At 37.5% G+C, this 72,089-nt stretch overlaps 1 pseudogene; it reads left to right on the top strand.

Annotated features, from left to right (window-relative positions):
- Nucleotides 1-45,945: 45,945 nt before the first annotated feature.
- Nucleotides 45,946-63,904, top strand: LOC143588891 (disease resistance protein RPV1-like; annotated as a pseudogene).
- The last annotated feature ends 8,185 nt before the right edge of the window (nucleotides 63,905-72,089 follow it).

Below are 72,089 nucleotides of genomic sequence, written 5' to 3'. Positions count from 1 at the left end.
GATTGCATACCTTGACCTAATAAATAGTTACTTTGCAGCAACTAGTAGGCCAATTAACTCCACTTTATGTTCACAAAATTCTTCTGCATCATGAATGTGAATATATGTAAATTTCTAATTTGATGAATGTAAATATATGCAATGTATCTTATCAAAAAAAAATTATGCAGCTTGAGTTACTCAAACTTGAAAATTCCAAGCCATCCATCCAAACTAGAAATATCTAACATTGATGCAAGCAAAACAACATAAAATCCAAACTTAAAAACTGATCCACTGAGCTTTTGATGTTTACGGGTGTTGGTTCAATCCCGATTACGCAGACACACCATGAAAAAGAATTTTTTTTTTGTTTATTCCAACTTCAGTATTACAATTATAAAAGGGTACCAATGAAAGGAATAAGATACTCTATATTTATAATATGAACACATAAAACACATGCTAAATTGACATATTATTCCTCTATTTATTTCAACAACAAACTTCAACATTCACTTGGTCTCCAACTCTAATGTCACATCCCATATATAATATTTGTTCAACTTGGACTAATTCTATATTCTATAGATATGACCCATAACTACCTGAGAGCAACTGCCGATCCGAAGCTGACTTGACTCATAGTCTAATTTAGTTAACCTGACAACGGGTTAACAGTTCCAACATTGTTTTGAGGGGTACGACCTGGACAGACTGCGAACGACATCATGTTGTTTTTCCGATAGCCCTCTAACGCCAACGAACAACTAGCGCGTAGACAATCGTAATTCGTATTTCGTGACACACACATTTTTTTTTCTATTTTTCTCCTTCCCGAGGCTTTCTTTCCACCTATTACAACACCCATAATGCATGTATTTAATATATTAGCAGTGTGTATATGTATAATATATTGTTTACCTGCTATCAATACTCTGTTTCATGCTTGATTTTGCCACAGATTGCTCAAACCCTAGGTTATCGTCTGGTTTGAAGATAATCGCAGAGAAGAAGAAGAGTGTAAATAAAGGGGCGAATTGTTGATTTGTTTTTTCTTCTAATTCCAGATTTACCCTTCACCATTCAAAACCCCGCCTCCCTTTTTCCCCCTTTTACTGTTTTAAGCCTTTGATGTGTTAGATCTAAGGGTGTTAATAGGAGTTCTCAAGTTCTCTCTAGATCACATCCATATATATATATATATATATATATATATATATATATATATCTTACATAACAATAAAATAATAATAATCCTCAAACCCTCGTTGGCGACAAAATCCCGTCACAACACCCCCCCCCCCGTTCGCCCTTCTTATCGCCGGGGGCGGCGTTCCTTTTCTTTTTCGCCCCTTCTCGCCTGGAATTGCTGCCCAATACGTATAGCCTAACGTAAGAGTAACATGTATTGGATAGTTTTGGTTCAGTACTTGTTTGGTTATGATTAGATTATCGAGATTAGTCAGCATACCCGATAAGGCACGATGAATGTGTTTCAAAGCCAATTAGTAACCAGAGATTTGCTCCTTTGTTATCACTGAACATGGTAACTCTCTATTTCTCTTTATAATAAATCATAAGATTATGTATTTTTGGGGGTTTAATTAACTGAAGTTGAAAGAGTTTGGTTAACAATAAAAATGCAATTGGGTTAATAGTATCAAAATTCCAAGTCAGTTGGAAACTAATGATATTAAATAATATATTATTTAAATATTTAATATAAATTTAAAAATTAATTATTTATTAGTTAATTATGGATAGTTATTTAAGTTTCCAAATAACTATTTTCTACTTTTTTTAAATAATTAACTAAACTTTATTTTTTTCACGTAAGGCTCTTACTTAAGTCTTCAAATATCATCAAGTTTAAAGTTATGTTTGTTAAAATACCTTTTTTTATAAATGAAAGATATTTAATATTGTTGACGGTCAATTAGTAAAGGTAAAGTCCTTAAAACACGAAAAAGGTGGTCCGGTAAAGCTGAAGTCCTTAAATCGCATAAGTGATATTTATCTAATCTAAAACATATATTCAGTCGCCACAATCATAAGATTAGTTAGATGTTTAATTAATTAGTGGTTATGATTATATGCGATTTGGGTTACCTAAGATCAAAGTAACACGCTAGCAATTGGTTTATAAAGGTGAAATATTTGATACACTCAAACTGTTCCATAAAATGCCCAGCTAGTGTAACCTTTGTGTTTAACCTGATAAAATGCTCACTTGAACAGGGCATCTTAGTCGGGTGATTTAGTTGTATGTTGTCACACCCTCAATTTTCGGCTAACGGGGTTTAACCGTGAGGCACGTAACATACCATGATCTAGCCATGTGTCATAACGAACAACCAATTTATAATGGAAAAGATTTAAATTCTATTGCTCACCATAAATGAGGTAAGTACATTTACAATAAAGCTTTTACATTCGCGGAAGCGTATAATTCATGAAAACACTTAAAAACCCAGAGTGCGTGTCAAGACGCCCATACATAACATTTCATTAAAGACTCCCAACATAATTCGTTGCTTAGTGGGATCCATGCATCCTAGACTCATTTCAACTTCGCACGTGCACCTTAAACACCTGAGAAAGACATGCTAAACGGGTCAACACAACGGTTGGTGAGTTCACAGGTTTGAGTTTAAAACAAGTTAATCAAACAAACCATTTAGTAAGTAAACAACATAAATAATAAAGCATGGATAATGTATGCATTAGTAATACCAAAAGCTTGTATGTTGCATGCTTTCTCCCCCAAAAGGAGTAAGTAATACCAAAAGTTTGTATGTTACCGAGCCAATGTACAATTGTTAACGATCCGATGTGCGTGGGGACTTCAATTTAAGTTCACTATCTACACATGAGGTATTAAAAATTCTACAATTATCCAAAAGTTTGATGTTGCATGCTTTCTCCCCCGAAAGGAGTAAGTAAAAAGAGGGGCAGTGAAACTCACCTCGAATGTGGTTTAAATTGAAAGTCAACTGCTTAAGTCAAAGTTGTTTTAGTGCCTAAATCATACAAGCACTATAAGTATTTGCTAAGCGATTCCTAGAACCCTTAGTATCCAAACAATTCCCTTGTTTATTTGAAGTTTGACCAAAGTTTGACTTTATGTTGACTTTGACCAAAGTTTGACTTTTTGTTTGACTTTTGACCAAAAGGTCCAAGTTGTTGATCGTTGACTAAAAAGTTCAAGTCTCGATGACCGAAGACTAAAATTTGAGTTTTGTTGACCGTTGACCAATATGTTGACCTTTGACCAAAATGTTGACCGACGACCCGTTGGTGACTTTTGACCAATATTCTAGACTTAGAATGATTACATGATGTTCCTAATCACAAATAATCAAGTAACGTACACTTAGCCACTTCTCATACAACCTTATGACTAAGTCCAACTTCTACCACTTCCAAACACTTCACAAGTAAGACTAACCATTTAGTCAAATAGTTCTAAGTTGACCCATAAAGTCAAAATTCAATTTACTACAATCATTCTATTACAAACTACAATTATTTTTACTAACCAATATGCTAATCATCCTTAACAAGTTTTCAATCATCAAACTGATTTATCCAACCAACCAAATCTTGTAACTAAATTACCAAATAATTCACACATATTCTTTCAAGTATTAGGTACAACATATATTTGTCTTGTAATTTTTCAATTCTCACAAACATACAGAATATTCATACACTACAACAACCTATTTTCAATCTCTATTTCAACACAACAGTACACAAATATTTGCCAAACATTTCATATTTGTTCAATTGATGCAAGACCAATTGTATTAGATTCCTACTTCAATTTATAACATTCCATAAGTGGAATCACACCAATATCTATTTTCAATCTCAAATTATGCAATTTACAACACATCTCAGAAAATTTCTCTTTCAATCAGGATTGCAACCCGATTTGTAAATTAATAAAAGTTAGTCAAACAAAGTCCAAAAATTATGATTCTTGACTTTTTGAAAACTAGATTCAAAGTACTTAATCCTAGTATCAAAAATCAATCACAAATACCATTGTATCAACAAGTTATACAACTAACAATCTAGATCACAAAATCTGTCAGCAAGCAGATCCAAATCAAAACTTACAACAATCATGATTTTTATATCTCCATGATCCTAAATCACCAAGGGACCATTTTATATGATTAAAAAAAATATTTTCATTGTTCAAACAGATTTTATTACAAATATTTTTAGGGTTTTCATATCAAGAAACAAACAAAACAATCTTAACATGTAGATTGTCAGTTTTATGGTATTTCGTTTTCTTATGATTTCATGTGCTTGGATACTTTCATCCCAAAATCCCAAATCAAAGAAAAGTAAACAAAAACATATAAAACATGCTTACTTTCTTGTTTCATCAATGAAGACTCCTAAACCTTGATTCAGGAATCTACAAAACCAATTGTATATGTATGTATGTATGTCTAGAGAGGAGTTGTAAAGAAAGTGTTGCTTAGAAAGAAAAATGTGATGTGTGTGTGTAGTGTGGATTTCGGCCAAGGAAGAGAAAATGTTTTCAAATCAAAGGTTGGGTAACCAAAATCTTATTAAAAACATATTAACTCTCATTAACAACAATTTAACTACTATAAATCAATAATAAACGTTAGGTTAAGACTTTTATTTAATAATATGTATCATGTAACATTTTTAATTCAAGTTTACTAGGTATAACATAATCTAAAGTTCATGGTACATTTTAATAATTAACATGTACATGTAATATAAGAAGCATATAACAATCATTCTTGACCATTTTCTTACACATAACATACATATAGACATGTAACATATGACATGTAGCATGTAACATATATTACCATAGTTCATAATATAACATGTGACAAGTTGTGTGTAATATATATCACATTAGTTTATGGTGCAACATGTGACAAGTGGTATGTAATATATATCACACTAGTTTATATAACACGTCACATGTAGCACCTAACATATTGCCTACCATATGCATCATAACATTTGTAACAAGTTATCATATTTCATATAATATGTATCATAACATTTGTAACAAGTTTATTATTTTAATCAATAGCCCTTGTTATTGTTTTTAGGACGCCAACGACTCAGACAAACTTGTGTGTGTGATTATGCGACATGTGACATGCAACACGCATGCTAGTTTTCTGACTGAGTTAACAAAATTATCTTATTTTAGTTAACGGGGTTAACCTACAAATGTCGGGTGTCACATATGTACCTTTTAATCGATCATTCATCTCATAGTATCACATTATCAATGCTAATTACAGTAGTGAAAAAAAAATCAACTAATGGAATTTGAACCTGTTTGTGTAGAAACAATTTTTCATTAGAGACTGTAACTGTATTTTTGCATCTCCATTCATTGTAAACATAGAGACTTTTGTACTACTTTTCATATGTTTGTCGATTTTCATTAGAGACTGTAACTGTAGTGTTAACATTTAAATGTGTGTATTCACGTATCATAGATGTCGACCGAAATATAACGTTTTTATGAGGACTTGTAAGCTTTATGAAGATGGTACTGAAATTATATTATTATCTGTATATAAATGGTTATATCTCTCTTAATTGACAGCTAAGTAATCTGTGTTGTTCTATATTTTAAAACCACAAAAAGACTGGTTAATTGAAATATTGAATGTAAAATGGATATCATTTTCAGTAAACTAAATCATCAGCCGGATGTATGGTTTCCAGAGGAATACACAAGCCAAACTCTAAAGCAAGTGTAGGCCGGTTAAGACAACATAGTCTGTCCAGAGTGGGACAACAAGGTCCTCCAAGTTGGAGAGTGCAATTACCTAACACATAAGAAAGTCATCGTTCTAAAAAAATAATATTAATTTAATAAGCTATTTGAATATAAAAGTCCCCTTTTTTGGACTCAAACCCATAGCCTCCAGGTAGTGGTAAGGAACACCTACATGACCACAAACATATTAGTATTTATAATGCTAATTGAATATAAAGTTTTTTGATTTTAAGAAATTTTTACACAAATACCTTGGTACCCATTCAGTCAAGAAATGTAGGGTCCCGTTATTCTATTTTAGTCTTTTGTATTTACTTGATCTATTCACGATGTATACTAGTTAGCTTGTCGGTTCTTTATTGTATGTTTTGGCCCTAGGCCTTGTAATATTGAGCCCATTGGGTCGTGCATTATAAAATGGGGCATGGTGTGCTTCCCCTATAAATAGGGAAGCATACCTACGCAAATACCAGCCTTTTGCAAAATATCAAACTCTTATCTTCTCACCTACTCACCCCTCTCCTCTCAGCCTTTTTTACATTGGGTAATAAACCCAACACTACAAGATCCTATATCTTGGTTAACCACTAGTGACTTCCGATAGCCAGTTGTCCAAATTGATCCAAGAAAACTAGTTTGTTTGTTGTTTGATCCGTCAAAGGGACCTAGAATTGATATAAGAGCTTTCGGCTGTACTAGTTGTGGATCTTGGGTCACAACCTTGTATTTTGGTCTTGTTTGTGTGTTAAAGACTTGTGTTAAAGTGTTTAACTGGGTATACGAGCTCACTTGTTGATATAAGAGTGTTTGCAAGCTTGAAAGAAGGGTGTTCCAAGCATTCGGGTTTTTGAAGTTTGTTTGAGTGTTCTTGTGTATAAGAGTGTTAAAGTTCAAGATTTGTGTGGTTTTAGGCCTTAAAATTGGTGGCTTTAAGATCTACAAGTGTTCAAGTATTTCAATCGAGTTTCTAAAAATAGATAAAATGTGTAAAGACATTTAAAAGTACAAGCTGTACTTTCCTTAAATCAGATCTAATTGAATTCAATCCATTCGAATCGAGTTTGAAAAACATTCGAATCGAATACAAAGACCATTTGAATCACATGTAGAAACCATACGAATCGAAATTCAAAACCAATCAATTGCTTTTCTAATTCAAGTTGATTCAAATTCTAATTCGATTCGATTGAAACCCTATTCGATTCGTTTATCAATTCGATTCTAATCCTTTCCAATTCTATTAGTTTGTACTTAATGCTTTCAACATAATCTGTTTAAGTGAACTATTTGATCAAAATTGATTTGCATGATGACTACTGAAACCGAGGAGATAAAGAACTTCATATCTTTGAGAATGAGGTTGGAACTACCAACAAACAACCTAATCTACTCAAGTGGGATAATACTTTGAAGAATTCAAGTGGTGTTTCAAGAATTACATAAGAATAAACGATTATGCTCTTTTTAGAGCAATTGAGATTGGTCTTCACATTCCTACCACTGATACTGCTAATGGACCGGTTCCCAAACCTGTGTCAGTCTATAATGATGATGATGATTGAAAGATGTTAAGTGATGATCAAAAGGCCTATGGTGTTCTAAGTGTGTGCATTTCACTTAAAATTGCTCAAATTTTGAGAGAACACACCACTGCTGTCACACCCCAACCTACGTCGGAAATGATGGGGCGTGAACCGATTGTCACAGCTCTCAAGATACTATCATGCAACATTATAAATTTCAATATCTATTTAATAATTTCCATTAAAACAATTATTCATTACAATATCTCAAAAACAAATAAAGCTTCAAACAAATATAAAATCATAAATAATATTGTCTCATTTAAATTTCTTTTAGCATAAATCCCTAAGAGATCTTCAAACTTCAATTACTTCACATCATACGATAACCTGCATATGCATTGAAAATAAAATAGTTTTGTCAACACAAGGTTGAGTGAGCAACACACCAGTTTAAATGTACATATAGTATGTATAAAAATAAGTAGTCCAACAAGTCATATGAGAATAACAAATTAGCCAAATGAGCAAGTATAACTAAGATGTCGAGAAGCACAAAGCTATAACGACTGGCGTATGATCATACTATTCTGAGATTATGTTGGACCTCTTCGAACGCAGTTCACGTAAAGCAAATAAGAACATAAACAAGTAAGGTATAAGTTGTTAATACATAAGACAATAGTTGCAGTTTTGTGTATAAGTATAAATGAGAAATACAATTTACGCATATGCCCCCAAAACGTGAGAAAACAAGTAAAACTAGGGGAATGTGGTACTCACCTAATCGGATGAACGAGATATAAGTGATGTTTTGAGAAAGATGAACCCTTCGGGATACACCGACTAGGATTCCTAGTCAGATAATATAACATGAATTAATTATAAAAGGTACAACACGATTTAATGAATTAAGATTTCGATGCAATTTGACTTATGAATGGGATTAAAATATTATAGATTTGAATGACTGATTGATTTCTATTATTAATATTATTTCAAACCATTATTATTGTTATCATTTTAAAGAATTATTACTTTTATTATTTTATAGTATCACCATCACGTATACTTGATAATAATCATATATTTAAGCCTATAAATACATAATTTAAATAAATAATATTAATATAAATATACTTATAATTATTTGAGGAAATAAAATACTAATTTATAAACAAATAGATAATCATAATAATAATGGGAAATTATTAAAATACAATACGTAATAAGATATAAGTATTTTGCTTAAATCTTTTAAGGAAAATCTATTTACTACGTTTATTAGCTAGATAATATATATATATACTTATATACAAATATATATAATAAATATAAGTAAGTTTATAAAGACGATCAACGAAAAGAATCCTCAACGATGATGGCGGGTTTAAATAAGTTAAAGTTTATTATTAATATATATCTACAATAGTTACAACTATAAAAATAAATAGATACACATACATACGTACATACATACATATATATATTCAAATACTTTGTATGAGAATGTTTGACAAGAAAACTTTAATCTAAAATATCGAGTTATTAAAATAATGTTTATCTTATATTTAATATTAAATAAACTTATTTTATAAATCATTTAACAATTTAAAACAAATAAAAAAAAATAGAAAAATATTGACCAAAATCGGCCACTGCCGGATTCGAACCCGGGCAGGTGGCCGGCATAGCCGCTGAACGAACAAACAATACCAAGTGGTCTGAACCTTCTGCTAGTAAGTATACGCAAACAAACTTTCAAATATAGTAACCCGTTTAAACCCCAAATATTGATGAACCCTAGATATCACGATTGGTTAATCTGTAATGTGTTTGATTGATTAATGTTAGGGTTAACGTTACAGAGATAAAAACAAACATGATGCTTGAATCAATTGCCTCATACGTTGTTGTATTGATGGTTTATTCGATAACCAACCCGTCGGCCTAAACAAACTCGCGAATGACATTAAACGATGATTGTAACAAAACTGATTATCGGGGTTTGATAAACGATGTATCAAGGGTGGAGCAGACGGAAATAATTGAATTATAACGATCGATTTGGTGTCTAATTAATAACGGGTTAGGTCGGCTAAACAATCTTAGTTAATGCGTATAATAGTTGATATTGTTTCTTAATTACAATTGTCGGTGGGTCGTATATGGTAATAAGATCAAGATGCATAAATCAATTTCATAAATTGGGCGATAATTAAGGTACAAGCAACTTAAACGGGTTACGGATCACATGAAAACGGGTATGGGTAAAGGGTTGAAGGGTTTGGATAAAATATTATAATTTAATATACGTTTTTATACAGATTTGCAAAAATGGTCCCTCAACCTTATAGATGGAAACATAAAGAGGTAAAACTATAGTTTAGGGTGAATTGTGTATATAAATAAAAGTTATAAATATGTTATAATAATATTATAACAATTAATCTAACTTGATAAATACGGCGCTTTATTTGATAAAATAACCCGAGCGTAAAAGTGGGTCGGGTATCGAATATAAAACATTAGTTCAAAACCCGAGTTGTTACAACTGCTAAAGGTCTATGGGATGCCCTGTTTAACAAGTTTGAAGGGAATGTTGGGATGAGGAACAACAAGAAAGCCATGTTGAAGGGTGAATTCAATATGTTCAACCATTAACAAGGAGAAACTGTCGGAAATCTTATTCATTGATTTGAAACGTTAATCACCAAGATGAAGAATGCCGACATTTATTATGATCAGATTGAAAACAACGAACTTACATTTCTGATTTGTCATTAGTCATTTGAAGTGGATGACAAACTCAGATTGCGTAACCACGTCAGTTCTCTAAATCATGCTAGAATCTCTACTGGGTTTGGAGTCAGCACAATTTTTTCTTAGCCAAGCACATCCCAGCATTCATTCAGTTGACATGTTAAGATGTTTTCAGCACAACCAACACAGAACTCTGCATTCAAGACTGTTGCAAGTCCACAAGCACCGTCCAAACTCCTTCAAGAAGCGGTGTACAAGGCTGTTGAGCAAGCATTAAAAGCTCATGGAATTAAGAAGCCTGCAAGTAGTTCATCCTACTCCTTAAATTGATGAATCGCATGTTGCATTGTTTCTTGCTTTTATTGAAAATCATGAGGAGTTACTGCAATGAAAGCATCTACCTATTTCGTTTCAACAATGAGACATTTCCGAGATCAACGACAAAGATCTCAAGAAAATGGATATAAAGTACCAGATGGCCATGGTTGTTCATCGTGCATAAAACTTCAAGAAGAAGTATGAAAGATACAACTTTAAAGATTTAGACGGAATGGGACCGGAAGGACACACTTTGATGCTACAACTGCAATGAGACCAGGCATTTCGCAAGGGAGTGCACAAACCCATCCAAATCAGCCAACAACATCAAGATTACTGTGGTTTCTGATAGCGAAGGTGGAAGAAGAAGTGACTAAAGGCCTCATCAAATCTCTTTTTCAAAACCAATAGTTCCCCGAAATCAGTCAAGGCAATTGAACAAAAGGGAACTCTGGATCAAAGGCCATGATCACTTTGTCAGCTGACGCAACCAAACCAGATTGGGAAGATGGCCAATTCGTTGAGCTGCCCACTGACCTGTGCTGAGATGGCGTTTGTAAATGAAGACCAACCCTCGTCGAGCTCTACTGCTGAGGCATACCAAACAGTCTCAAACATTCCCGAGGTACACAAACTATGTTCGCAAGCTTACATTAACATAATAGAGAGCTATAGGACTCATAAAGTTGTCTTGATAGATGAAAATCTAAGCATTAAATGTCAGAATGATGATTGTAGTAAGGATGAGAAGATTTTTGCCACTAGAAATAAAAATCATAATAATGATATGGCTAAATTAAATGAAAAACTGTTTCAGTCTAACAAACTAGCTGAGTTTCATGAACGACTTGTAGTTGAATTAAATGCTAAAATTGAGAATCTAGAGTTAGACTTAGCTCAAAGAAAGATAGCCGTAGAAAGATTTGAATTGGCGTCTGATAAACTTAATGGGATTATTGGGGCACATATCGGGGTGAAACAAAAGACATGTATTTTGTGATTTATCTTCTTCAGCAGGTCATATAGAAGAAAGTGGGTTTGTGGAAAAGGACATGAGTTGTGGAAAGAAAAGAGTTTTAAATTCACTTTCTAATTTCAATGTGAATCTAAAACAATCACTTGTCAACTCGGTTTGTAATAATAATACTTTTGGTTCCATGAAAAAACACTTTATTATCATCTGTAAACGATCATGTAATTTGTGATAGTGTTGATGTTGGCACTTCTCAAAATTATTTTAATGAAAATGATGGTTTTGTTTCAGATAGTGATTGTGAGACTATTTATGATGAAACTTTCGTTAAAAGTAATGTGAATACTAAGGTGGTTGATGAAACGAACATAACTAGTTGTTCATTAAAGGAATGTAAAGTTGAGGATGACTTTAATAAAAGAAATATTTTTGAGAATAAAAAAGCAAGTACATCGAGTAAATATATTCCACCTCACAGAAATTCTTTTTCACAAAACACTAATCATTTGAACAATCCTCAACTGTACAATAATTTTAATAACAATTACTAAGGTCCTTATCAACAAAATTATGTTGATTCATATTACAAAAAAATACTTTTGATGATAGAGGTTAAAGATCTGAAAACTTTCATGTTCCTTTCCAAGCATCACCTTTTCCACCACATCATGTATATCATGGCTCTGACGAGTTCTTTAGGATCCCTAGAAGAAAATCTTGTTATGTTTGTGGTAACCCATCTCACCTTGCAAGACATTGCAAGAACTGGCATAAACAACAAAAGGTATGAACAACAAAAGGAAATGAACAATAAGTATAATTAGTCCCATTCTAAAGTTGCACCCAACGTAAAGCAAGGACTGATCATTCTGAGTTCCGCCAGTGAAATGGACGTAAGATCCAAAAACAGTGTGAAAACTTGAAAAATTTTTGGATATCCAAAAGGGAAAGATCAAAAAGGGGTTCTAAGACTGAAAAATTCAAAGAACCCACCAAAAAGGAATGAGAAAAGAAGTCCAAAGATCTAAGGATCGGACGATTTTATGTTGAAAACAAGAAGAAGATGGTTCAAAAAGTATTCTAACAACAGGAAACATGAAAACTGCATGGGTTCCCAAGGACTGTTCTTCTGATTTTGATTCATCTCAAAGCTTCATATTTTCAGAAAATAAAATAAAGTTGGGTGACTTCATGGTTGACCTTCCCGAGACAACTAAGTCTTGGGAACCCGTGTCTAATTAACTGCTAATGTGTGTAGGGCCTAACAACAGTATTTGGTACTTAGAAAGTGGTTGCACCTTACACATGACTAGAGACGAGTCCTTACTATTTGATGTTCAACCATTCGATGGTGGACACGTTTCATTTGCTGGTGACATGGGATGAAATATCACGAAGAGAGGAAACGTATCAAACAGGATTTGATGTTTGATGATGTCAATCCGGTGGAGCAGCTCAACCATAATCTACTTAGTGTTTCACAAATATGTGATCGGCAGTACTCCACACTTTTCACAGAAAATGAATGTTTGATCTTAAAACCAGGTTTCAAAGTCCATGAGGAATGGATTTTGATGCGTACTCTGAGGCATAATGATACTTTTATATTGCACATGAATAGTTCTTACTCACGTAAAACTGCTTCATGATTAATATCTAAGGCCTCGGAGAACGACTCATCACTATGGCATAGACGTCTTGGCCATGTAAACTTTAAAAATTTAAACAAACATGTCAAAGGTGAGCTTGTGTGGGGCTTGCCTATCAAAACTTCCTCTTGCATTAAAAAATTTCTTTCATGCTCTAAATGCAAGAAACACAAGCTTCCTCACATGCTCAAGTCTGTCAATACCATAGATTTCATTCTTCAGCTGTTATATATGGATTTATTTGGTTCTATTCATCCATTGGCAATCGGCCAAAAAGCCCATTGTCTTGTGATTACAGATGATTTCTCTCATTTCAGTAGGGATTTCCTTTTAGGGCACAAGGATGAAACCGCACAGTTTTTTTATCAAATTCATTAATCTTGTGGATAGGAAATCAGACAAGAAGATGAAGTGCATTAGAAGCAACGGGATTGTGGTTGACTTCTTTCATTCAACCAGAATATATCGCCAGTTCAGTGCCCCTTACACTCTCCAACAATATAGGGTTGCTGAACGTCGCAACAGAACGTTGATCAAAGCTACAAGAACCATGTTGTTAGACTCGAAACTTCCATTATTCTTTTAGGGTGAAGCCATCAATGCCACAGGCTTCATACAAAACTGTGTGATCATCTACAAACACTTAAAGAAGACTATTTTGAAGTCTACTATAAGAACAAGCCGCAAGTCAACTACTTCAAGACATTTGGGTGCCCATGCACTTTAGTCCATACAGGTGCTCACCAAGATCCAAAATTTGCTGAAAAAGTCGATGAGTGTTACTTCGACGGATATGCAGCTAACAAAACTGCATATCGTGTCTACAACAAGAAGACAAAGGTGATTGTGGAATCCTTCAATGTAGACTGGCAATATCTTAACTCTATTGATGCTCGCACGGGACTAACTGGTTGTTTGATTATGACTACCTGTTCAATCAATTTCGTGGCATGTCTTACCCACCATCAACAAGCACTCAAGTTCCAACTTCTATACCTGAACCACTGTTCATGCAAACTCTTGTCAGCAGCTTGTCTGATCAATATGTCTGATGGCCCCTCCAACAGATATATATATTGCTAGTAGTCCCTCCTCATGTCAATAATTCTACTCCTCAAACCATTGATACAACTGATCTGGTAGTTGTTGAAGATGCTTCTAATTCCGACTCAAATAATTCATTCATGTCAGCTGACAATGTGGAACCTATTCAGACAGGACCTGCAACAAACGTTCAAATAATAATATACAAGTTGCTGCTATTGAGCAACCTACTGTTGGTGATTATGACAATACTGCATCTACTCTTGTTCCTGCAATTATTGTTCCATTCATTGAGAATCTCTAGGATGGTCCCATTGCTCAAGAATGTGTGGTTGATCAACCTGATGTTGTTCAACCAGCCAATAATGTTCTTACCAATCCTCCACACATATTCCATCCCATCGAGAGTCTAACAGTTGATCTTCAAGTGGAACCAGTCAACTAACCATTCATCGGTCTCACCAAGCTGAAAACATCATTGGTACTCCCTCAGCTGGAATCTAAACAAGGAGCAAATCTAGTACCATTAACATATGTCTTTTTTGCTTGTTTTATTTCACATGTCGAACCGAAAGACTACAAGATAGCTCTCAAGGAATGTTCCTGGGTTGAAGCAATGTAAGATAAGCTGTTACAGTTCAAGAAGCTAAATGTATGGAGGCTAGTTAAGATGCCTGAGAACAAAAGGCTGATTGGTACGAGGTGGGTGTTCAGGATTAAGAAGGATGATAAAGGGGTGATCATAAGAAACAAAGCCCAGCTGGTAGTGCAAGGTTTTTCTCAGCGTGAAGGTCTTGATTATGATGAGGTTTATTATCTTGTTGCTAGGTTAGAGGAAATTCGTCTCTTCTTGGCTATGCTTCATAAATGAACTTCAAAGTGTATCAAATGGATGTGAAGACTTCCTTCTTGTATGGGAAATTTAAAGAAGAAATCTATGTCAAGCAACCACTAGTTTTTAGAGATTCTGAGCATCCAAACTATGTTTACCGATTTGATAAAGCTCTCTATGGCCTTCATCAAGCACCTTGTTCTTGGTATAATACCTTAGCAGAACAACTATTAAAGAATGGCTATAGAAGATATGTTATTGATAAAACACTATTTATCAAGAAGGTAACGGATGATCAGATTCTTGTCCAAGTGTACGTTAATGACATTATCTTCGGGGCAACATGTGATAAGCTGTGTAGAGAGTTCGCCAAGGTCATGCAAAGTCGGTTTCAGATGAGCTCGTTGGGGAAATGACTTTCTTTTTGGGCTTTCAAGTTGAACAGAAGTCAGACGGAATTTTGATAAATCAAGATAAATACGTTCGTGAAGTTGTTCAGAAGTTTGGGTTCAAGGACTCCAATTCCTTCCTTACTGTGATTGCTAGTCGACAACTGTTAGCTCCAGATCCATGGGGAAAGCTAGTTGATCAACACCTTTATCGGTCTATGATTAGCTCCCTGATGTATCTTATTGCCAACAAACCATACATTTGTTCTATGTCTGTCACTATGAAAGATAACAATATGATCTAAAAGAGTCTCACTTAACCGTTGTCAAGTGTATATTTCGGTATCTAAAGGGAAATCCTCGCTTTGGTCTTTGGGACCCTAAAGACTCTCCTTAGTATTGCATGTGTACACTGATAGTGATTATGGGGATGCAATCGTGACAGAAAATCAACATCAAGGGGATGTCAGTTCCTAGGAGATCGGTTAATTTCTTGGAAATGCAAGAAGCAAGTCACTGTATCCACCTCAACTGCTAAAGCTGAATACATTGCTACCTCCGCTTGCTGTTCACAGGTGATATGGATCTAGCATCAGCTACTGGATTACGATTTGAATTTCTTTAATACCCGTATCAAGTGTGATAACGAAGCAACATTTTTTATTGTTAAAAACCCGGTCCAAACACTCTAAGATAAAACATATTGACATCTGAATGCATTTCAATCGTAAATGTTATGATCGGAAACTTGTCTGCACTAAAGGGTCCACACAAATTACAACTTTGCCGACCTTTTCACTAAGCCTTTGATCATGCCTGATTTCTATATCCCGTAGATTTGTTGGGTATGACTTCTTTTGATTAAATTTCGTTTCTTTTTTGTGTGTTTAAAATTGTAAATATTTTAAAATATGTCACAATTTTAGAGGGAGAAAATGAGTTAAGTTTAACACACCAAAAAGATTTTCATTCTATTTTATATTTTACTTCATATATTTTATTTAGTATCTTACTATATTATTTATGAAAATTTAAAAATGTTTTACTGTTTATAAGGAGCTCCTGCTTAGACGGAGTCAGATAATATAAAATTATAAAATTTTGAGAAATCGATCCGACCTTTGAAAATCGATAAGAAATTGTCCTTAATGATCCTAGCACATGAATAGAGTAGATTAAAAGCACACAAGATCATTGCTTGATGTGTAAATAGGCTTGACAAATGAGTAAGTGTCAGAGTGATATAAACTTAAATTCTTGCATTTACTAGTGGTTACAAGTTTATGAAGTGGATACATGAGTAACATGACTCCACATTAAGTAATATCGATGATGGCAAAAATGTTATTAGTCAGTCATACACGAGCCTGTTAATAATTGATCACAGTAAAAATTGTTCTCACTTGATATATATTTAAAATCAAAATGAAAAGCCAGAAAACTGAAAAGTGCTTAAAAGAATTTAAATTCAACACAACATGTTGAAAATTCTCAACACAAAATGTTGATAATTAGCAAACAAAAAGGGGCATATTAGAACCACGTAACGTGGGGCAAACAAGTAAGTCTTAACACTTTATATGAAGGCATGTGAGTCCGAACTTGGAAAGTAAGTCCATGGTTCAACCTTTATTGTTTGAAAAAGTTTGCAAAAAGTTTAAATGAGTGTAAAATGTTTTGATCAATCATTAGGGGGTCGGAGTCAATTTGGGGTGATCTGGTAAACACAAACTATGCCTGAGGTATGAGGAGTCAGTAACTTGTCGGATTAAACGAGGACCACATAAGCATTGTGCTCAATACATACCTTAACATATCATATTGAAACCTAAATACTTTTTAAGTTTAAAGTGGACAAATTATATCTATAATTAACTTTGGTTTCTTCGCATAATAATACTGAAATAGAAGTGTGATCTAGGACATTAACGAATATTGTGATTTTATGTCGTAATCTTTATCACCAAAAATATGTAAACTTCTAATATTTATAATGAGTATATTAGATATAATATAAATTTTATCTTTACTTCACATTGTTTTTGTTTTTTAATGTTTATTTAATTTTTAACTTAAAAATTCCTAAGTATGTATTAATTTATTTTATATTATTATTTATTATTCTTTTTCTTTATTTTCCTTTAAAATTAGTTTTGCTTTTGATTTCATGTAAAGTTTATGGGTGTATGTTAAGGTTCATTGCAAAAGTTGTTAAGTGATTGACCGACAAAAATATATCTCGTATATATTTTAGTGTTTGGATTTGGTGGTTAAATATTTTTTGGGTTTAAATTTGTAAACATTTTCGGAGTTCGGGAGCTGGGAGTGTCAAATCGTTTAAAACTCACGATGTTTTGACCTATCGCGAGATAGGTTGACTCTATAAATAAGGCCGACCAAAATATCTCTCATTTCTTTCACTCACTTTTTCTTAAACTCTCTAAACTTTATCTCTCTACCTTATCCTTATCCTTCTACCGCCCTTGTTCTTAAAAACCTAGAACAACAAATCTTCTTGTTTTCTTGTAATCTACACTTGATATATCATCAAAATGGATCCTTCACTGACGGTAAAGCACCTTCCATGGTGGAATCCATCTTGTTTTTTACCTTGTTCTTTAGCAGTCCCGTTTGACTATTTCATAAGCTCAAAGGATCTTTATATAATGTTGTTTGCATCCACGGATGTTATGAACTTAACATCGATGTTATGTTGAACATCTGTGTTGATTTAATTGAACATCTATGTGTGTTTGTATAGTTTAAGGATTTTAGGTCTTTTTCGGACTGTTTTTGGTCTAATTGACCTATGCTAAGTGTTTGAACATGTATGAGGACTGCCCAGAAGTCATCATCGGGGTTGCATGAACCCAGAAAATGGGAAAATGAAAGATTTGGACATAGTGTGATTTTTGATTCGAAATAAGAACGATTTGAATGGATTCTTCAACCATTCGAATCGAATTCTAGTTCGATTCGAATCAAATGTAACCATCTGGAGATTTCTCATAAGGCAAAAAGAGACGAATCAAGTTGATAAACAAATCATTTGAATCTAATTTTGTCACACCCCAAATTCGTTAATTTAGCAGCAGAAGACTTAATTAGGCTAATTTGGGCTGTGACACAAGCTGTTTAACCAATAATATTCAAACACGAATATTTAGACAAGTTGGACATTTATTTATAATATTAAATCATTGTACATGAGTTTAGTACACATTTATTTAAAAAATATTTTTGTCCAACTTTTTGGATTCTAACACGACACCCAATTTTCCCACATTCCTTCACGAAGCTTCCATCTCAATTACCTGAAAATCAAGTTTAAATTTTGTCAACAAAAAGGTTTGTGAGTTCTCAAATAAACATTTATTTATATAATTTCATGGTATAATGGTTTAGCGACCATTATACACTAATTTTTTACCATAAGCAACGTTAGTATTTATTCCTATCGTTCTTTAACAATGGTAATTAAAAACCTTTATAATTTACAAATTATTTCTTAAACAAATCGTATTAATTGTAAACTAGCTAAGCTTACAATGCGTGTATGACTATCAAACTGATAACTCGAAACATACCAAACTCAAAATACTCTCACTTTTAATCAAACATGAATGGAAGTGGGGGCGTCACCCCAATAGATCTATCAATATTTCTATGCCTTTATTTATTTCCGTTAACAGTTATTTAACCGATTTAACTCATTCCACTATAATACAGTTTGTAAAATAACATGCATTTAAATATAATAAGTCTTTCTCCAAAAACAATATTTAAAATATTTAAAAACAAAGGGCTTTAAGAGAAACTCACATTTAGCGGGTATTACGTTAATAACGTCCAAACACTCCAAAAGTGGCTCTAGATTAACTTTAACACTTAAATTTGGATGGTTTCTAGCATAATATTTTTAGGATGATGAAAAATGAAAAAGATAGGAAGTTGGGTGGTTTCTGGTGTACGTGTCGTGACTGGCCGAGTTTCTTGGTATGTCAAAACTGCCACCCGAACCTTCTATATATAGTAAATTAAGTGGAGTCATCGGGACACATGTCGCATGCAGAAGGGAGGCATGCTCATACGTCGACACTTGTCAAAAATCATGACACTTGTCATGATTATTGCGACACATGGCAATATATGTTACACACATGACACATGTCTAATGAGGTGCCATGCATTCAAGGGTCGTAGGTTCAGGTGTTGACACATGGCACACTGACTCACCACATCTACCGACACATGGCGTTGCATATTCTATATAATATAAATTTTAACTAATGAAATGATTGTCATAAATTCTAATAACTTACTAGTTGAATCCGATATTAAATTCTTTACAACACTAGATAATATTATCAAGTTTTGGTGAACTTTGGATTTGGTGCTATTATGGTGTGCTATACCGGATCCTATGCGTTTACTTTCTAAGTTTCACAAACCAAAGCCTTTATAATAATAATAATAATAATAATAATAATAATAATAATAAGTTATGACCTATTATTAATATTTTTATTAACAATAATAAGTCATTTTTACTTTCTAAGTTTCACAAACCAAAGCCTTTCAATTTTTATCCGTTCGTCACCAACGTTCGTTTCGCGCAGTATCTGCTACGAGGCAAAGTTTAACTATTTTTTTAACATAATAAAACATAACTCATATATTCTTGGAGATTTTAGACTAACATAACATTATTTTTAGTAAAAATAAAGTTTTATTATTCATAATCTTTAATTATATTAGTAATGAATTATGCTTAAAATAGCCAGGTGTCACATTCTCCCTTCCTTTAAGAAATTTCGTCCCGAAATTTAGAAGGTAACACTTTTGTTGATTCTACGGGGAAGAGGTGAGAGTATTTTATTTTCATCTAATCTCGTCATTCACATGTTATCACATAGGCCCTGACTCGAATTCAACATGACTTTGACTAGCTCGATTTTGTTTTGCCTGAATTACTGGATTTCGAATCCATGATTTCAGCATGTTTTACAATATATCGAAGTTTTTTTTGTCTAATAGGACTTCGTCAGATGGAATGATCAGTGATTTGTCGATATGTATTTGTTTATATTAGACACATGGAATGTGTCGCTTATTCTACTAACTCTTGGAGGTAATCCGGGTCTACACACAACTGGACTAGGTCGATTGGCGATTTCGAAGGGTATATTATAATGAAGACTCAAATTTCCTCTAGATTAGCTTAGTAATGTGATGATTGACGAATTTTATTTCCGTATAGGACTCCCAATAGTGGGATTGTAACAATGGAAGATAATTGCTTAAAGAAAATAAGCCAATGGTAGGCGAGTATTTCATAGATTCTTGGAGAGTTAACCCAATCGTTGACATAGAAAGCCATATTAGAGTTCAAATGCACATGTAAATTCACAATTATGTTCTAGAACCATAATTGTAAATTTACCTTACAAGATTACTCTAGTATTCTTTTCGTCGGGAATCAATCATTTCTGCATCTTACCTTTTTCCTAATATGCAGAGAATGAACGAATCGATTTACAATTATCAGATAGTGTCGTCCTTACTTGGGTGTTTGTGGGAATTCGTTTATGAAATATATGGAAATAGACTCTCATTTTTATTGAGGAATTTCTTGTTTTTTTATAAGTTCATATGGCTTCTGATATTCTGTCTTAACCCTTGATCATGCTAAACATTCATTGTTATATACTATAATGTCTCTTTTAATATTGGTTTACTAATACGATCTTTGGAGGTTTTTAAAGGTTCTTGATGAATTGAGCATTTAGACTTATGCGTTCGTCTAGTACCAATCTATGCAAGTTCCTATATCAAGGTACCTAAACTTGGTCCAGTCAGTGCAACGTTTCATCAGCCTTTGATGCCATTTCACATTCAATTTGTCTTAGACTTTTAACCTTTGAATTACTCTCTTTAAGGATTTGTATCGAGCATCGCGAATTCAGGTTGTAAGAATTATTCGGATTGTTAATCCTAGTACACATACGTGTAATAGCCTTTTTATTTTCTTTTTACTCAATTATCAACTACACTATTTGTTAACCTGTGTGGTAATGAATATTGCAGTTTTATATCATTAAGTAACTACTCAATATCGTTGTCTCTTGTTGATAATAAGCTGAAGACTCTTATGATCAGTGTAAATCATACACTTGGTATCATAAAGATAACATCTCCAAATTTTGTGAGAACAACAGTTCCTAATTCCAAATCATGCGTCGAATAATTCTTTTTATGAAATTTGTGATTTTGTGATGTATAGGCCATCACCTTTGTCTTTCTGCATAAGTATGCATCCAAAACCAAAGCATGAAACGTCATAATAAACTACAAATCCATATGTTCCTTCTGGGAGATACTAAATAGGTTCCCTATATACCTATTATCTTTACAGCTGAAAGCTTCCTCTTGCTTTTTGGTCTCGTCATGCGTCTTATCCTTCTAGGTTAATAGCATCTAGGTTGACCTATCTTAGACAAGTTCTCGGTGAATCTCTGATAATACTCAGTTATATCTAAAAACTGCCGCACTTTGGTCGGAGACCTTGGCAATCCTCAATTGCTTCAATTTTTAATATACCTATGTGTATGCCTTTCTCATTGATTAATGTTCAAGGAAGAAAATTTCTCAAATCCAGAAATCATACTTAGAGAATTTCTACAGACGACTTTTCATTTTTCCATAGCTCAAGAATCAGTTTTAAATGTTGCGTAGGATCTTCTTTGGTTCGTGAGTTAATAAGTATATCGTAGATGAATACTATCACGAATTTATCCAAGTAAGGTTTACATACCATATTCATGAAATCCAGGAACATAGTGGGTGTGCTTGTCAATCTGAGCAGTATGACCAAATACTTATAATGGCCATATTATGTTCTGAAAAATGTCTTTGGAACATAAACGTAAGTCGTTCTATGATTAGGAGCTAGCTTCTTGTAATTAATCAAACATATCATTAATTTTTTTATAACGGGTACCAAATTTTAATGGTCACTTTATTTAGTTCTCAAAGTTGATTGGATAGTTTCTACTTTTTTGATGGCGCAAATCTTTACAGAGACCTAGCTATTGGTACAACATCTTGTGCAATATCAAGTCTAAACTTGATTTGTCTTGATGGAAGTAATCTAGGAAAATTTTTAGGGAAAAAAAATTCAAGATAATCTTGAATTATTGGTATATCTCAAGGCACATGGTATCGCTAACGCAATATCTTGCATTAACTTGGTAATGAACTTCAATTTGGTATTACACTAATCACCATGGATTGCTAGAGTATCACCGTTTACGAGTGGTAAACATACTAGCCTTTCCGAACCCACGATCTCAGCATGATTTTCAAATAATTAATCCTTAGCTATGCCTATATTGAGACTGTCCGATTCAATAGGTACATATATCATTAAAGAGGTTATGGTTTTCTAACAGGAGATTACAGTCACGGATTACTATACCGGTTTTGTAACATCCTACTTTCGATAAGAATTTATAAAATAAATTTCATTTATTTTATAGTGTGTCGTTTATCGGTTTAAATAAGAAAACTAATAGAAGGTGGGCTTGACTTTAGAGATGAAATAAGAAATGGAATGAGCCATAGGTCCATGGGCTTAAGGGAGTATAAATGCCCCTTAAACCCTAATCCTTTCCATTTTTATCCATCTCTACACCATAGCCAACACATTGGAAAAACACACACAAACACTATCCTATAACCCGAACCAAGATGCGAAGACGAAAACCCGAGCTTGTTGGTGTTGGAACGTCGTGACAAGCCAAATCAACATCAAGACTTGACCGTATTCGTAGTTTGACTCGTTTAAGGTACGTTTATAATTAGAAATCGCTCATTTAGGTTCGAATTTGTTTGGGAAACCTTATATCTGTATGAGAATGACAAAAACGAATTCAACACAACAAATCCTACTGAAATTGGTTAACAGTTGATAGATTAATCGAGGGTAAACATGCCATAAGTATTTATGTATAATCGTACCCTATAAAACGTAGTATTTGGATTATTGAGGGATTGGGGTTTGTAGGCGGGATGAATCCGAGTCCAACGATACCCAATTCGTGTTGTTTCATCGCGAAACGATTAATTGCAGATCTGGAGAAGGTTGACCGCGTATGTTCTTATCGATTTTGACTTTGAAATCTGAGTCAAAGTCTGGATAAGATTGGTGTAATTCGTTAGGAAAAGGTAACGAATTAATTAACCCAATTCGTTATGGCAAGATGACAAATTAGTTCACCAATTCGTTATGTCCAAATAACGAATCAGTTTTCTCAATTCGTTATGATCAGATAACGAATCAAGTGATTCGTTACTCACCCAATTCGTTAAGATAACGAATTAGGCTAGCGAACTAGAATAACGAACCAGCTAACGAATTAGACATGTAAGATAACGAATCAGTTAACGAAGGAGGCGTAATTCGTATAACGAATGAGCTGGCGAATTAGAAAATAATTTAAATCCTAATGGAAAATGTGTTAAGACAGCTTAACCCCAGCCACGGGCTCTGCCCCTTGACCCCGCTAGAGCTGCCACCCCTAGAACCCCGCTGCCAGGGGGCGCTCTGTTCGTTGATGGTTATAATTAAACTAGAAATAAGATATGAGTAGTGATAGTTAATTGATACATGTAATTATTATACAGTTAGTCGTGCACAACTCAAGAAAGGAATAACCATTAACAGTGAACGTAACCGAGTTCAAGTGAGTTTCTAGCACCATTTCCTTGTTATGTTTTCGGGGCCGTGTGCATACTCAATGTGAATGTTAATACACTTACTTTAAATGGTAAGTTTATGTTTCAATGATAAATGTGAAAGTTATATTTAAATTATGAATGTATGCTTGACGGTACGTGAACGACCTTCGGGTATTGCACGTATTGTTAAGGAAAGTGTAGTAGAGTAAATATGATATGAGGATGTGAATAAGGAAGTATGTATGACTGGGATATGTATGATGTTATATGTATGAATGTAATAATGGAGATGATATTGAAAGGTAAGGTAAGGTTAAAAGGGTTGCATTCCCTTAAAATATATGTGTAGGTTAAAGGGTCGCATACCTTAATAATATATGCGAAGGTAAAAGTATTGCATACCCTAAGAATATATGCGAAGATTAGAGGGTTGCATACACTAATAATATATGAGAAGGTTATAGGGCGTAATGCTCTTTAAAACGTAAGGTGTGAAAATGAAAGAAAGAAAGTATGAAGGTAAGTAAGTATATTATAAACGTAAGTATGAAAGTATGTAATTATGAATGTGTGGTATGTTGTATGATTAACTAGAACTCACTCAGCTACGCTGACTTTTAGTATGCACGCAGGTTAGTAGGATGAAGCAATTAGCTTGAACGGGGCACATGGCAGAAGAATAAGAGTCTGGCATCTGAAGACTCAAGATGTTTTATAATTAATGTTTTTGATTTTGAAAGACAATATGTTTGTTTAAGACAAGTTATGATTAATATGTAAGGTTTTATGAAAGTTTTAATATTCCGCGAATGTTTTAAATAACTTTGATATTTAGAACTGTGTTTATGAGTAAATCTAACGTCCAAAGCAGGGCACCAGGGGCCTTACAGGTTTGTATTTCCATTAAATAATTTTATCAAGTAATCTGTATCTAATGTAAAAAATTCTGCTAAAAAGTGACTCTAATCGCTTAGAGATAAAACTCAAATATGCTCTAGTATCAAAAAGTCAAGAATATAATGGTTATTTATCATAATTGTGATGGTGACATTTTTAGTGAATCTTTTGAGCTTTCTTTGATCTTTCTCTAGTATTCTAAGTTTTGAATTTTCGACAATCCTTTTCGATATGTCACTCATCACTATCTTCAAAACAACTTTTATTTCGCTTATCGCCAGCTACCGGTTGTCTTATAGAGAATTTCTTAATAAGATGTCTAACCTATAAAACTTGGTATATCTCGTGCAAACACCAAGATGACTATTTTCACAAATATTTACACTTGGGTACTTAGTATTGGTTCTTAAGCTTTGTCTAAATTAGGTTCAACAGATCCCTTGACAATATAACTCTAAACAACAATCCATTGCGAACGGCATCATAGGGCGGTGATTTTGCCATAGTTCTAGCAATCTGAATTGTTGTTAGATTCGTAGACGTAACCATGTTCTTGATCTATGGTGCTAAACTATATATGCATCTCTTGATTCTGACATATTCAGGTATAATCATGCGTGGAACCATATTTGCCAGATCGTTAAACGAGAAGTACTGGTTCTAAACTCAACAACTTTCATGGTTAAATTCCAAGAGTCAGTTTCAGTATTCTAAAGCTCATTCCTAGGATGACACTCTTTTGGCAACATCTCCTTGAGATTATTCCAAGTTAATCACAGGTAGCATTTTTTCCCGGATTCTGAACTTGAGTGGTATATTGGAATAAAGCCTCATCATGAAATAAAAATGATGCATACTTTATTCATTGCTTACTCGTACAATCTCCGATCACCATGACTGGCTCTATTTGCTTTATTTATCGGAGGTTATCTAGAAGATATTTAGTTCAGGAGAGTCTTCGAATTACAACTCTGAAAAGTTTTGTAGGTACATCCTTGTAACGGATTCCTTGTTTACCTAGTTTTCAAATCAATATAGGCTATGCATCAAACTAGTTACAATAACTCTTGGAATCATAACAAATTCCTTCAAAGTTTTTGCTTCTTAAAGGATTTCTAATAGTAGCTCCGTTGCTAGTACCATTACTTGTACCACATCCTTGACCTTGTTCAGTATCTTAGTAAACATTATGTGGCTCCAAAGCAGTCTTAACATGACGTGTGATCAGTTGTGCCAAATTTTCAAAGGAAGTAGGAAACTTAAATTTTCTAATGGCAAGAGTTTGTCTTGTTTTGGGTGGTAAATTGTCATTTCTATTATTTTCGGATAACGGAAGTGAAACAATATTCATTAATAATTATTAAATACGTGTGAATAAATATAGGAAATAGACACAACCGCATAATAATTAACAAATAAACCTAAAAGATTATTATGGCATTTTAAATAAGAAAATTATATTACTTGTTTAAAAGTTAATAAAATAACTACTAAAATTGGTATGGATACGATTCAGTACCAATCACAAGTTTTCAAAATTTTCCTTTCTAGAATATCTAAAGTTTACGATGTCTACCGAGAGCAAGAAGATATAATTACTGAAGCTCGAGTACCCCAAAACGGGTTCTAACACTTGAGTTGTAACTGAAGCACCATCCATAGCGGAGTTACACGATCTCAAGAATCGGAAGATATAGGGTCAAATCGTCATCATTTATCCACTTATTGCTTGTCAGCAGCAATTGTAGAAGGTTCTTGCATAGGAGGATGACAAGTAGTCTAAGGTTAGTGGATGGACATCCTTATGGAAATGTGGGCACATTCGCTGCAATAACAGAGGTAAGTGGAAGTCGTCCCCCAACGCATTGTCCGCGCTACGAATCTCGGTTTTAGTGTGTGAATTTAGGCATTTGTGACATAATCCGTACTAAGTAATCACAAAAAAAAATATATCTAACATGTAATATTTATCATTTTAGTTTAATAAAACTATTTCTTGTTTTTCCTTATAAAGTTTTTTACTTTTCTTTTCATTATTATATTTTTTTACCTTGCTTCGTGAAGTGGGAAAAATATTTGTTTTGAATATTAATTCGGGTTATAGTCTAAAAATTTTTCATTAAAATTTCTAGTTCGCTATAACTATTGTCTCTGATACCAACTTCTGTCACACCCCAAAATCATTAATTTAACAGCGGAAGACTTAATTAGGCTAATTTGGGCGGTGACATGCGATGTTTAGCAAATAATATTCGAACACGAATATTTACACAAGTTGGACATTTATTTATAAAATAAAATCAGTGTACATGAGTTTAGTACACATTAATTTAAATAATATTTTTGTCCAACTTTTTGGGTTCGAACACGACACCCAGTTTTCCCAAATTCCTTCATGAAGCTTCCATCTCATTTACCTGAAAAAACATGTTTAAAATTTTGTCAACACAAAGGTTGGTGAGTTCTCAAATGAACATTTATTTATATAATTTCACGGTATAATGGTTTAGCGATCATTATACACCAATTTTTTTACCATAAGCAACGGTAGTATTTATTTCTCACCGTTTTTAACAATGGTAATTAAAAACCTTTAAAATTTACATATTATTTTTTAAACAAATCGTATTAATTGTAAACTAGCTAGGCTTACAATGCGTGTATGAATATCAAACTGATAACTTGAAACATACCAAACTCAAAATACTCCCAATTTCAATCCAACACGAATGAAAGTGGGGCGCGTCACCCCAATAGATCTGTCAATATTTATATGCCTTTATCTATGTCCGTTAACAGTTAGTTAACCAATTTAATTCATTCCACTATAATACAGTTTTTAAAATAACATGCATTTAAATATAACATGTCTTTCACCCAAACAATATTTAAAATATTTAAAAACAAGGGGCTTTAAGAGAAACCTCACCTTTAGCGGGTAATGCGTCAATAACGTCCGAACACTTCTGTCCTTAGAATTAGGGGTGAATATGATGGTTCCTTAGTGTGTTACTGCAGTTAATCTTTTGTAACTCCTTAACGTAGCTCGAAAAGTGGCTCTAGATTAACTTTAACACTTAAACTTGGATGGTTTCTAGCATAATACTTTTCGGATGACGAAAAATGAAAAAGATAGGAAGTTGGGTGGTTTTTGGTGTACGTGTCGTGACTGGCCGAATTTCTCGGTATGTCAAAACTGCCACCCGAACCTTCTATATATAGTAAATCAAGTAATGAGTCATCGGGACACTTCTTGCATGTAGAAGGGAGGCATGCTCATACGTCGGCAATTGTCAAAAAATCATGACACTTGTCATGATTATTGCGACACATGTTACACACTGACTCACCACATCTACCGACACTTGGCGCTGTATATTCTACATATTATAAATTTTAACTAACGAAATGGTCGTCATAAATTCTAATAACTTACTAGCATAATCCGATATTAAATTCCTTACAATAGTAGATAATATTATCAAGTTTTGTTGAACGTTGGATTTGGTGCTATTATGGTGTGCTATACCGGCTCCTATGCGTTTACTTTCTAAGTTTCACGAACCAAAGCCTTTAAAATAATAATAATAATAATAATAATAATAATAATAATAATAATAATAATAAGTTATGACCTATTATTAATATTTTTATTAACAATATATTATTTTGGGTAATTTCTACTGATTTAATTAATTTTAGACTTTCAATTTTTATCCGTTTGTCGCTAGCGTTCGTTTCGCTCAGTGTTTGCTACGAGGCAAAGTTTAACTTTTTTTTAACGTAATAAAACATAACTCATATATTCTTGGAGTTTTTAGACTAACATAACATTATTTTTAGTAAAAATAAATTTTATTATTCATAATCTTTGATTATATTAGTAATGAATTATGCTTAAAATAGCCAGGTATCACAACTTTGATTCCATTAGAATTGAATTCAAAACCATTTGAATCGAGTTCCAGACTTGGCTCGATTCGATTAGTTTGAGAGTAAATTCATTTCAAACTCGATTCGATTGGTTGACACTTGGACAAAATTAAACTTTAACAGACTTAAAAGAATTCGAATTATTTATAATTCAAATCTAATCGAACATTTATAATATAAATCCAGTCTAACTTATTTTGAATCGAATTGAATCTCCATAATCGATAGATTCAATCTTAAATAGATTATATTCATTTAAAACTCAATTCGTTTTATACTCAATTCCAATGGTTCACACTTTAAGTATTTTCATCAGTTTTATCCAACTCGAATCCTTTTTCATTCAAACTCGATTCGAATCCTTTATCCTTGGCTTTTTTCAAACATATTTTCAAAATTGTTTTTATTCCATTTTAATTTTACTTATTTTTTTATTTTTATTTTTGTTTTTAGTTCTTATTTTATTTCAAATTATGATATTATGTTATATCTTAGCTTATTCTTAAATATTTAATCATTTTGTCTTCTTAAACAGTTAGTATGTGTGTAAATATATATGTCTTAACTCAATGATCAATTCTACTATTTGTCTTATATTTAATGTAGCAACACAACATGTATTGCTCACTAGATCTTCCGAAGAAAAGGAGGCACAAGGTGTTTACCTCCATGATTAAAGGGCTTCGGGAATGCCCTCTAATGAATGCTATCTCCGCCAACTCGGATATACACGGGTAGAAGAATTTTTGGGTGAATGCAAAGACGGTTAAGAAAAGGAACTCAATAACAACCGAGGCGGCAAAACAAAAATTGGCGATCATGGAGGATGTCATCAGAGGAGCCTTGGTTATTAAAGATGCCCCATATTATTATTCAAAACTCTTTGAGAAGAAAGACATGGAACAGTCTGTGAAGGACGTTGGATATGACGTTACATGGAGTACGTGTGAGAAGAGGCATCTACCTGCCTATTAGAAACTCTTGTTCCATGTGGTTGCTCACTGTCTGTCTAAGCATCAAGGCGTTTTTGGAGCCCATTGGATGAAGTGGCTATAAGTACCGAGGACAAGAACCTGGTATGAAGTTTGGCGCGTTTGCTGAAACTAAACCAGATAGTGAAGAGACGGAAGAGGAAGAAAGAGATGGAGATAATGAGGATGATGGTGATGACGATGGTCAAAGAAGTGATCATGATGTGGTTGATAGTGAGGCCACAAATACTAAAACTGACGTAGGTGAACACAGAACCAAGAAACATCATGAGAAGAAGAATTGGAAGGCTGTCAACAAGCCTTCTACTGGTGAGTCGTCAAAGGAGGATATTAAAGAAGAAAAAGAGGAGCAGGGCGCCTCTTAAACGTTTGAAGAAGGTTAAAGACTCCAAGAAATCCAGATGTTTCAAGATGCCCATGTTTGTTAAGGTAATCTTTCCTTCGATTACCACTTTAATGACACAACCACCAACAACAACACAAACTGATCCTCACCGACCACCCTAGCCCGCACATTAGAAACACTTAAAGCTAAATAAGTACATGTGCCCAAACCCAAACCCAAACCCAAGACCAAGACAAAAACCAAAACCATAGCAAAGCCTACCACCTCTAGGAGACTAGTAGATGAACCCGTTACTCCTCCCGAGACCTCACCATCTAGATTAGATGAACCATTACCTTCCATCTTAGAAAATATACCCATATCCACCACCCAAACCGAGACCGAGTCCGCATATCAAACCATTTTACCACCTAGGACATCCTCACCTTTTAGTCCACTCACCTACCAATTCACTTTCCCCATCAAAGGTACATCCTTCTGGACCTCCACCTTCACCTCCTCAATTCACACCCAAACCACCTCACAAACCATACCAACCTCAAGCCAGCCCATTAACCTACCCTTAACCATCACCACACAGTTACCTACCCAAACCATCACTATTCCAACCCAAACACCCATACATACATCCTTTTACATTATACCTCCTTCAACCATCAAAAGCCCTATCATATCTACCATTCCCTTGTCAAGTGGAAAATCAAAGAAATCTCCAGTATTTCGAGATCTTATCCTCGATAGGATTCATGCCCTAGAGGAATCAAACAAAAAGCATGAACACCTGTTCATCAAGTTCATTAAAGATCAACAGGCTGTTAGTGAAAGGGTCGGGAAGGAAAGAGATGAGATGGTTGCTTAGGTTGCTTAACTGGAGCAATACAAGGAGGTTGATCGGGCCTTAATCGAAAGCTAAAGACTATGGATTGGAAATCTGCAAAAGCGGGTGGACAATCAACAACAATAGGTTAGCCAAGAGTCTCTGATGAACGCTGAGCATAATGACGACATTATCATACTTAAATCAAGGGTTTCACATCTTGAAACTGATCTTCCTTCCTTCTCCAACTTTGCTCAAAATCTTAGAATGGAGCTAGAGTCAAGTGTGGACCGTGCTTTGATTGAATGTGAAGTTCTTGGTTCACGGGCTAGTCTATTGAAGGGTGATTCTAGTTCTTCAAGGAATGTGGGAACCCTAATTGGTGAGAATGTGGAGCTCAGATCGATGATTGAGTGATTATAGAAAGAAATTGAAGAAAAGCGAAGCCCCAACAACGATCAAGACCTTATCAATGACGGTCTTGTTAATTGTTATCTCGATGCCACTGATGTCATGAGAATGACTGGTGATGATGTTGAGGAGTTGAGAAGTCGTCTCGTGGAGACGATGGGTGCAAGGACAACAAAGTATTGAGCAAAGAAACAAGAAACGATATGCTCTTGCTAACTGAAGAAACACTAATGGACCCGGGCAGATTACGGATAATTTGGGGGTTAAATAGATGTTTCCCACGAGGATGAGGTCCAGCAAAGAAAGTTGTTCTTCAGGTGACCTGCAAAACAGACCGTAAGCTCGTCACTGAGAAGGGGGGATTCCTCCTTGTGACCACCCTCCGGCGTGAGAATCAGACTAGATTGCTCTGAATATAAGTGTATATTAAGAGATTGCTAGAGAAGATAAGATAATGCGATATCAGATAATGTCCTTACCATTCCAAGGTGTTGGAGTATTTATAGCCGAAGGTAGGTTTCAAAGAAGGTACAGCCGGCTGAATAGTATTCCTGTTCTACCAACAGTGGGTTACGCACAAGCCATGCTGGTTGGTGGATAGGCTGCGGCCGATAGTGACAAGGCCGGCTGTATACTGTTCCTTTACTGCCGGCTATGCACTGTTCCACCAACTGTAGGCTATGCACGTCCCTCAGTGAGGGTTGGTGAGTACGCAGCGGCTAATAGTGAAACAGTACTAGAGGGTGCTCCTCCTCGTACTGTTGTCGGTGAGCTGTCTCCCTGTGATTGGTTCATGGGCTGTTTTGGTCAGATCGTCTATTTTGCCCATACCTTGGCAGGTATAGTACAAAAGATCTTCCAGAAGCATACGGACTGGCTCATTTGGGCGGGAGTGTTCCCGCCATGCTCATTCCTTCAGGTGACTACTGAAGTATCGAGTTAGTGCCTTGTGCATGTAGCCTTGCTATTAGTGCAGGTAGCCTTCCCTGATGGCTTGTATCCGCAGCTACGGGAATAAGCGGGGTACTTTGCCATTGGGAGGCTTTCCCTGCGGGAACAGCTGGCGTACTGCGCGTAAGGTCTTCATCTCTGAGCATGGTGGGTATTGCGGAAGCAGTTGGTTCTTGCGCAGACGTCCCTCTTCAAGGTGAGTCTTGCGAGTCCAACTGGGCTCTGCTGGGACCTACCTCTTCAAGTCCCCCCAGTCCAATGTTCTTCTCATGAATTACTAATAAGTGAGGTGAACTTTTGGACTTTAGCAAGGGGTTTTGAAAAGGGTTTTTAATTTTAAGGTTTTCCGTGGGGATTCCTCCCGCGGTTTTCCTAATGCCACGCAGAAATTCCCGACTTTTCTGCTTGATCTTTGGGTATGATGCGGGTAGGTCTGTAACCTCCTCGCAAGTTAGGAGCGTCAAGTCCCACTTGTGTGGATTCTCCATGAGGTTTTGGTAGTTTTGAACATAGTGATCAATTATGTTAAAACCACCAATTCCATCTTGGAGTTTCAAACAATATAGTTCTCGACGTTCCCGCTATGCGGGGATGTTATTCCCGTTTCCGCAAGCATGGCCCAGAAGATCCTTCTTGGTTTCAATTCCTGCGGAGCGCTAGGTATGTGAAGGGTTTTGCCTTGACACTGTACCCGCACTTGTCTTACGGTTACTTCCAAGGTATTCCTGGCGTCAATTCCCTGCGAGTGCTAAGTATGTGAAGGGTTTTGCCTTAACACTGTACTCGCACCTGCCTTATAGTTTCTTGGTTGCCAAGGTAAGGGGTATTTTCCCGCTTACTTTTGAATCTTTTTGAAATTTTGAAATTCGAAGAGTTGGTGAAAAGATAAGAACAGTCCAAACTGTTGAAACGTCGTCCGACGGTTTCTTCTGACTGTGTCAGGACGTGCAGGAAGTTATGGCGACGTGACAGTACATGGTCATTCCAGACGCCTTTTCAGGCGCGTGGGCGCGATTTTTCGGGCGCGTGGCCACGAAATTAATGGCATGCGTCCTTTCAACAGCTGTTGCCAGCTTGCTCTTTGCCACGTGTCATAGTTTCATTGCACCTGCGATTTCTCTCTCTTCCGCATTAAATTCATCGCATTGATTGCGATTAGTATATAAAGGGGGAGAGGGTCCTTTGTAATCCACACTCACTTTTCTCTTCATCTTCTAAACGATTTCCGGTGAATACTCACCTTTTCAGTCGAGCATTTTCTTGAAATCGTTCTCTTCTTTCATACCTGCAAGATGTCTTCTGCTCACGATCTTGAGGCTACAGCCGAGGAGGCTGGGGTGTACGCCGAGAACCCGTCATCAACGTCCGACAAGGATGACAAGAGTACTGCTGGCGAGTGCCAGTGTGCTCTGCCTGTCGATCTATATCAGTACATCGTCAGGAAGTTCATGCTCGAGTCTTTCGAGCCTGAGTTTCCTGAACCTCACCAGACGGTGTATGATGCCCCCAGAGGCAAGATCGGGGTATATGCCGCATTCTTTATCTATGGAAATCTTAGGTTCCCCTTGACGAAGTTTGTGTACCGTGTTCTGGAGAGGCACGGTGTACACCTGACCGAGGTACACCCGATGGCGATCGCGAAGATTCGCCACTTCGAGTGGGTGTGCCGGATTCTGGGCGTTGAGCCCTTCGTCGACCGCCTGATGACCTTCTATTCTTGGAGGTGCATCCAGGGGTGGTATACTCTGATAACCCGGATCAAGGGTTTGAAGATTTGCGCAACCGAGCGCAGTCTTCGTTCATGGAAGCGGGAGTTCTTTTATATCTCCGCTCGCGCCATCCCACTTGCCATGAAGTTCAAGAATGGGCAAGCACTCCCCAGCCTTCACGCCTCCAACTACCAGGAGGCGGAATGGTTCTCAAAGATTTCCCGAGTCCAATCTCCGGTTTACCGCTTTGCGGAGTCCGGGATGGTGATGCTCGGGATGAGCCGGGTGTGGAAGGATGCGGAGGCGCAAAAGATCCCGATCGTCCTTGAATACGGTTTGAACTCTGTCCCTTACGGTATGCTTCATTTCTTTTTGTTGATTTAGAATTTCTTCTAACTTCTTTCCTGTTTATTTTCAGAGGGAAACGATTTGCAGTCTCTCCTGCAGCCGCGGGAGAGTGATGGTCCCGCTCGGATGGGTACTCGTGCTCTCGATGAGAACGAGTTGCCCATCTTTGAGCAAACGAGGGATCGGTTTGTGGAGGTCTACCCGCCAGGCCACCCTATTCTGAGCGCCGCGCGGCCAGGTAAGGCGTTATTCAACCCTCGACCTCTCAATGCTGAAACCTCTGCTGGAATTCCTCTAATTTTGTCATATTCTGATGAGGAATCCGCAGATGGTCCTCCGTTGGTGTGGAAGAAGAAGGTTGCTGGCGGGAAGGGGAAGGCGAAGGTTGCCTCCACTGCCGATCCGGTGCCTCGGTCTGATTCGGGGACCGAGAGCGAGGAGGTGGCGGGGAACCCTGGTGGTGATAAGACCACTGCTCTGGAGGCTGAGACGACCGTCACCTCCGAGCAGCCCAGGACGACGGTGAGCGGCGTGAAAAGGCCGGCTCCATCGGGTTCGTCCCCGCCTTTTCGCACTTTTAGGCTCAAGAAAACCCGTAAGTACAAACTTTACTTTTTTTTCATATCTTTTCGCCATTGTACTTATATCTTCTTTGTGCAGGCGTGGATGCTACCGCATTCCAGGGTGGAGCGGGAAGGAGCACCTCCGGACCCATGACGGTAGGTTTGGTCAACCTACCTGAGGCGATAACCCAGGCGGCTGCGCCTGCTTCAGTTGGTTCAGTTGCTCACCCAGTTGAGCCAACTGTTCCAACTGCGATGACATCTCCGCCGGCTGTCAGTGCCATATTTACTGAATCTGTTACTGAGAAGGCGGTGGCTATTCCTGCGGGTACTTCCGCAGCGGCGACCACGGTTGCTAGTTCACCTCCGGTGAGTTCACCTCCGTTGGTTTCTACCGCGGCGGCCTCCATGCCTCCTCCGACGTCGGCAGCTACGGCCGATCCTTCAGGTATGCTTGGGGCTTCTCGCCAACCTCTGCCTCCTTCCCATCTGCCTGACCTCTTGGATGGATTTCCCTTGGGTTCAGGTGATGGGTTTGGCGGCTATCGGCCTGTTGTCGACCCTACAGGTGCATAGGGTTCTTTTGGCCTCTTTTTTTTTTTATATATCATCTTTTCCTAACTGCTTTTTGTTTTTTGCAGTGTCGGATTCCAATGAAGTGTATGTTCCACGATGGAACATCCGCCGAGGAACAACCCTTCGCACGCCTGTGGAGTGCGTGGAGTGGGCTCGTCACGCAGCTCCCAGTGGTGCGTTGGGGGAAGCCATGGCTAGCTACCAGGAGGGTAGGCTAACCAATGAGCTTCAGGTTCTCCCGGCCAGATGCAGCCGCGCGTCGAGCTGCTTTGTCGTGAAAACGACAAGTTAAAAGCAGCTCGTATCCAAGAAGTAGCTCAGGCGCGGGCTGTCCAGGAGGAGAATAGGAGGCTCTCCGCCGTTGCTGCGGAGAAGGAGAAGGCCTTCAAGGCCCTTGAAGTTGAAGTTCAGGCCCGTCTCGAGGCCCGTTCCAAGGCTGCCCAAGCTGTTAACGAACAGCTTCGGCTGGCTAAGGAAACTGCTCGGAACGCAACTGAAAGGGCCACCAAGGCTGAAGCTGTTGCTAAGCCTCTACGCCTCGAGAATGAGGAACTTAAAGCCAAACTAGAGGCGCTCCAACAGGATCATGATGCCTTGGCGATGGAAGACGCCAAGAAGCTCCAAGAGATCTTGGACCAGAGGGGGGTGCTTGACCACACTGAGCGGAAGCTAAAGGGCGTTGAAGAGGCTGTGGCTAAAGAAGTGTTGCTTGCCAACCTCAACAAAAGTGAAGCCGAACGCGCCCGTAACCAAGCTCAAGCTGCCCTCCAGGAAGCTCTGGTTACCAAGGAATGGCTTCTTCGAGAAGCGTTGTCTCAGGTATGCGTAATTTCATATCTTTACACTTTTCTTTGCACATAGAAAAGGTTCTTACACTTGTATTTTTTCTTGTAGGTTGTGCATCGAGTCTTCACGGACACATCATACGACGATGCCGTGAGCGCAGCCCTCAACGCTTCTCATGAGGATGGGAAAAGACCGGCTTCCTGCTTGGTCTAGGGTTCGTTGAGAAAGGCATCCCGCCTTCCAACTTCCCTTTGTATGATGTGGATACTGAAGCTGTTTATGACCAAGCAGTGAACCAGTATGCCGCCTTCCCGCATCCGGTGGTGGAGAAGGTGAACGAAGTTGCTTCTGCTGATGATGGGCTAGCTATCCTTAAAGCTTTCCTTGAACCGCCACGCTCTACCGATGGTGCGGGTCCAAGTGGAAGTGGTCCTGAAGCTTGATCCTGAAGATCCCTTTCCACCATTTGAGTAGATTTTTATTTTTGTATAGCCTCTTTTGTATGCGGGTATGCACCCAGCAATCTTTGTAATATTTGAACTTTGATGGAATAAAGGTGGAATAAAGGTTATGTGCTAATTCCTTGCCTTGTTTTTTTTTTTTTTTAACTTAGCAATTTCTTTAGTACTTAGATAAGTTAACTTTTTAACGTGGCAGATTATAAGTTTATGTTTCGCTTCCTCTTTCATGATTGTGCGGGTATGACCGTCACTTACACTTAGTAAGATGGCTTAACTTTACTTATATCTGACCTGCGTGGAAGTTTTCCTCATCTTTTCCTTTGAAATTTTCTAAGTGTTTAGAATAAGTTAACCTTTGAACGTGGTAGATAATAGGTTGAAGTTTTGCTTCCTCGTTCGTGATTGTGCGGGTATGACCGTCACTTGCACTTAGTAGGATGGCTAAACTTTGCCTACATCTGACCTGCGTGGAGGTTTTCCTCATCTTTACTTTTGAAATTTTTACCGTTTTGTGTTTATGCGGGTTTTGCCGCCTTCCACACGTAACGACTTCTTCCCATATTTATGCGGTGAATACCGGCACATCAGTGTGGGAAGTTCATAAGTATAAAGGTAAGGCTATAAACACATTGTGAAAGGAGAATCATTTCCATTAGAAGTGGCTCTAGGCCTTTTCTTTACAAGTTTGGAATTGATCTACATGTAACATTTGCGTAATTGAGCTCCATTCCATGTTCTTGGGATGGGAGTGCCATCGAGCCTTTCGAGCCGGTACGCGCCCTTTCCCAGAACTTCTTTGATAATATATGGCCCTTCCCAGACCGGGGCCAGTTTTCCTGGGCGTTGTTGGTTCGAAGCCTCGTTGTTACGCAGTATGTAGTCTCCTACATTGAAGTTGCAGAGTTTTACCCGCGTGTTGTAGTACTTTTGCATTTGTCGCTTGTAGTTCTCTTCACGCACTGCGGCTAAGTCTCTGCGTTCCTCGGTTAGCATAAGGTCTAACCGTCTTTCCGCATTATTGTCTTCTGGCTGAATCAAGACCCTTGGTGAGGGTAAACCAATTTCGACCGGGACCATGGCTTTAGTGCCATAAGTGAGACTGAACGGGGTTTCTCCCGTACTGGCCTTTTTCAGCGTTCTGTTTGCCCAAAGGACGTGCGGAAGCTCTTCCATCCAGCCGGATCTTTGTTCCAAGAGTCTTTTCTTTATGCCTTCGACGATGCTCTTATTTGCTCTTTCTACTTCACCATTACCCTGCGGGTGCGCCACTGAGGTAAAAGTATGGGTGATTTGAAGTTCTTCCAGCCACTTTTGTAGCTTCTTGTCAGCAAAGTTGGTGCCGTTATCGCTCACCAAATTCTGTGGAAGTCCAAAACGACAAATAATAAATTCCCAAATAAATTTTTTGATATGTTTCGCGGTTGTTTGGGCTAAGGGTTTTGCTTCTATCCACTTGGTGAAGTAGTCGATGGCTACCACTAGGAACTGAACATTTCCTGCTGCTGTAGGAAATGGGCCTGTCACATCGATGGCCCACTTCTGAAATGGCCATGAAGAGGTGACTGGAACAAGTTCATTCTTCGGGCGATGCGTGTTGGGTGCGTAGAGCTGACAAGACCTGCACTTTCTGATGTATGCCAGCGCATCCGTATGCATCCCCGGCCAAAAGTATCCCGCGTTGTTTAGCTTAGCTACAACAGCGCGTGGACCTGCGTGTACTCCACAGATGCCTTCGTGTACTTCCCTTAGGAGGTAGTTAGCATCTTGGTTGTCCACACATCTTAAGAGTGGGCCAAGAAAGTTACGTCTGTAAAGGATGTCATCGATGAGTTGATAATTCAGTGCTTTACAGCGTAGTTTTCTTGCCTGTGTTTTTGACTCTGGTAGTGTACCTGCCGCAAGGTAATTTATTATTGGTGTCATCCACGTTTCTGTGCCGGTTTGGATGACACAAATTTCCCTGTGCGGGACTGAAGGTGCCTCGAGGAGTTCAATGCGGATATCCTTTCCCAAGTGGGTGAAGGCTAATGATGCAAGCTTGCTTAACGCATCCGCAGATTTGTTTTCACTACGCTTGACGTGTATGACTTTGCAATCGTTAAAATCGTGCATAAGGGTTTTTGCTTGTGCGAGGTGCAGGGCCATTGTGTCGTTCACGGCCGTGTACGTCCCGTTGATTGGTTGGCTACTAACATGGAATCTACGTGGGCTTCCAAGTGTTTCACTCCCATCTTACGCGCAATTCTCAGCCCGGCCAAGAATGCTTCATACTCGGCTTCGTTATTCGTACTTGGAAAATCCAGTCGAATAGCGTAAGTGTATTCTTGGCCTGCTGGGTTGGTTAGTTTCAGCCCTGCACCTGAACCCTCGTTACTGGCTGCTCCATCAGTGTAGAGTCGCCAGACATCATTGATGTCCTGTGCTGGAGAGGGTTGAGCCTCTTCCTGGCACTCTTTTTCCCGCGATGCAGGCACTTCCGCAATAAAGTCGGCCAAAACCTGGCCTTTTATGGCTGGTCTTGGCTTATACTTTATCGCGTATTCCCCCAACTCAATTGCCCATTTGGCTAGGCGTCCCGATAACTCGGGTTTGCGTAGAACGTTTGAAAGTTTGAAGTTGGAGAGTGGTGATTGGGTGGCCCTGGAAATATCGTCTTAACCTGCGTGAAGCGTGTATAAGTGCTAAGACTAATTTTTCGAGGGTAGAGTACCGGGTTTCTACGTCTGTTAGGATACGGCTGACATAATAGATTGGCATCTGGATGCCTTTCCGTTCAACTAGCAGGACCGCCCCGGTTGCTCTATCTGTTGCGGAAAGGTATAGGATTAACTCCCCCGCTTTTGGTGCTGTGAGCGTTGGGAGTTCGATCAAGCGTGACCGAATCTCCTGAAAAGCTGCTTCCGCTTCTGGTGTCCAGCGGAAGTGCGTTTTCTTTAAACAGTTTCTCAACGTTGACACGAAAGGAAACGACTTATCCGCGTGGTTTGCCAAAAAGCGATTAAGTGCGACTAGTCGTCCATTCAGTGTCTGAGCCTGTTTGATGGTAGTAGGTGATTCCATTTTGATAATGGCTTCGACCTTTTCAGGGTTCGCTCTGAAGCCATCTTTAGTGACGATGACCCCCAAGAACTTCCCTTCTTCCATTCCAAAGGCACACTTGCTTGGGTTGAGCTTCATGTTTATCTTCCTGAGTGTGTTGAAAGTTTCTTCGATGTCTTTCAACATCGCTTCTGCGTCAGGGCTTTTGATGACCAAGTCATCCATGTAGACTTCCAAGTTCCTCCCAATTTGGGCATGAAACTGGTTGTCCATCAGGCGTTGGTATGTGGACCCGGCGTTCTTAAGTCCAAATGGCATCATTTGATAACAAAATGTGCCATCGGGCGTCCGAAAAGCGGTTTTGTCCTGATCATCAATGGCCATGTGGATTTGATGGTACCCCTTATACGCATCTAGGAAGCATTTAAGGTGAAGCGGTGCTAACGAATCCACCTTAAGATCAATTTCGGGTAACGGATAACAATCTTTGGGGCATGCTTTGTTTAAGTCCTTGAAATCTATGCACATGCGCCATTGTTTGTTATTCTTCGGTACCATAACGGGATTCGCAACCCATGTTTGATATCTGCTAACGCGTACGATGCATGCGTCAAGGAGTTCCTTGACTTGGGTTCTACACGCGTTAGTTTGTTCTGGCCCCATTACTCTGCGCTTTTGTACGACTGGCGTAACAGCCGGGTCGCACTTGAGCTTATGCTCTGCCTTACTTCGGGGTACGCCAGTCATGTCAGCTGGTGTCCACGAGAAGATGTCAGCGTTTTTCTGTAGTAAGCGTTTGAGTAAGGTGCGCGTGGGATCAACAACTGTTGGGCCAATGGTAACGGCCTGGTCAGGGTATTTGCCATTGAAGGCCCATTTTTCCGGTTCGGTGATGGTTGGTTTAGCCATCTTTGGTTTGGGTTTAGATGAGACAGATGCGATGCATACCTGGGGAATGCCGGTTATCATCGCTACACCCTCAGCTGTTGGCCATCCCATCATGCCATGGACTGAAGATACCACGGCGTTGAATCTTGCCATCCCGTCTCTTCCGAAGAGAATGTCGTATGTATGGTGTGGCTTCCTCATCACGACAAAATCCACATCTTCTGTGCGTGAGTGATTCCCGTCCGTAAGAGTGACGGGGAAAGATAGGATACCCAGGGGGTGTTTGTGCTGCCGTCGAACCCTTCCATCGAGGCGTAGACCGTTTCCAGGCGTTCCTTGTCTTCGTCATCTAGCTTGTCGAAGAACTGCCTGTACATCACCGTTGACGAGGCGCCGTTGTCAGCAAGAGTGCGAGAAGTGATGTAGTGCCCCAGCTGGCTTTTGATGACGATAGGGCCTTCTTTGCTGGGTCCTCCTAGCACTCGCGGGAAGCGCACTTCAGCTTCCTTCCACGCGCATGGTTCTGTCGCTCGCCTTTTTCTTCCTCTGATGTTGCCATGAACCATGTTGATGCTGATGTCAACGGGCTTTCGTCCGTTGCCTCTGTACCGGTTATCATTCCTTCATCCCTTCTTGATTGATGCCACAAGGTGTGCAAGTCTTCCATCCTTGACGAATGTTTCAACAATATCCTTCAAGGATGTACACTCCTCCGTACTATGACCCTTTGTCCCGTGGAAGTCACAGGATTTGCTTTGATCCGCATTAGGTCGCTGCCGGATCATTGGAGCTTTTGGCCATGGTAGTTTTTTGGTGGCAAATATCTCCGTGACGCTTTTGGTGAGTGGCGTCCACCGGGGTTTTCGGCTTGAAGGGTGTGTGTTATCCCTTCCGCCAACAAGAGGGCGAGAGCTGGATGAGGTGTCAAAGTTTACCCTTGACTGCCAAATACCTAGCTTCCTCTTTTTGTTCTGCCGGGCGATCCGAACATTGTTTTCTCTGGTCCTCTGCGTGTAGAGGTGTGTACTCTGGGGAAGATCCCTACCCAGTTGCTTCTCTGTCTCGGCAAAGCGCTTGGCCGCCTTCATGATGGCATCCCATGTGGATGGCATGCCGTACTTACCCGTCAACGTACGGATAAGCTCTGGGTATTCGGCGCCCTGGATGAAAGCGGCGCGAACAAGATCTTCACTTATGTTGCCCAGACTCAGCTTTTTGGAGTTGAAGCGAGTGATGAAGTCTAGTAAAGATTCATCCTCCTCTCTAACGCAGTTGAGGATCGTCCACTGTTCTTCAGTATATTTCCTCTGTTGGCTGAAGTGTTGGCTGAACTTGTTCTGAAAGTCCGCCCAATCATAGATGTGGTGGACCGGTAAACGATCGAACCATGCCCTGGCCGCTCCAACCAGAGTCATCTGGAACATATAACACCACGTGGGTTCCGTCCAGTTACTGACGGTTGCCCCCGCAATGAATCTGTTCAAGTGGTCGTCTGGGTCGGATAGACCATCATAAGTGCCGATGTTGGACATTTGTTTGGCACTTCTCGGGGCGATTGCTTCCGCAATGTCCCTTGCAAACTTGGACTTTCCTGCATTTGCAGCAGTTGGTTTAAAGGTTTTGGAGAAGTCACGTGGGTTTCTCCCCGCGTTCGTTGGTTTAAAGGTTTCTCCAAAATTCCTTGCCGGTTGGAAGTCCGTTTCCTTACGCTTCCCTTTTGCCTTATGGCGATGGTTTGCGTCGGTATCGGATTCTTCCCGCTCATCGTCCGAGTACTCGCACTCACTGTTCATGTTGAGATGTTGGCGAGTACTGCCGAATTCGTCAGCCTGTTGAAGTGAACGCAAACGTTCATCCAACTCAGCTTGGAACTCTTTCTGACGTGTTTCGGCCCACGCCTTAACTTGATCGAGTGTTTGGCGAGGACCCTCGTCCGTTTCTCCAACTTGGCATCAGTGAACCGCAGTGAAATATTGTTTACTGCACTTGTCCCGGCTTGGGTAACCGGGGTAGTGTTCGTAAAATTTGTATAACCGCCGGTGTTCCCTCCAGTTGCTGGGGTTGTGGTTACTGGGGTTTCTTGGTCACTTACTGGCTTTGGGACCGGAGTAACGTTAACCATTTCTTCAGAAATTTTGAAAAAACTAAGAATTAGTTCTAGCTTTTATGCACGGATGGCGCCAATGAAGAAACACTAATGGACCCCGGGCAGATTACGGATAATCTGGGGTTAAATAGATGTTTCCCACGAGGATGAGGTCCAGCAAAGAAAGTTGTTCTTCAAGTGACCTGCAAAACAGACCGTAAGCTCGTCACTGAGAAGGGGGGATTCCTCCTTGTGACCACCCTCCGGCGTGAGAATCAGACTAGATTGCTCTGAATATAAGTGTATATTAAGAGATTGCTAGAGAAGATAAGATAATGCGATATCAGATAATGTCCTTACCATTCCAAGGTGTTGGAGTATTTATAGCCGAAGGTAGGTTTCCAAGAAGGTACAGCCGGCTGAATAGTATTCCTGTTCTACCAACAGTGGGCTACGCACAAGCCATGCTGGTTGGTGGATAGGCTGCGGCCGATAGTGACAAGGCCGGCTGTATACTGTTCCTTTACTGCCGGCTATGCACTGTTCCACCAACTGTAGGCTATGCACGTCCCTCAGTGAGGGTTGGTGAGTACGCAGCGGCTAATAGTGAAACAGTACTAGAGGGTGCTCCTCCTCGTACTGTTGTCGGTGAGCTGTCGCCCTGTGATTGGTTCATGGGTTGTTTTGGTCAGATCGTCTATTTTGCCCATACCTTGGCAGGTATAGTACAAAAGATCTTCCAGAAGCATACGGACTGGCTCATTTGGGCGGGAGTGTTCCCGCCATGCTCATTCCTTCAGGTGACTACTGAAGTATCGAGTTAGTGCCTTGTGCGTGTAGCCTTGCTATTAGTGCGGGTAGCCTTCCCTGATGGCTTGTATCCGCAGCTGCGGGAACAAGCGGGGTACTTCGCCATTGGGAGGCTTTCCCTGCGGGAACAGCTGGCGTACTGCGCGTAAGGTCTTCATCTCTGAGCATGGTGGGTCCTGCGGAAGCAGTTGGTCCTTGCGCAGACGTCCCTCTTCAAGGTGAGTCTTGCGGGTCCAACTGGGCTCTGCTGGGACCTACCTCTTCACTAACCTTGTTGTTGATGCTAGAAGGGTGGAGATCAAAGCAGTCTGGATGGGATTGTCTTCGGATCTTCAAAGAAGGGTGAGAGAGGAAGCCGTGTTGGTGGTGATGCTGGAGATGAACAAATCATGGTTGCTGGAACCTTAGTGAGCACATCTGTCATTGGTACTGCTGTTAGTACTAGTCAGATCAGTGCCCTTGTTGTAGCTACTTAAATTGCAAAAGTGATTACTCCATATGTTGGAGAGAATGTGGTTGAAGGTGACGATGGTGATGATGATGGTAATGACGATGATGGTGACGAGTCTGATGATGATGACTCTGATGGTGATGATGATGAATGTGATGATGAGAATGATGAGGATGATGTTCTTCGTGACAACTATGATGAGCAGCGTGATGATAGCGGTGATGGTGATGATGAAAGTGATGGTGATGGTACCACTGGTAGAACAACAATCTGAAGACTTGCTAAACGAAGCTTCTGACGATCCGGAAAGGAAAGTCAGAGACGATCCGGAAAGGAAAGTCAGAGATGCGGACGCTGCGTTGGAGGCTGAAATATGTTGATTCTTGTGCAGGTACAGAATATTTAGTTCAAGAAGCCGTGGAAGAAAAAAAAGAAGACGATGACGAGATCAACTACTCTCCGAATCCAGATATTCCGGTTTGTAATGAGCCGTGATGGCTCTTCCTGCTCAAACCATTAATGCTGCAGAAAAGTCTCAAGCTCTGAGACGTCGAAAAAACAAGTTATACTCCATCAGCAATCGAGCTAGCGTGCGAGACCGAATCTATTCCTATCTTGATGACTCTCCAATTGTCTACTACAAATGGCACTCGAACATTAAAACATGGGTCATTCGACGAGCAAATGGAGATCTCACTTACATGCATCTCCGGGATATGCATACTTTGTTCGACCTTAATGTGAACTACTTCAGAAGAATCGTAGGTCATTATATGACATAGAAGGAGCTCAAGGGATGGTTTAATCGGTTTCTGAGCAAACAATGGAAGAAGGATTAACCTGACTTCAAGCTCAACAAGAGTAAGTCCTTTTGGCATCCCACGGAGGTTAATCCTGTCACAGGAAAAAAGAAGAAGATGTGGCAATACAAGACCTACAAGGATGGGCGAGCAATTTATCATGGGGAATCATTCTTTCCCAACTTGTTCGAGTGTTTCATCTGCTGGGAGTTTGACAACAACATAGAAGAGGTGGTAATTCATTGTGAAAACATGCACCACCTCCGCTTCTTTTTGACGAACATGAGCTTGCAGCGCTTAGCAAAGAAGACCTCCTGAATCTATACAACTCCCCATTTGGAACAGTTGAAGATGTCTGACGCGAAAACATTGACGGAATAGTTGAGAAGTTCAACAAGATTGTACACTATCTTGTTGACAATCAACCATTCAACTACGAGGAAAGATTTTAATACGAGACCGGCGAAAGACAAGAGCTAACGGAATAAATACTAAAGACTAGAGGGAGATTGTATGGTCCCATTTTTCTATTTTAATCTTTTGTATTTACCCATGCAAATACCAACCTTTTACAAAATACCAAACTCTGATCTTCTCACCTACTCACTCCTCTCCTCTCAACCTTTTTACATCGGGCAATAAACCCAACACTACGAGATCCGAGATCTTGGTTAACCGCTAGTTATTTCCGCTAGCTAGTAATAAATGTAACACTACAAGATCCGATATCTTGCTTAACCACTAGTTTGTTTGTTATTTGATCCGTCCAAGGGACCTACAAGAAAATACTATGAATTACTGAAAAGGTATTAGCATATATATTGCATCCACTAGTAAATGGTCTTCACGCGCACTCAATATTTTTGAAGGTGGGTTAGGTATACATTTTGTCTTTATGGCCTTTATATTTTATAATACAACTAAGAATCTTTTTTCCTCAGCCAATCATAAAATATATTAATATTAAGCCCTTGTCATCTTAGTATAAACTTTCTCTTATCGTTTCATATAACTTTCCACAGTTAATAAAGCTATCATTTTATTAGATTCTTGAAGCATACATTCAATGGCATACACTTCAGTTTCATCCATTCAAAAGAGCTTCAAGTATGATGTATTTTTGAGTTTTAGGGGTGAAGACACCCGTACGAACTTTGTTGATCATCTTTATCATGCTCTTCACAGTAGAGGCGTTACCACCTACAAAGATGATGAGAGAATTGAGAAAGGGAAAAAGATTAACAATCAGCTCATGCGATCCATTGAAGAGTCTAGATTTCACATCGTTGTTTTCTCCAAAAACTATGCATCTTCATCGTGGTGCTTAGACGAGCTCGTAAAGATTATGGAGTGCCAGAGGACGAGTGAGCAGACTGCTTACCCAGTCTTCTATGACGTTGAACCCACTGAAGTCCGCAGCCAAAGCGGGTCAGTAGGAGAAGCCTTTGCAAAACATGTAGAGAAAGAGGCTGCTGAAAGATGGAGAGATGCTCTCAAAGAGGCAGCATGTCTAGCTGGGTGGGAGTTGAAGAACACTGTTGATGGGTAATTCCTTCATCTTGTATCACTACGTTATTACTTTATAAAAATATTGTATATTATATAATTGAAATTAGTTGGATTGTGAGTAATCTAATAGAATTTTCGTTAACACAGACATGAAGCTAAGTTCATCCAACTAATTGTTAAAGATATATTACTTAAGCCACATTTCATTAATTCGAGCGTTGATGCGAAGTTAGTAGGCATGGAGGACCGGGTAAAGAATGTAGTGTCATCTTTAGAAATTGATTCCGATGATGTATGTATGGTAGGGATCAAGGGGATAGGAGGTGGTGGCAAGACAACTTTGGCCCAGGCTGTTTTTGATCATATATCTGACTGGTTTGAAGGTAAAAGCTTTGTTGAGAATGTCCGAGAAGTTTCAAAAGACTCATTTTCTGGTTTGAAGGAATTGCAAAAACAGGTCTATACAGACCTGTTTAATGATCAAAGCATTCATATACAAAGTGTTGCTCACGGGAAAACATTGTTGAAAAAGATGATGTGTAGTAGAAAAGTTCTTCTTGTTCTAGATGATGTGGATCATATAGACCAGCTTGAGGCCTTAGCAGGTGAGCCTAGTTGGTTTATGCCAGGAAGTAAAGTCATCATCACATCAAGAGATGAGCAAGTGTTGAAGGCACACCGAGTGAACTTTATTCATGATGTTTGTTTATTATCTAACGAGGAAGCAGCTTGCCTCTTCAGTAGGTATGCAATTGGGAAAGAGATTCCAATTCGAGGGTATGAAGAGCTCTCTAGAAAGGTTGTAAAATATGCTGCTGGACTTCCCTTAACAATCAAAGTTTTGGGTTCATTTCTTTGTGACAGAACTGAAAGTGAATGGGAACATGCACTAAAAAGACTAAGAACAATTCCCTTGAAGGAAACTTTGAAAAAACTGGAAATAAGCTATGATGGTCTAGAGGATGACTACAAAGAAATATTCCTAGATGTTGCATGCATACTAAAGGGTATGGCAAAGAAGAAAGCAATTAGATTACTTGAAAGTTGTGGATTTCATGCAGAACTTGGTTTAAGAGTTCTTGAGCAGAAATCGCTGATAACTATATCTTATGATGGCCACTTGCAGTTGCATGACCATTTAGAAGAACTTGGCATGAATATTGTTCGTCGTTTGCACCCTGATAAGCCTTATAGACATAACCGACTATGGATTAAAAAGGAAATTGAAGATATATTGGTTAATGACTTGGTAAGATTAATGTTAATTTAACACATTTATATTTGTCATGACAAAATTTCTGTCTTAAGATTTTTCTTTACAGGGTACATGTGCAACAAGAAGTGTAAAACTGTTGTATGTGAAGCTCCACTCAGCTATGATTATGAAAGGTCTTAGAAAGATGAACGGGCTTAGATTTCTTTACGTGGATGACGTACATAAGGAATTGATAAGTAATGAAGTTGACCAATACTTACCAAATACTCTACAATGTCTACATTGGTCTTGTTATCCCTTTCAGTGCTTACCAAAAACATTTCAAGCAAATAAGTTGGTTTACCTTGATATGCAGTATAGCGGCATCTCTCAACTCTGGGAGGGGGGAGAAAGAAAGGTAGAATTGTTGACGGTTTATTGGCTGTTTTGCATGATCTGTTATTACGCTATATTGTGTCAATCATATTGATATTCATTTTTTCCCTTAAGTCAGGTTCTTGATGAGCTCAGATTTCTTAACCTCAATTTTTCACCATTGAGTACTTTTGACCTTGGGCTGACTCCATATCTCGAGGAGTTAGATCTAAGCAATTGTTATGACCTTGTAGAGCTCAACATGCCCTATCAATGTCCAAAGCTCAAGTTTCTCAAACTTAGTGGTTGTAAGTTAAGCAAGTTTAATCTTGGGCTTACTCCATATCTCGAGGAGTTAGACCTTAACAGATGTTATAACCTTGTAGAGCTCAATATGCCCAATGAATGTCCGAAGCTGAAATTCCTCAAACTCATTGGTTCTCAATTGACCTACCTTAATCTTGGGCTGACTCCGTATCTCGAGGAGTTAGATCTTGGAGAATGTAATGCCTTTGTCGAGCTCAATATGCCTTATGATGTCCAAAGCTCAAATTCCTCAATCTCAATGGTTCTAAGTTGAAAAACTTTAATCTTGGGCTAACTCCACAACTTGAGATGTTAAATCTTGAAGGATGTAATGACTTCCTTGAGCTTAACATGCCGGTTGAATGTCCGAATCTCAAAATCCTCACAATCAGTTATTCTAAGGTGAGGAACCTTAATCTTGGGATGGTTCGGAATCTCGAGGAATTAAATCTTGGAGCATGTAATTACTTTGAAGAACTCAACATGCCCACTGAATGTATAAAGCTCAAATTTCTCCACCTTGGTGATTCTAACGTGAAAAACCTTAACCTTGGGATGACTCCACATCTTGAGATTTTGGATCTCGGAGGTTGTTATTTTCTTGAAGAAATTTACGCTCCAGTGGGATGCCTAAAGAATTTGGTCTACTTAAACTTAACCGGTTGCCAAAGGTTTAAGGACTTTGTTAACAGACGACATGAATTAGGTGGTCTTGGTTTAGCAACTACATTAGCACTAACTGCGGAGTCCGTGGATATATGCCCACTGCATCCTAAAAGTAATTTGCCAAAATTTCAGTTTAAATGTAAATATATTGAACATTTACCCTCGTCGAGTGGAAATATTGAGAAGCTTCTTTCTTTCGGTTTATGTGCTTGCACGAATCCTGAGTCTTTTTCAGCAGGTATTTGTGGTTTACAACATTTAAGAGTGCTTACACTGGTAGGTAGTATTCCAGAAGTGCCCAACGATCTGTACCAGTTAGTGAGTCTAAATGAGCTACATTTGTGGATAAAAGAGATTAAGTATCTTCCAGATAGCATTTGTATGTTGAAACATCTGAAAATTCTTCAACTTAAATCTTGTTGGCTTCTTGAGCAGTTACCCAAGGATCTTGGCAGATTAGAGCGTTTAGAGGAGTTATCCCTAACGGAATGTATATCCTTACAAGCTATTCCAGACAGCGTTTGTAAGTTGAAGTGTTTAAAGTATTTGTGTCTTCCCTATTGTATTCAAGTAGAGAAATTGCCTGAGGATCTTGGATGTTTAGAATGTTTGAAATTGTTAAATATAGAAGGTGCAGGCATAACTCGTCTTCCACGGAGCATTTATCAGCTTAAAGATGTGTATATTATTGGGTCTACATGGCGGCTTGAGTCGTATGGTTTTACATCCTTGACAGAAATCTCTACATACATGGCCTCGTATCACATAGGCAGTGGCGGGCTTAAAAACCCATGACCGGAGTCATAGATATATATATTTTTTTTTTGTACTAGATAGAGTTGTCTGGTACATGTTTGTCAAGCAGAAGGGGCATGGAGTACCGGTTTTGGGAAAAAAATTCAGATATCATATCGAGTTTCCTAATCCCGGTGTGTAAGATTGTTCGTTGTTTGATACTTTGATTGCTTTATCTTCTAGTGTTATTATTGTGCTTCAAATACCAGTGTGTTAAGATTGTTCCTAAAGTCTTTGGATAAGGCAAAATCAGAAATCATATTAGGCTGATCAGGGCGATTTGTTAAAAAAAACGGGTATGTTTGATTGTTTATTGAAATATAAATTTTACGGAAGTGTTGTTTGATTGTTTATTACTTTATTTAGTGTTTATTAGTCTAGAAAATTATGATTATTAGTTGAGTGTTGTTCATTGCTGCTTGTTTGATTGTTAGTCTTATGGATAATTAGTTTTAGGTTCAAGACTTTAGGTGAAACTTGAATTTGTGGATCTAATAACAATAAATTTTCAGGGGAGTTCTCCAACCCGACCCGAACGCCAAACTGACCTGGGAAAAATTCTCTGATGTGCCACTGCATGAATACATTTGTAGGATATTTTCCCTTTGTTGTAAATATTTGTTATAGCGATAAAAACATGCTCTAAGCAATACAATGTATTTTATAGCTCTGAATCGCTAATTATGGTTCACATTTTTGTGTGGCTTTATGTTATCAATGATTATGAACCCAGCATAGTCTCTCTAGAAGACATTGATGCATTTCAATGTTTCTCTTTTGACAATCTGAGTTCTTTTTAACTTCAATGATCCCAAGTGTGCATTCAAAAATGCATAACACCTCCAAAATCATCTCATTAGAAGATGGGTTGATTTGGATTATCTTTTTGTCTACAATGAGTCGTACGGGTTAGCCTAAAAGATTTAAACAAAAGGGATACATACATAAATTGAGTTTTGCTTGTGAGGTTTGACCCGTGCAAAGCTTACCTATTACCCAATCCACCCATTTTTCCATGTCTAGATAACACTCCGGTAGGATACGAACTGATCATCTCAAGTTTTTATTTTTAATTAAAAAGAAAAATTATAGGCCCAGTACTGTCACTTATTATTCATCGAATTTTTCTCAATCTGATTTTGCCATTATTTGCGCTATTTGGGGGTATTCACTCGGCTGTTTTAGCTGCTTTTATTTGTAGCAAGAAGATATATGAGTTTCATAGATATAATCACATTCAGGTCCACGACTTTCTTTTCTGATTATTAATGTAAAAGTAATCAGTCAAGAATGATAAACGATAATTAACGCACAACTTAAAAATAACCGACTTATATTATAACCAAAAAATGTAGCTAAAAAAACTAACTATAGTATCATTGGTAATGATGGTGGTGACTGGTGTGTTGTTATACCTAGCCCTAACTTTGTACATGTATTTATACTAATAACCCAAACTTGGTCACCAAGCATAATATGTGTCCACCACTCAACTTGGCCACCAAGGTGAACTTGGAAAAAAGGTCAACTTAGCCAACAAATTGAACTTGGCCAACAATGTGAATTTGGCCACCAAGGAAATGGAAGAATGTTTCATAATACACCCCTAGATTTTAACTAGCTTGTTAAAACTTCTTAGGCCCGGTTCACTGACTTGTGAACCGGAATAGAAATTAATCCAACATTCACCCCCCCCCCCCCAATTTCTGATTCAGATTAGAAAAGGGTGAGGAATTATGCCCGATATAACTTGGTTCGGGTGTGTCGTTGGACTTGGGTTGACCCGATGTTGTCGGTTTAGAGCTTGGACTTGGATTGCTTTAGGATGTTTCTTCAATAGTGGGTTCGATTTGACTATTTCCATTGTCAATCACGGCCCCCACAATAGAAAACATGGCCGGCTCATAGTCATTCTTCTCGACTTTTTTTGCCCAATTCCACCCTTTATTTTCATCAAACACAACAAACATACCGACTAACCACTATTTTTTGGGTGTTTAGATCGAAGAGACGATACGCTTTTGAACCCGTCTTCGACCCAAGATAAACGAGTTGTCTCGACCTGTCATCAAGTTTCTTTAGATGTACGGTATCAACTTTAGCATACGACATGCACCCAAATACTCAACGTGTTCAATAATCGGTTTCTTTATCTTGAGCCATTCATATGGAGTTTGATCAACCAAGGCTCGGGTTGGGACTCGATTGATTAAAAAGGTTAACAAAAGGTACCATAGAGAAGCGGCCATAAACTAGAGAGTCTTGACCAATTTGAAAGATCATTTAATGTAGTTGAAATAACTGAATTTTGGGTTGTTTGATGAAATAAGGGAAACTCGATGGAATTCATAACTATCTCAATTTTTTCCGATTTTCTTTTTATTGTCTGAATATTCGGGAGCTAAGACCATTCCAATGCTCCCTTTCGCCATGCATAAACTAAACCAACAGTTACGATAAGCACAAAAATTAAAGCTTCTACAAATACATATACACCTAATACATCGAAATTCATTGCCCATGGATAAAGAAAAACCGTTTCAACATCAAAAACAACAAAAACTAGAGCAAACATATAATAGCGGATTCTAAATTGTAACCAAGCGTCGCCTATTGGTTCTATACCTAATTCATAACTAGAAAGTTTTTCCGGTCCTTTTCTACTCGGAGCTAAAAATCCCGAAATGAAAAATACCAAAATAGGAATAAGACTTGATATTATCATAAATGCCCAAAAAATATCATATTCGTAAAGCAGAAACATAGATGCACTCCTATAAACGTGGAAAATATACCGGATTAGTAAATTCAACTTGAACTTTTTAAGTCGTTCATAGAATGTCGAACCACTTCTCCCCATATATAATTCGGTACATGCATCACCTTTAGAATACTCCGTACCATCCCCATTAAAGTTCTGTTTCACCTTTCTACCATGCAATTTTGTTGTAGCGTGTACGGGGTGGTTAAATGCCGAATAATTCCCCATTCGTCGCAGAACCAATTGAAATCATGTGAAGTGAATTCTCCTCCCCTATTGGTTCGGAAAGTTTTCATTGGTAAATGCGCCTCTGTCTCAATTAGGGTTTAAATCTCTTACAACTTTTAAACGCTTCACCTTTTCTTTCAATAAAAACGTCCACATTTATCGTTAGTAATCGTCTATAATAACAAAGACATACCTATTACCGGAGATAGTGGGTGGGGTTATTGGACCGCATAAATCGCCATGAACTAACTCCAAAGGTTGGGATGCTCTAAACGAGGATGTGGCCGGAAACGAACGCCTCATTTTTTGACCCACCAAACACGATTCACACAATTGATTTTCATGTTCAACATGTGGTAAACTCGTACTAGATTCTTTTTGGCCATTGATTTCATTAACTCGAAACTTATGTGCCTAAGCCTTGCTTACCAACGCCATGCATCATCTTGGATCCTTGAGTGTAAACACACGGGAGCTCCAATCTTCATTCGTATTTAATAGAGTCAGATTGCGGATCTCTTTATCTTCATGAGTAACCACATGTTCTCATCGTACATGGTCAGAAGATCGCGTTTCATCTGAATGTCATATTCGGACTCTGACCGAGACTTATTATATTTAACTCCGGAATGTAATAAACTAGGTTAGCAAGTCTTGGTCACCCGATTTTCCTTGAAAAGAATTAAGCCTTTTCCCTTGATTTGAAATAATGACTGATCTCCGAACTTAGCCCTCCCGGTTATGTTCTCGTCATATGATTACTTGCCTCATTATCCAGATACCAAACATCATCTTCAACCCGCTTGATCTCGTATTTCTTCTGTATTAGGTTTTATTCATTTAAAACACAACTTGATGCATATATGCCGCATCATCAAAATTTTCACAGGTTTCAGTTTTGTTTGCTTCTTGACCCTTTTGAACTCGGTCCAATGCAAAGTGACTAAAATGGTCACATCGCTAACATAAAATCTTTGACCTATCTTTCTTCACCTTTATTTTCCAATGACTTGATGGCCCTTGTTCGGTACAGGGGTTCGGTCTTGGTCATTAAATCAGCCTCCACTGCGACCTCTACCTCCTTGTCCCCGCCCCTATTAGATTCAAAACTTCTATGACATGATGGATCATATTTACCTAATAAAATTTTACCTTGGTTACCCCTTGAATTTCTTATTCTCGGATTCTCTCCTCATACGCTCGGAGTCGACCTACAACGTCTTTAAGCCCCGTTTTGTTGAGATCCAACACTTTCTCAAGCGAAGCAACCATCTGAATATACTTAGATCTTGGGAGACTTTTGAGAAGCTTCTTTACCAACCATGCTGCATCTATAACGTCACCGAGAGCCGCGGATTTCTAGACAATGCTCAATAACTTGCCAACAAAGTTATCTATGGAATCTGAATTGTTCATCTTCATAATGTCAAATTCCATTGACGAGACGTGCTTCTCTAACCAGTTTGGCGCCTAATTGTCGGGTTTTGATCGAATCCCACATGGCTTTAGCAATTTCTTGATCTCCAATTTGCATGATCAAGGTTTCGGGTATGGATTGAAACAACAATTCAATAGACATGTCATTTTTTGTCTTCATCAGACGATCCCAAACTTTGTGAACTCTTAGAACTACTTTCATCCTCAAAGCCCACACGGTATAGTTCGTTGTAGTTAACATTGGACAATGAACGAAAGATAGCCCGTTCTCTTTCCCCTTTGGTGGTGGTTGATATGGTCTAAAATATACATATTGTTATCTATATATTTCCTACATTTTAAAGTACTTTGAGCTAGGTTTTTATTGAACAAGTGGCTCATATTTATGTTTTTAAAGTTTTGAGAGATAATGAGTTAAATTGAAGTACTTTTACTAAAGTTGAAACGATAAGTGAAAGGCTGAACAATTTTATATATTACTAGCTTTAGATGGGTAAAAAAGATCTTTAGACACGGTTTTTAACCGCGTCAAAAAATAGTGATGCAAAAGCTCTCTTTATTTTTAGGCGCGGTTTTCAAAATCGCGTCAAATACTTCTTACAGGGCAAATAAGCAACTCGAATTTCTAGAAATCACTTTTAGCCACACTTTAAACTGCGTTAAATGCTCCCAAACCACAGCAAGTATTCTAGAAAATTATTATTATCTGCACTTTTAAACCGCGTCTAAAGATCATTTAATAAACGTTAATTTGCAATTGTAGGCGAAATCCGGAATTTAACATCCCAAATCTATTTAAATCGCACAATTTTAACAATCAAAACCCGCCAAAAATAACACAGTAAACCAAAATGAATTATATCCAAAAGTTTACAATACAAACTTCAAAATACAATATTCTACTAGACCAAAATACATTAAAACGAGAATTTTACAATATAATTGTCAAAATGTATTAAACAGAATCGTGGCATCATGTTTCGGTAGCAATCGTCGTGTCTTGCGCTATCTAAAAGAAATAAATAGATTAACATTTAAGATAAACAAACAACTATGAATATAAAATACTTACAAGGTCAGGAAAACGGTTTTGATAAGTATGCACAAAACCAAAAATATATTCGGGTGAGGTTTGAAATTACCTGAAGTGAAGTTAATTGAGCATTCCTCGAATCAAATGACCATAACAATTCACATCGACATATATTCTGCAAAGCCATATAATGTTTAAATAAACAAATATATGTATCTCTATAAGCTTTAAAGTTTATGGCATGTATATGCATATATTACCTCAATATCCGAATATAAAATATGTGAGACACTCGTACCAGAGCCACCAAAACCTGCGCTGATCAGGCAAACCCTTTGTCTTTCCTGGCTCACGTTCACCCTTGGGGTCTTGTCCCCCGTTCCTTACAGTTGGTCCAATTGGTTGCTGATTTTCATCCTCATAGTCTTCAACTCCAAAGCTGAAACAAAGCAAATTACCTATGAACTAGCTAAAAGAGTCACATTTTTCTCTTTTAGTAGGAAATGCAATGTTGGATAACATGAAAAAGATAAAAATGGGTTCTTACTTGTGAGTGATTGATTTGTCGTGTCATTTGTTAAGTATGGATACTCCAATCTGAAAGCAACGATTGTTTAGGGATTATTTGGATGTGAGATTTCAAGCAGATTGTCACAAATTCTTCCATAAAAGATAAAAATAAAGAAAATGACATAAATTTAAAAAAAAACAGATTTAATAAACAAAACTGTTGATCCCATTCATTCATCAGTTAGTTCTAGTAGTGATTTATCTTGTTCAACAGGTTGTGTAGAAGAAAGTGGGTCGGTGGAAACAGACATGAATTGTGATTGTGAAATTGTCCTTATGAAACTTTTGTTGAAAATTGTGTCAACGATAAAAGTCCTGTTGACATCAAGTTGTAAGCCTAGGATAAGTGTTTGAAAATGATAATCAAATGAGTACTTCATGTAAATATGTGTCATCAAATAAAAGATCATTTTCTCAAACAACTAATCAATCACAAAGTCCTCAGTCATACAACTATTTTGATAACAACTACTATGATCACTACCAACAAAATAATTTTGATTCATGTTACACTAGTGTTTTTGATGATCGGGGTCACACATCAAATGTGTTTTACAATCATGTTCCTTTCCATGGATCACTTTTCCCACCGCACCAACCATATTATAGTTCTGATGAGTTCTATAGTGCTCCTAGGAGAAAGTTTTGTTTTGTGTGTGGTCATTCTTCTCACCTTGCTAGACATTGCAAGCACTGGTTCAAGAAACAACTTGATATTCAAAGGCGGATTAGTTTTTAGTAGCCCTGATTCAAGGACTGATCAAGCTGATAGTGAAGCCAGTGAAGTGGATGTGAGATCCAAAGTTAATAAAAAAAACGTAAAAACAAACCTTTCTGTACAACTAAAAAGGATAAAATCAAAAAGGATCCAGGACTATAAAGTCTGAGGATTCACCAAAAAATAGTTTTAAAATCAAGAAAGAAAGGTCTAAAATTGCCAAAACAAAGGAAAAAGTTTTTGCCTAGATTCCTAAGGACTGTCTTCATCCAGTGAGTCTTCACCAAGAAATTAATTTTTTTAGGAAATAAAATCAAGTTTTGGTCGATTTACGGTTGACCTTCCCGAGACAAAAATGTCTCGGGAACCCATGTCTAATTAAATGTTGAGTGCATGCATGGTCAATCAAGGAGGACTATCAAGAGAATTACTTAGATAGTGGTTGCACTCCGCATATGACAGGAGACGAACCCTTGCCATTTTATGCTAAACCATTCGATGGGGATTCGAGTCTTTCGTAAGCGACATGGGAGAACAAACTTCAAGGAAAGGGAAACGTTTCATATGATACTTTGTGCTTCAACAACGCCAAACTTGTTCAAATGAGGGGCGTTTCTCAAACTCACCTCATCCAACTACTTCTCTCAAGTGATGGATCTAGCGTTAGCTGTTGGGTTTCGGTTTGAATATTTTCAACCTTGTGATACAATGTTAAAATAAGAATTTAAAACAAATCTCTTTATATTATCTATCCAAAATTTGATTAATATTTATTTAAGTATTTTATGTGTTTAAGATAATAAAATCATATTATTTACGATAAAACTTTGATAGTAAAATTAATAATAAAACTATGCAATATTTAAATTTCGCAAGAACACACCCGGTCATCATCAACTTTCTGAATCTCTATCTAGTTTTTAGATTTGTTATTCAATTCATATTTATTTTCCCGAAATTATTGTTACTTAGGCTTTCTCGTTGGTTTTCCGAAGAGCTTGATCTACCTCTTTATATAATCAAATCATTATTGCTTTGTGTATTTGATCAGGTGAGTAATCACTCCCCTTTCTACCTCTTTTAAACCATTTAGGGGACATATGCGTAGTTACACTATTTATCTATTATCTAGTATTCAAAACCGCGACTGTTTATCCTTGTGTGTTTATTAGGTTATTCCTAACTTGCTATTTGCTTACTTGATTTATTTGAATACATTGCGGAGAGGTACATCATTAATAGTATCATCATACGACCGTCGTAGTGGCCGGCGTCCGACGCATGACAATGGTTTCACCGACAACCCATCTTTGGTAACCAATGCTCGACGCATGGCAACGGTTTAGCCCTATCTTTATATTTGTTTGATTTGTTTATATGCTATAGCTTAACTGTTTATCTCACAGGAACAGTTTGCATATTTCTTTATTTATTATAAATTCTTATTGTAATTGTAGTGTTAAAATCTGGTGTTTTACTCACTCAACATGTGTTACTGACAAAATTTATATTTTATACGCATATGCATGTTATTGTTTGAACTAGTTGCAAGATTTGGTGAAGACTTAGTGAAGAATTAAGTTAGAAGAATTATAATCAAGACTTAGATTTGTATTCATTGTTTGTTTAATGAGTTGTACTTTGTATTTGAACTTATTTGAATATTTAATTAAATTAAATAGATATTGTCACCTTTAAATTATTGCATGATAGTACATTGAGAGCTGTGAGCAATCATCTCACGCCCAGGCATTTCTGCCTTAAGTTGGGGTGTGACTAGTTGGTATAGAGCCGAAGGTTTAAGATAGGTCGTTAGTGGTACCTTAATAACATGCTTAGGAGCCTCATACGTGCTTATTTGTTTGCCTTATGTGTTCAAAATTTATTATTTACAGCTTTCTTAGATAATTAGTTAATGATTGTTTATTATTATATTTTCATGCACACACACATAACTCCGAGGCTATGCCTCAACCTTCAAAGATAATTTTTCTTAAATAATTTAAATTAAATCATATTGCCTTTCATATTTGGGAAATTCCTTAAGAATTCCCTAATTTTGTTTTTACTCCTTCACCTTAAGTCTAGGTAGTATGACAAGTTCCTCTAGGCCGAAGTGAAACACCACTGTTATATGACTGACACCTTAGGTTGATTTTAAACCGAATTCACGGTGGTTCGTTGCTTAATTCGGTAAATTTCGATTATTGTGTTTTGTTATTTAAATGGTTCGTTAGGTGAAAAATCCATGGTATCCATGGGCACTCCTACTATCCGTTCCTCAACTTGTTTTGAATGTTATTTTATTGGAGTTCATCATACGTGGTGGTTCACGGGATGCTCCAACTACTCATATTTTTCTCTCGTTTATTCGTTATTTAGTTTGGTCGATTAAAACGTCATGTAATGCTCATGGCCCGACAAATTCTATTGTATTGTTAATTCGTTAATTTGTTGGACCATTTAAAATGTCATGTAATGCTCATGGCGGTTCAACTCAGTTACTTTTATTTGTTAGTTTTGTTGGGCATTCAAACTGCCATGGAAAGCTCATGGGAGGCCAACACACAAACTTTGTTTCGTTAGTTGTTTGTTAAGTTGACTTAATCAAATAAAAAATTAACTTTTAAACTGACCTTATCTCCTCATCTAGTTATCACGCATTAATCGTTTTGACTACATCAACTCGTATGTATTTACGCAATGCACCCCTCATCTTACAATCTTTTACCTCTATTCCTCTTGATACGACGCAAATCCCTATTCATAAAAGCTAAGTTATTATAAGTTATCTAAAACAATTATTCTTTTATTATTTAAATGATTTCCTCAACGTATCATTCACCTTATAAATCTTTATTTTTTATCATCATAGAATGTCTTCCCAAAGAAATCATCGTCATCCTCGACATCAATCATTTGGTTCTTATAACCGATGTATGGCTGCTTGTATAGCCAAGGAGTTAACTGCTGCAATCTCTAGAATGTGAACTCAATTTCAAAACATTAATACAACAAATTCAATCATGTTCATTAACTTCTTTGCTGATTGTTTAAATTCATTTACCCATACTCATCCTCATGACAACAACAACAAAAACAAGCGCAATTCAAATCAAGATAAACTATGTTGTTAACCAAATCAATCATCAACCTCGGCAAAATCAAAGTATCCCGAGCAAGAAAATTTACATCTCGTTATGCTCAACTAGTAACTTTCATCATTCCACTCAATCCTCATGTCGTTTTTGCACCCAATGTAATCTCTTCGATCATCCCTACAAATACTTACCCTACATCGCTTAGTGCACAAGACGTCCCACAACGGTATATGTCGTATACTTAACCCAATACACCTGCTGCATGTGCTTTCTACAACTATGGAAACCCTAATCATCTACGCCATGTGTGTCCTCGAATTATTCATATTCATCTAGCTCAAGTTTATCAAACCAACTCAAATCAAACACCGCTTTTGCAACACATACAAGTTCAACCTAATCAAGCAATCTCAAATAAATTAACCCCAAATTATTCAAATTTTTGTAAATTCAATTAATCAAGGTCTTTTAAATCAAGATGAATCAAATCAATCGTAAGTAAGTTTTCTCAAAGAAGACTTTTGTTGTTTTCGTCATTTTTATCTAAAGATATTTTTGTCAAATCAATCATACACTATAGCAATTTTTTGTTGGTTTTGAAACAATACAATTTGAATAACCCATAAGTTTTAAGCGTTTTATCTCAGACAATAAAATTAATCTTACTTTCCAAAGACAATCATTTACAATACCGTACCTCTTGTTTAAATTGTGTATCCTAATTCAATCCTAACCCATCTCAATACCCACTGCAAGGAATCCTTTCATTTCCAACTCTTAAGATTTATATCCTTATATAAATAAATCCTTATATCAAAGGAGATTTTAGAAACTTTAGTATTTTAATTAAATCAACTCAACCGTTCAATTCATTTTTAGCAATGTTTTATATAAATATGACCTTCTAGTTTACAAGCAAAATGTTTAAAAACTTTATCACCATGTTATGTCTTTCAAATGTTTTGTAACCCACACGATGAGACGAGTTATGTGGACCATCCGACAATGAAAGTAATTGTGGTCCAAAACATAATTATCGAAGTTCTCGCATGGAAATCATAATGTGTACCATTGTGTGTCATAATATATAATCAAAAGTAGTTGGGATAACGGTACAAATGTAAAGATGATAAGGACATGGTGGATACGCTGCAGGTACATCTTATATATAAGTGCCCTCATCGGATTTTCATTTGGAGCGTTGTTTTAACTATCCAAAGTTCTGTATTATGATAAATTTTTAAATTATATTTAAAAGTTTTCTTTTCCTCAAAAGTTAATGGTTTTGTTATGGTATTCTTTAATTTCTGGACAAAATTCCCTAAAGTAGGGGAGACTGTAACAACTCTAATTTTTCAAACTTATATGTTATATCCGATACCCGACCTGCTTCTATGTTCGAGAAATTATACCGAGAAAATAATCGCGTCTATCGAGTTTTTTATTATTGTATTAATATTGTTTATTATATCAATTTAATATATATAAAATAACTTTGATTTATATTCAAATTTAACCCAAAACTAAACTTAAACCCTATTTTGGATCCACCTCAATAGTAAAGGGACTGATTTGCAATATATGAATATTATAAACCTTTAACCCATAAATCCATTTACCCAACCCGTTTATCACCCCAAACTCGCAACCCAATTACCCAGATCGTATCTTTTACCGCAATTCTCGTTGTATACTTGGTAATTGAATCAAGGATCTTGTTAATCTTTCCATTTACGGCCTACCAACACTCGTTAATTTGTAAAATTAATCAAACTGATACGTAATGCCTAATTGTACTTAACCGCCATAGCGCATTCATGAATATACTCCTTAACGAGCACCATAACACAATTAAAACTGCGTACACTATCCTCATATCAGCGCCAATCTAACCCCTATAACTAATTTGATTATATCGATCGGATTGTACCGTCATCGTTCTTGGCCAACCCTGTTCGTTCCAATTTAACCACCGTTTAATCATCGTTAAGGTAATTATTTTATATGGATTAGTTTGTCTAAGAGTCTGGATCATTAACCCTATTGGTAATTGATCGTATATGAACGAGATTAAACGATTGATGATTCTAGGGTTTGTTCTTGAACTATATAAATATAATTATATGTATATATGTGAATATATTATGTATTAAATTAATAAAGGTTTTTATAATAAAGGGTTTGATAAGGTTTTTTAAATTAAATGGTATAATCTTTTTATTTAGCATATCAAAATATGGTTATAAGCTCGAGTATTTATAAATGATTCTATATTATTATTATTAATAATGTATATTTTAAACGTATTTTTAGTTTCAAATAAACATTTAAAACAAATCTCTTTATATAATCTGTCCAAAATTTTATAAATATGTATTCAAGTATTTTATGTATTTTAGATAATAAAATCATATTATTTACGATAAAACTTTGATAATAAAATCAATAATAAAACTATGTAATAATTAACTTTCGCAAGAACACACCCAATCATCAGCAACTTTCTGAATCTCTATCTAGTTTTTAGATCTGTTTTCAAATCATATTTATTTCCCGCAATTATTGTTACTAAGGATTTCTCGCCCCTGAAAAGCTTGATCTACCTCTTTTTATTATCAAATCATTATCGCTTTGCCTATTTGATCAAGTGAGTAATCACTCCCATTTTTACCTCTTTTCAACCTTTTTGAGGACATATACGTATTTACAGTAGTTATCTATTATCTAGCATTCAAAACTGCAATTGTTTATTCTTGTGTGTATATCAGTTTATGTCTAACTTGCTATTTGCTTACTTTCTTTATTCGAATACATTCGGAGAGGTCATCATGCGACCATCATAGTGGCCGGCGTCTGACGCATGACAATGGTTTCACTGACAACCCATATTTGGTAACCAATGTCCAACGCATGGCAATGTTTTAGCCCTGTCTTTATATTTGTGTGATTTGTTTATATGATATGGCTTAACTGTTTATCAACAATTTGCATCTTTCTTTATTTATTATATATTCTTATTGTAGTGTCAAAATCTGGTATTCTACTCACTCAACATGTGTTGTTGAAAAAAAATCTATTTTATACGCATATGCAAGTTATTGTTTGAACTAGTTGTAAGATTCGGTGAAGACGTGGTGAAGAATTAAGTTAAAAGAATTATAATCAAGACTTAGATTTGTATTCATTGTTTGTTTAATGAGTTGTACTTTGTATTTTAATTTATTTGAATATTTAATTAAATTAAACAGATATTGTCACCTTTAAATTATTGCATGATGGTACCTTGAGAGCTGTGAGCAATCAGCTCACGCCCCGACATTTCCGCCTTAGGTTAGGGTATGACATTTAATGAAGTTATATCTGGATTATTGCAAGGACTTAGTAGAACTGAACATGCCGGTTGAATGTCCAATGCTCAAATTCCTCGAACTTTATGGTTCTAAGGTGAGTAGCTTTAACATTGGGTCGGCCCCATATTTAGAGACATTGAAACTAGCATATTGTAATGAGTTAGTAAAACTGCACATGCTTGTTGAACTTCCAAAGCTTAAGTTCCTCAACCTTGGCAGTTCTAAGGTCTCAATGTTAACCTTGAGTTGACTACACATCTGGAGAGGTTAGATCTTCAAATGTTATTTTCTTCAAGAAATTCACGATCCTATGGGATGCCTAAAAAAGCTTGTCTTTTTAAACTTAAGAGGTTGTTCAAGGTTGATTGCTACTGCTCTTGATTATGCAGTTTTCATGTAAAATCTAACTGTAGAGTCTCTAGATACATGCCCACTGCATCCCGACAACAATTTGCCAAAGTTTCAGTTTAAATGTGTATATTATGAAGATCTGCCCTCATCAAGTGGAAATCTTGAGAAGCTTCTTTCTTCTGGTCTATGTGTTTGCACAAACCCTGAGGCTTTCTCAGCAAGCATTTGTGATTTACAACATTCTATAGAACTTACACTATAAGGCGGTATCCCAGAAGTGCCCAAGGATTTGTACATGTTAGAAAGTCTAAAGCACTTAACTTTGACAATGAAAGAGATCAAGCATCTTCCAGATAGCATTTGCATGTTGAAACATCGGATATCTCTTAAACTTAGATGTTGTGAGCTTCTCGAGCAACTACCAAAGGATCTTGGCAGATTAGAGAATTTAGAGGAGTTACACCTTACAGATTGTATATCCTTAGGAGATTCCCGAGCAGCATATGTAACATGAAAATTTTTGATATATTTAGATCTCCGCTTTTGTATATTCTAGTTGAGAAATTGCCAGAAGAACTTCGACGTTTGGAAAGTCTGGAAGAGATTAATATAGAAGGTGGAAGAGATTAATATAGAAGGTTCATCATCATTGCCCGTCTATCTATCTATGGGTCCAGTTCCTTTATGCCCAGCCGGCTAGGTTGTACGTTGGTGATGACTGTATAGGACTACTACTGGGTTCAGCAGGGAGACCCCTTGGGCCCCTCCTCTTTGCCTTAGCATTACACCCTCTTGTTCTCCGGGTATAAAATGACTGTAACCACCCATTTCATGCTTGGTACTTGGATGATGGGACTATTATTGGTGGTGCCAACGAAGTCGCTAAAGCCCTAGACATTATCAGCTTGGAAGGGCCATCATTGGGGCTGCAACTTAATATTAAGAAAACCAAGGTTTTTTTTCAGTGTGTAATGGGGTGAAAGTCAAAGATGGGCTTTTCCCTAGTGGGATTGGTAGACCAGAGAGGGGTAAAGCTCCTTGGAGGGGCTGTTAGTCGAGATCCCTACTTTATTAAGGAGTTGGCGAGGCGGAGAGCATCTCGTGCGGTTGATCTTATGAAACTCTTACCTTGCCTTAGGGATCCCAGATCGTAGGTCTTGCATGGGGTTGCTAAGTTTCTTTTTGGGTTACGAACATGCCACCCCATATGATGGATGATGCGGTATCCTGTTTTGATAAGGGGCTTCGAGAAGCCATCGAAGACATAGTTGTATGTGGAGGCCCGTTCTTTGGTGATCTTCAGTGGCGACTTGCATCTTTACCGATACGATTGGGGTTTAGGCCTTCTTTCGGCTCATGATGTTGGGGTTTACGCTTTTGTAGCGTCGAGGGCTCAGTCTTGGAAGCTACAGAATCACATCTTAAGAAATAGCGGAGTTGTCGACCTGGACTCAGACTACGTGCAGGCCTGGAACGCCCAAATGGCGCTCTCCCAGACTTTGACATTGGCGGTTCCTCTAATAAGGACACCGCCCCACCAAAGCCTCAAAAAACTTTGACGAATACCCTTTTTGGCAAAATCGCTCAGAACCTGGGAGAAGTTTTTGATTGTCCCCCGACAGAAGGCGGTTATTGAATACTTACAAGGTCCTCATGTCCAAGATTTTCTGACCGTTATCCCGATTGACGGCTTGGGCCAAAGCATGTCTGCGGTCGAGTATAGGGCCATTCTTAAGTACCGTTTGATGGTCCCAATGTACCCAGAAGACGAAACATGTCCGATTTGCCGTAAGGCTTGCCTGGATAAATTCGGAGAGCATGCGGTTCATTGCATGGAGATGCATGGGTTCAAATACCGATATGATTGGGTGCGGGACGTTCTTTGGGACATCTTAAGGTGAGCTGGGATATCAGCTAAAAAGGAAGCCCCCGTAAACTTCCTTACAGACCCCACGGAAGGGAGATCCACTCTACGACCGGCAAATTTGCTCGTTTTTGGTTGGGCCGAGGTAAAACACGCTTGTGTTGACCTCACAGGGTATCTTCCTTAGCTGGTTTGAGGGATAATGGGTTTGTAGCTGGGCAAGCAATAAAAATGGCTGAAACAAAGAAGGTGGAGAAACATGCTAAAGCCTGCGAAGAGAACCAACATGTTTTTGTCCCTCTGGATTTTGATACCTTTGGCTCATTGGCACCGGAAGCTATCTGTTTCCTAACCAGGGTCCAACGGGTTGTGCATAGCAATGTGTCGACTCCAAAGGGGCAGGGGTATGTCTTTAGCGAGTTAGGGTTTGCAATTCAGAAAGGGGTGGCGGCGCAGCTTGTTGCCCGCCTACCTGCTATGTTGATGTAATATCTATGTTTCTATATAATGAAAGAAGTTTAAATAAAAAAATAAAAAATAATAAAAAAAAATGTTAATGTCAAGAACACTGGTGAAACTTGAAGAAAACTGGAAGCTGGAGAAAAAGTCAGCATTGAATTTTTGGTCAAGTTGAAAACTCTGATTAAGATGATTTATGTTGTTCATGAGACCTTAATTCCAGAAGCTGCTATTCATCTGGTCAAAATGAGGTTTGCATGTTTCTGCTGCTGGTTTAGATCTGAGTTCTATAGTTGGAAAACCCGACAGTATTTTTGTGAAATCGTGGACTTGCGTTTTATTCATGTGGGCTTATTCTTGAATGGTTGTATGTTAATTATAAGCCATATGTACTGTTTTTAGAAAGAAGAAATATTAGGGAAGAAGATGGAATACTTCCATTTGCATCAAAGCATTGCTTTCTCAATCAAAAGTATTAATGTTATTGATCTTTTCTCGACTTCGAACCATATTTGTTGATTACCAATGGGTATTACGATAGTCGATGTGTTCTTGCCAAGATATACACTCATGCTTGTTTTGTTCATATTAGAATATGATTTCCGACGTCAACACTTCATTAATTTTGGCGTTGCAAAGTGATACTACATTTGTAAAATCTTATGTTGTGACTTTAGTTTTAGCCTAGGCTAGTATGTGGTCTCTTAGTTTACAAATGATTATAATTTTAAACCTTGGATGAACTCTCACAAATTTCAATGCTTTACTTATCCAATATAGCGCCTATAGTAAGTATGACAAAAAAGTTTTAACATATAAAAGGGGGGGGATTATAATAAGAAGTGTAAGAAGTAATATGGTGCGTTAGATATGTTGATCAAACGGTTGATATGGAAAGTGTGTTTATTGTGCGGTGTTTTTATTTAGTTGCGGTGAGTTTTATTAGATCTAATGGTGAAAACACACTTTCTATACTTCTTATGAAAAATCTAGTTATTATTATAACATTGCTCTATAAAAGGGACTATATTAGTGGACACCTATTAGTGGCGGAGTCACTAATTTTTTCCAATGGGGTGTTTTTTTTATACTCGAGAATATAACAACCTGGCGTTAAACTTATTGGGTTTGGTACATTTACTCATGTTTAATATTTGATCAGAATCATTCATGATTCTTCAAAATCTACTCCCGTTCTTGGTTCTTCAATATCACCTGTCACCTTATTTTTTCTTTTTTTTTAAACTTCATAAGCGAACTTGACCAGAGTTGAATATCTATCTATATCTATATTACATATAAATCATATTTGATGGACAAGACCGTAATTTAACCCCTTTAAGATGCCACCAAAGGAGACGCCGTTAAAATTTAATTCACGGCGTCTTACAATTCATTTCATGCGATAAGTTATAATTCATCTCTGGCTAACATTCAATGTGAAACCAATTGAATTGAACAGTTATGTAATTAATTGATTTATTGTGCATCATAATACTTGATTGATGAATCGTTATCAAATCAGTCTCATCCACTGCTGCTTAGTTTCAATAAAACGCGATGACAGAGAGAGATTGACAGATGATGGTGGGCCTAAAAGTCGGCATAAGCCATTCCGGTTAAAACCACTAAGGTAAAATATTCCTTTAGTTATCATGTAAATTTAGTGTTTTGTTATATATTCATGCACAAAACCATACTATTCTTCTAATTACATTTTCTTTGTGTTACTTGTCAGCAAATCCGTACAGCTAGACCTGTTAATACAAACTCAGTTGTATTTATTGTCACAGGTACATGTTGGAAGTTTTATAATTTACTTTTATGTTGCATTTCATAAATAATGGTTGTAGTGAATTTACACTTATTACATATTTCATGTTACAGTTCTCTTGTTGTTCATGGTAATAACTCCCGCCAAATGCCACCATGTTTCCTGGTAATTTTACACTAATTTACCTCAATTTTTAGTTTGTTTTTTTTCCCACTATTCATTTGTGTATATGAGTTTTATTTGGTGTGTTTTTTATGACTACAACCTTAAGAATGTATGCCACCTGTCACCAACTCCATTTTCAGGCACAAGACAATGCAGTAGCAGCTTACGATCTCCTCAGTCTCAAGCACAAGACAATGCAGTTGCAGCTAACGGTCTCCTCTGTCATACAAGTTGTGGTTGAAAACACCACCTGCGGTAACACCTACTATTTTGAATATTATTCTTGCAAGTTTTCTTATGGGTCTATTAAAAACTAAAACCAAAATGTAAGACCCGTTACCGGTGCCCTACAGTGGACGTCGGATTTACTCATAAACATAGTTCTACAAATCCGAGTTTTATAAAAACTTTCGCAGATTACATAATACTACAATCGTCGGTTACAAAACATTCCAACTTGCCTTTAAATCATAACATAAATCATCGTGTTTAAACATTATATCTTTTATCTTTAGATGCCAGTCATTCAATCCATGTCATGTGTCATCCTCATGCAAACTCATTTAGCTTGTGTGCATACTATCACTACCCATATCGTGTTTCTAGTTTATTTATAACCCTTAATGAACGGGGTTTGGGGAAGCGCCCCTGGCAGCGGGGTCCTAGGGGCGGCAGCCCCTAGCAGGGTCTAAGGGACAGAGCCCATGGCTGAGGTTAAGCTGTCTTAACATATTTTTCATTAGAATTCTAATTTATAAAGCTCGAGGGCCTCTTTGTAATTAATCCATTTTATTATAAGTCCAGGGACCTTTCTGTCACTCTTTCAAACTTAATTCGTTATCCATCCCCTTAACGAATGAGGTTCATTCGTTACTTCTTAACTTTATAACGAATTGACCCTCATAACGAATTGTCTTTATAACGAACCGGTCTTTAAAGAATGATCATAACGATCTGCTGCTAATTCGTTATTTCTCCTTAACGAATGGGAATAACGAATTACTGCTAATTCGTTATTCTTCCTTAACGAATGGACATAACGAATTACTACTAATTCGTTATTCTTCCTTAACGAATGGACATAACGAAATGCTGTTAATTCGTTATTCCTTCGTTAACGAATTAGGGTCTGACATTCTCTGACACCCTTATCCTCATACGCCGCCTTTCCGGTGCCGTCGTGCCGGAAAAACGGGATCTCGCCGGAAAAGCGAGATCTCGCTTGTTTCACCACCGTTTTTCGTCTCTTCGATGCAGATCTGAGCTAGGGTGACCCCTAAGCTCATCTTTTGATCGGTTTATACCCGATTCCATCCGGATCTCGTGACTTTAACGATTTAGGGTGTTGGCTAGTCGTTTCGCGACTAGATCTAGCAGGTTTGGATCCATACAATATCATACTATCATTACCTCGGGTCGGGATCGGTTCTTCTTCTTGGTTTCGGTTAGAGAAAGAGAGAAGTATTAGAGAGAGTTTAAGTGTGTGTTTTGGGTGGTGTATAGAATGGATGAGAATGAATAAATAAATGGATATTAATGATACTTATACCATGGGTCATGGGCTTAGCCTATGGTCTTTCTCCTTTCCTTATTAACCCAAGTCCATTACCCATATTACTTAACACAACACAAGCCCCACTCATAACAACTCATATTTTATTTTATTCCGCTAACTCAATTAGTTCACCCAACGTAAACATTATATTAAATATTATTCTAGAAATTTCGGAATGTTACACAAAATGAAACAAAAAAAAACTTAAGAAAATTAAACCCAAAATGAAACCAAAAAGCAAATAAACTAAAACCAAACTGAAATTGAAATAGAAAACCGAAACGAACTTACAAACCGAATCCAAAAACCAGAAAAATTGAAACCGAACCATAACCAACACCTAAAAAATTGCATTGAAACGAAACCAACCACTAAAACAACCAAAATAAAAAACTGAGCAAACTAAACCTAAAAAACGGAAACTGTAATGGATCAGAAAACCAAAATAATAGAAACCCGGACCAAAATAATACCGAAACTGAAAACAAAAACTGAACAAACTAAACTCAACTGAAATGAAACTAAAAAAAACCAAAAATGAACCGAACCCAAAAGTTGAATAAACTTAAACCGAAATGAAACTAAAAACTGAATAATTTGAAACTAAGCTGAAACAACCTAAAAATTCAAACCTGAATAAATTAAAACTGAGCTAATGCTAGAAACCCGAATCTAGAAACAAAATTAAATGGAAACGAAATGAAGCTAAAAACATGAATCCAAAATTCGAAAAATTGAAACTAGACTTAAACAAAACTTTATAACCCAAACAGAAACAAAAGCAACATGAAAAAAATAGAAACCATACCGAAATGAAACCAAAACCATAACAAAACGTAAAAAAATAAAAAATAAAAATTGAAACTGCAGTGTAACGAAACTAAAGAAAACTGAACCAAAATAAAATGAAACCGAACTAAACTTAAATCAAAAACATAAAAAATACTAACCGAAATTAGAAACTGAATATCCTAAAACCAAAACTAAAAACCAGAATCCAAAAACCAAACTGAAACTAAAAACCTGAATCCGAAATTTAGATAAATTGAGTGAAATGAAACTAAAAAACGAAACCAGAAACCAAAAACCAAATAAAATGGCCACCGAAACGAATCTAAGAAAACGAACCGAAATAAAAAAAATTGAATCCGAACTAAAACTGTAAACCTAAATCCACAAACTGAATAAAGGTAACCGGACTAAAACAAAATTAAAAAGATGAGACTGAAACGGTATTAGACACTTACCAAGATTACCAATTACAATATACAATTACCAAGATTAACTTGGTATCAGAGCCTTTCTCTGCAACCCTAAACAGCCGACACAAAAAAGTTGCTGCCACCCTCCACCCTTTAACACAAAATCTGATGGCTCTGCTTGCTTGCTTCTCCACAATTGAGAAAACCCACCCTAATTCTCACAAGTTTGGTTTTACCCTAACCTCCACCAACTATGGTTACCGGAAAACCATGATTCAACCCTTTCTAGTTACAAATCGATTGTTGGCTATGTTGATAGATCTATTCCATGCCATGCCCAGATCCCACTGTTACCACCCCCTTAGCCGACAAAAACAACCCTCCCATAACCTAACCAAATCCGAACCATGACACGTGGGTGTTTAACGATGCCCATGAGCGTATGCTACTTCTATCCACAATATCTGAAGGTGCTTTTTAATATGTTAAGGGCACCACTTCTTGTGAATTATGGCTAGCTTTGGAACGAGCCTTTGCCCCCGATACATCCTCTCGAGAATGCACCTTAAAACAACAACTACAACGAATTCAGATGGCGGTGATGAATCTACTAGGGCGTATCACACACGCGCACAAGAATATGCTGATGCTTTGGCTGAAATTGGAACCAGTTAAAGAAAAAGACCTAGTCATGCATGTTTTGACTGGTCTTCGTGAAGAATACAACTTGAAATCCACCATATGGGGACGTTAATTCCCTACAGCTTTCTCTGAATTGAAAAGCTTAATCTCTGATCACGACTACATGATCAAGAGACCCGCCCCACTTGCAGCTCAAGCTTTTGCCGCCGCCACTACCTGTACACCGCCATCACCTGTTGCGGCTCCATCCATACCTACTGAGACCCTTACTGCTCTTCAACAACTTATGTCTTCCATTGGTCTCAATGACCTGCCACAATTTTCACAACCACAAGCTAATTATGTATCTTATGGTCGTGGTCGCAATTATTCCAATCGTGGTCGTGGTGGTCGAAACAATTTTTGTTCCTACAACAACAATGGCAGAAATCGTGGCTAATTAAATTGGGCAACAGCTCAAAATATGACACATGGTACATGTAACAGGTGTGACATCGGGAACATACCATCTCTTTGTCCTAACCGTGATCCCAACACCATAAGATCAAGACAACCTACTGGCAACTATGTTGATGGTCGTTCACAAGGTTCAACAGCTTGGCTACCTGACACCGGCTCCAGCAGCCATGTGGCTTCTGATTTCCACAGTCTTGATCACTCAGAACCTTAATACGGTGAAGATTCTCTTCATGTCAGCAACGGTGAGGGTTTATCTATTTTACACATTGGTTCCACCAAAATTCACTCTCCAACCAAAACTTTTTCAGTTTCTATATACTTCATGTTCCACAAATTAAAAGAAACATTCTTTCTATTCAAAAGTTTTGTCATGACAATAACGTTTTCTTTGAGTTTCATTCTATTTTTTTTTTTGCTGTGAAGGACATATTTACATGTCATACCCTCCTCATGGGTCCAAGTGACAAAGGGATCTACTCCATTATCTTTTATTAACTATACATTTGTCATATGAAAACTATATTTCACTTATAATATAATCAACGTATAGACTATACCCCCCGACTATAGTCTAAGCCATATATAATAAAATACTCGGGCAGAACCCTACCTTGTATGGCTATATTATAACAAATGCATAGGCTTGATGCGGGCATCAATCCTACTTGTTGTCGGGTAATCGGGAAAACAATCGA

Source organism: Bidens hawaiensis, unplaced genomic scaffold (assembly GCF_021521415.1).
Source record: "Bidens hawaiensis isolate Kalapana, Puna unplaced genomic scaffold, B.hawaiensis_p1.1 tig00001576_1, whole genome shotgun sequence".
Taxonomy (NCBI): Eukaryota; Viridiplantae; Streptophyta; class Magnoliopsida; order Asterales; family Asteraceae; genus Bidens; species Bidens hawaiensis.
This window is presented reverse-complemented; position numbering and strand designations above follow the sequence as displayed.